General features: G+C 35.8%; 9 protein-coding genes across 9 annotated transcripts; 4 read left to right on the top strand and 5 right to left on the bottom strand.

Annotated features, from left to right (window-relative positions):
* Nucleotides 1–1071: 1071 nt before the first annotated feature.
* On the bottom strand, nt 1072–4306 carry LOC122582870 (peroxygenase-like). Its single transcript, XM_043755302.1, has 6 exons — nt 4154–4306; nt 3076–3225; nt 2072–2157; nt 1888–1982; nt 1680–1805; nt 1072–1362 (listed from the first exon to the last, which is right to left on the bottom strand). The coding sequence occupies exons 1-6, from the start codon at nt 4272–4274 to the stop codon at nt 1209–1211; spliced, it is 732 nt and encodes a 243-aa protein (XP_043611237.1). The 5' UTR covers nt 4275–4306; the 3' UTR covers nt 1072–1208.
* Nucleotides 4307–5311: 1005 nt separating this feature from the next.
* On the bottom strand, nt 5312–6632 carry LOC122581267 (protein PROTON GRADIENT REGULATION 5, chloroplastic). The gene is made up of 2 exons (XM_043753457.1): nt 6142–6632; nt 5312–5566 (listed from the first exon to the last, which is right to left on the bottom strand). The coding sequence occupies exons 1-2, from the start codon at nt 6418–6420 to the stop codon at nt 5462–5464; spliced, it is 384 nt and encodes a 127-aa protein (XP_043609392.1). The 5' UTR covers nt 6421–6632; the 3' UTR covers nt 5312–5461.
* Nucleotides 6633–8054: 1422 nt separating this feature from the next.
* Nucleotides 8055–11613, bottom strand: LOC122582758 (actin-related protein 2/3 complex subunit 2B). The gene is made up of 10 exons (XM_043755188.1): nt 11468–11613; nt 10546–10612; nt 10267–10474; nt 10026–10192; nt 9859–9936; nt 9339–9471; nt 9169–9260; nt 9035–9091; nt 8884–8935; nt 8055–8396 (listed from the first exon to the last, which is right to left on the bottom strand). The coding sequence occupies exons 1-10, from the start codon at nt 11539–11541 to the stop codon at nt 8203–8205; spliced, it is 1122 nt and encodes a 373-aa protein (XP_043611123.1). The 5' UTR covers nt 11542–11613; the 3' UTR covers nt 8055–8202.
* A 1769-nt stretch (nt 11614–13382) lies between these two features.
* LOC122582966 lies at nt 13383–15397 on the top strand. The gene is made up of 2 exons (XM_043755402.1): nt 13383–14040; nt 15137–15397. The coding sequence occupies exons 1-2, from the start codon at nt 13835–13837 to the stop codon at nt 15192–15194; spliced, it is 264 nt and encodes an 87-aa protein (XP_043611337.1). The 5' UTR covers nt 13383–13834; the 3' UTR covers nt 15195–15397.
* A 70-nt stretch (nt 15398–15467) lies between these two features.
* Nucleotides 15468–20558, top strand: LOC122582965 (protein unc-13 homolog). The gene is made up of 5 exons (XM_043755401.1): nt 15468–16420; nt 16812–17678; nt 18352–18804; nt 19237–19423; nt 19512–20558. The coding sequence occupies exons 1-5, from the start codon at nt 15821–15823 to the stop codon at nt 20462–20464; spliced, it is 3060 nt and encodes a 1019-aa protein (XP_043611336.1). The 5' UTR covers nt 15468–15820; the 3' UTR covers nt 20465–20558.
* Nucleotides 20559–39281: 18723 nt separating this feature from the next.
* LOC122582873 (12S seed storage globulin 1-like) lies at nt 39282–41638 on the bottom strand. Its single transcript, XM_043755304.1, has 3 exons — nt 41366–41638; nt 39774–40494; nt 39282–39593 (listed from the first exon to the last, which is right to left on the bottom strand). Exons 1-3 carry the CDS (start codon nt 41559–41561, stop codon nt 39440–39442), a joined length of 1071 nt encoding a protein of 356 aa, XP_043611239.1. The 5' UTR covers nt 41562–41638; the 3' UTR covers nt 39282–39439.
* Nucleotides 41639–43308: 1670 nt separating this feature from the next.
* On the bottom strand, nt 43309–49095 carry LOC122582396 (TOM1-like protein 4). The gene is made up of 10 exons (XM_043754781.1): nt 49019–49095; nt 48647–48820; nt 47853–47931; nt 47346–47444; nt 47132–47245; nt 46090–46235; nt 45655–45736; nt 45145–45230; nt 44848–45045; nt 43309–44101 (listed from the first exon to the last, which is right to left on the bottom strand). Exons 2-10 carry the CDS (start codon nt 48781–48783, stop codon nt 43546–43548), a joined length of 1497 nt encoding a protein of 498 aa, XP_043610716.1. The 5' UTR covers nt 48784–48820; nt 49019–49095; the 3' UTR covers nt 43309–43545.
* A 1245-nt stretch (nt 49096–50340) lies between these two features.
* Nucleotides 50341–54884, top strand: LOC122581656 (cyanate hydratase). Its single transcript, XM_043753901.1, has 4 exons — nt 50341–50778; nt 51032–51103; nt 53732–53840; nt 54611–54884. The coding sequence occupies exons 1-4, from the start codon at nt 50501–50503 to the stop codon at nt 54653–54655; spliced, it is 504 nt and encodes a 167-aa protein (XP_043609836.1). The 5' UTR covers nt 50341–50500; the 3' UTR covers nt 54656–54884.
* Nucleotides 54885–58940: 4056 nt separating this feature from the next.
* Nucleotides 58941–68651, top strand: LOC122581313. Its single transcript, XM_043753523.1, has 10 exons — nt 58941–59066; nt 59390–61890; nt 61977–62114; nt 64754–64828; nt 66134–66175; nt 66263–66352; nt 66502–66609; nt 67111–67203; nt 67311–67390; nt 67867–68651. Exons 2-10 carry the CDS (start codon nt 59506–59508, stop codon nt 68489–68491), a joined length of 3636 nt encoding a protein of 1211 aa, XP_043609458.1. The 5' UTR covers nt 58941–59066; nt 59390–59505; the 3' UTR covers nt 68492–68651.
* The last annotated feature ends 1368 nt before the right edge of the window (nt 68652–70019 follow it).

Raw genomic sequence — 70019 nt, 5'->3', positions numbered from 1 at the left:
AAATTGCATTTGATATTAGATGCCAGCCACGATCTTTTTTTCCTATATTCGAAAACAAATCTTTTGTATGAAGGCAAGAGATATTACTTTCCAATATTAATAGCACATTACCACCAAGATCTGATGTCATGACCTCTTTGAAAGTCAAACTTTTATCATCGTGATTGTCTTCCTTCTTTGACTTGTTGTCGAGAAGTTCGTTCACGATTGAACTCCGAGTCTCCCAAAAATACCGGTCTTCATCTTCGTACTCATCAAACACGGGAGGTATTTGATAGAGGATGCTACAATTATCAAGATACTCCTCCTTCCAAAAGTTTTCATCCCAGATGAAAACATCCGAGTCGGTTTCTTGAATCTTGTAACTATTGTGGTCTTCAGGATGCTCCTCTTTCCCAACGACCTCATCCCAGATGATATCTTTTGGGTCAGTTTCCTGGATCTTGCGATCTTGCGATTCAAACACGATTTTATCGCTGCCTCCATCGACGATTCGGCGAATAAAAAGGTTATTCTCATCACGAAAAGCCATTTGAATCAACCTAAGCTCTGATTACCAACTGATGCAGTTTCACACACATTCAAATGACTCAAGAATAAATGATTAAATCAAAGACCGAAACCATAAAGATTTTCTTGACAAAATGTCAATTTCTATAAACTCAAAAATAATCAACTCCTATTACAATAATTAAAATCCTTATTTATACTAATCTTAACCTCATTAAAATAGGAAGGAAACAAATCAATCAATAGTTATCTAATAAAATAAAAGATACTTATAAAATATAAAAGATAAACAAATAAAAAGATAACTTATTAAAATACATTGCGGGTTGGATCGGGTCATGACTCCTACATCATTTACACTCACTAAAAGTGTGAACAAATGTAATATTGTTTGTAGTGTTACAACTTAGTATGGTGTAATTGCTACTTTAAGACTATGTTTACCCAAGACTCGTTTAGTTGCAATAATCAGTCTGTATACCTAATGGATGGTCAACGGAGACGAGAGAACGCTGAATACAAAGATGTTTCCTAAAGCTTTAGAAGCAGAAAAAACCAACATCACAGAGGCAACGCCGCCTCTATACGCTCTTATTTATGACTTTACATAAGCATGTATGTTCTAAAACACTCGAGCTTACATTTACCTCAATCCAAGTAATTAAACATACTATCACATAAACATATCATTTTCATGTTCAATACATTTTTTCATGCGCATCCCTGTTCATCTTGGCACAATACTCGAATATGCTGCCATCATAGCAACGCCTGACCGCCTCCTTTGACAACATACCTTCCTCGTCCTTAGCAAGTGCATACAGTATTGCCCACTCTAACTTAGCAGCAGTCCTGCATTAAAACCACCAAAATTGTCGATTTAATACAAGCATTTGGTCCATATCTCATTTTCAAAAGGGTTCACTATACAAAAACACTAACTTGATCGTTGCATTGCTACACATATAACTCGCTTAAGTGATATACATAAAACGTTTAAACACAAGTTAGTGATTCGATTTTTCTATATGTATTTTAACCAATTGATTTAATGGTCAAAAGAGGGTACCGACACTCGTGGACGACCTTTTTGAGTTCTACCCAAGGGAATTGATTCTAGTCGTATGAGTGGATAGCTAATTATTAGTTAATGGCTTATCTAAACTAACCATCCAAAGGGATCAAAAGCTAGTCGATTCCCCTCAGTCATGTTCCAAATCTCTCCAAGAGTGAGCTTGTCCGGCACCGTTTTAGCATACTTGCTAAACATATTCTCGAAGTGTACCGGCATGTACCTGAAATTCAGAAAACTTCAAGTTCTAAGGGCACATCACAACAGATCGACACAAAACTTTATTTCAATAGACTGGGACCCACCTCCCTTCGGTATCGTAAGTCGCCGAGTCGCTTCCATGCTTCGCCCTGTGTATATTGTAAATGTATATGGGGAAGAAGGGTGAAGGCAACCACCCCTACAAAATTCATGCAAGATACATCAAAATAGCGAGTAAACAACGTAAAGATGACGTCATATCATGATCATATAATAAGAAGAACATACAGGGAGGGTAGGATAGCTCATTCCGATATTGATAAACAGGGCAGCGAGCAGCGATATCAGCATATTGAATCCTAACTTACGCATTCCTACACAGTATGTTATGTATTATTACACCCAGTAGCAGAGTACGCGATAAACCAAGTATGCATTTCCTAGAGAAGGACTGGTGCTTGTCAAGCGGACTCACAAAACAAGAATCCCATATTTTGGCTTAGTGCTATTTGGTTTCAATTATATGCATAAATACACATATTAATATATTAGGCCTCGTAACAATCATGTAAGGTTGTTAACTTCAATTGGGTTTTGATAATTAAAGGGACACCTACTTGCACATATTCACAATAGATAGTACGCCGACTTCAGCGATGAATTAGAAGAACCACAATCTTAGATACTATAAGCAACCAGTTATTGAAAGACAAGTCACTCGAAATGGCATACCAATCCTTTTAACATGTCCATAATAAAAAATGTAATCTACTCACAAGTGAAAACAAATAAAATTTGCTGGTTAACTGCGCTGAATTACTGGTCCCATAAAGCGAGGTCGCATTTTTAGCACACATTGAGATGCTTCAACATTATAGATAGAAGATGTTGTCTGCAATCGTAATAAACTCGTTTTTCATGATTTTACCAAAACTTTAATAATGTATACTCGCGTACAATGTTAAGCTAATAATATATACTAGAAGTGTCACCGTGCGATGCTTGGTGGTGGATGATTTTTCCCAAGAAGCTTCACCCACTCAGGTGATAGTGGTGAGGCAGCAACCACCAATTATAAATTGTCATAACACACAAACATACATAAAACATCGTATTTTTTGTTGTTGAACATTTAAAAATGAAAATAATCATGTAGATTAATTAGTATATATATAAAATGAATATTACTAAATGATAAGCTAAAAAGATACTACTACAAAATTTTCAAAAGTTCAAATTAAACACCCCATCTGCATTATTAGCTAGGTAGTAAGTAGAGATATATAACTCACCCACATAGGTCTCCCATGGGTATATAATCCCATCACCATTTTGATCGAAGAAAGCAACATGCTGCTGGAGAACAGTCATCCCATTGGGTCTGTGGCCCAATGTCCCGTTTGGATGCTCTCTATCTGGAGCTACCAATCCCCTCGCCAAATCTCAAATACATTCACACAAAATCATCAGCACATATTCACAATTATATATATTGTTCCAACAATATACATACACAATACAAAATATAGAACAATAAATCTGCATATGCATTCAGCGAATTCTAATTTACACTAATCTACACTCGTATATAAAGATTTCATGACTTTTTTTTAATTGGAGCTATATATGTTGTGGTCAAGGTTGACCATGACAACCCTTTATTTCTAGTACTATATTTATGAATTTGTTTAGTTTAAAAGTAATTGACAATTTTAACAAAATATACACTTAACCTCTTATAGATGCAATTACAATGTATCATGAAAACTATTTGACTAACTTGGACTAAAACTCTTCACCAATGCTAATCACCAAAATTTGAACAACTATTCAAGAATATTAACTTACTATTTTTAATGCACCACATTCAACTAGATCAGCCATTCATATATTCAATTAAATTAAGAAAGTTCTAAATTTTAACTTACATTATCAATTAGCGTGTCACAAGGATATCATTTTAAGAAAGTTCTAAATTTTAACTTACATTATCAATCAGCGTGTCACAAGAATATCATTACACCTAAAACAGTACTAGCACGGTATCCGCACAATGTGGCGGCGGCAGCGGGCTGGCTGTGTAGTGCTGAGGGACTACTTTTGGTGTTAGAGACAGCTGTCTACTGGGGTAGATAATGAATGTAAACGTAATTGATGTAAAAGTTAATAGAGATATTTTAGAAGATTAAGAACCGATAGTGTAATATAATAATTATGCGTATTTTAGACAAGTTTTCTCATGTAACTTTTAACTTTTAAAATTAGGCTATTTTTTTTATAATATAGTATAAAAAACTGTTTCAAATACTACGTATATATGAATCGAATTTAATATGAAAAGTAAGGAAAAAACATATTAGTATGACATACAAGGTTTAGGAAGGTGAGTTTCCAAGTCCGAACGGACTTCCCTGTCATAAGTTAAAGGTTGACACTCGGCCTCCGTTTTCATAGCATTGTTATCCGTCATTGCAACCACTTTTCCAGCCATCTTTTCTTCTTCTTCTTTCTTTCTTATTATTTCAGAGTGTATGTTTGTTTTTTTATTAATTTTTTTATTTTTAAGTCACAATAATGTGTGTTTAAACTGCTTTCACCGCTTTAAAACAATGCTTAGTCACATCATGGATCTTCCACGTGTCCTTCTGTCTTCTCCACGTACGTGCCACTTTCGTTATTTCTTTTTTGGTCAATATAGACATGCAAACTGGCCGGGTTATATAAATGGTTGGGCCAGGCAAGGAGAACTAATGGGTTGGGCCCAATTAGCGTGGATTGATATCAGTGTGTTACTACCTAAATTGTATAAAACGGCCCAAGAAGATTTTATATAATGTATGTTTGATTTGTGATTAGATTTTAATCCTGTTCATATATATGCACGATTATGTATTTTTTTAATTTTAATTTTTAATTTCCAAATACATTAAAAGTTCTGTGAATTTATTCCATATTCAATTTAATTTTGTTTTAGTTTATATAAATTTAATTTCATAAATTGTACCACAGGTTTTGTATACGAGAAAATCATTACCAGTGACGACGCTGCTGTGGCTTGATTTGAGTTGATCGAATGGTTTCATAGTTTAATCAAGAGGTTGTTTGGTTTCAGTAATTAATCAGTGTTAAAGAGGTTTTTGTTGATAATAATCCCTACAATGTCAGTTTAACTTAAACTGATTTCAATACTTGTAGTGCTTAATTGTTTGTGCACTTTACATTAAACTATATATGTTTGCCTGATTTGATTGTGCAAAAATTTGGCTGTACATAACATGATCTTCGTAATCAAATATTAACTCGAGATCAAGTCGTGTTACACGTACGCCTATACTTACACTGATCACTATGGCATTATATGATGATGACATGCAATGCTTGAACAATATTAGTACTTTGAAGTGTCATATAGAATTTATATTTCTTATGATAGCCGGTTTCTTTGAAGTGAGCCATACTTCACATAAAGCGTCAACAAGTAGCAGAGAACGATAACGTGACCAGAAATTGTGTTAAAGCTACAACATATGAAGTGAATAAGGTGTAGATACATGAATATTTCGATTTATATGTTTACCAGATGAAGAAAGTATTTACATCTGGAAAGATTTTTCATACATACTATGGAGGTACTTTCTCATCAAATTCTAGAATCTTTTTTGATATGCAAATTACTAATTAAGCCAGGAATCCAAGTTTTTCACCGTTTTTCTTTGCCAAACGAATCAGCCCTTGTCGTTGCTTTTGATCTGCCCCTATCGATTTGCAGAACTCTGTGATTACCTGAAAATCATCATGAGCTTATTATCAAACTCTGTTCACTTGTTTAATAAGTACTTGTTTATATTGCTCATATTGTTATAAATCTTTACTGAATCCAATGGTGTGTTCATTTCTATCAAATTGTTTATGGCATTAGTTCATTTTTCTCTTTTCGATTTATCCATTTGTCCTCAATTGGGACTTCAACGCGCGACCTCTTGGTTGCTGGGTCATCTCGAATACTGCTCCACGAGAGGCCCATATATACTCCTTTTAGATACAAGGATTTTGCTAATCTACCTTAGTTACGGATTAAATATCTAGTTTTTGTGATTAGTTTAACATGTCATCCTTAAATTAATTATCATAATATGTCTAATTACACTTAAACACACCAATTATAGGTTATTACAACTTAGAACAATAGAAACACATCCAAACTCATATCAGATAATCACTTCAAAACGCAATTCCAGACACCGTCTAGAGCCTTGCTCACACATGTATATATCAAGACAATGAAAAACGCTACTCCTTAAAATACAAACAAGTATTCAAGAGAAATATATATATATATGCATATAATATGTATATACCTGTGAGTGTAAAGCAATTGCTTTTCCTCTGATCTGATTAAACCGTTTCTTTCCAACGATATTACGAGTAAGCACAACCAACGGCGCAAACACGCCTTTTCCTTCATTGACATTACCCATCCTTGGCCCGGATTTTAACGGCTTCCCAACTCGAACCATGGTTTGTACTTTAGTCTTAGCAACCAAGGTAGAATAATCTTCACCAACTACAGAAGTACCCCAACTTCCATGGAAAGATGAAGAGAACCCTATTGCATTAACTGATGAAGTAATTGCCATGAAAATGAATTCTAATGATGTAAAAGCTAGATGGAAAAATGGTTGTTAATGAGAATGAGGATTGTTGTTTATGTGGTTAATGTGTGTTTGTAAAGAGATACTAGTAGTTTTTTTGTGGGGGGGTTTGGTGTAGAATTTAGAACCTTTGGTTAGATGAAGCACAAGAACCACATATAGCTTGTGGCTCCAAAAATATTGTTGATTTACATACTAGCCCTCCAGACCAGACTGTATGTTTATTATATATGTGAAGACTTTGTATGTAAAATTAGCTTGTATTGATGGTAGGGAAATCTATGCTAGGTCTCTCATTGGTTGTTGATTATTAATATGGGTCCACTTGGTGGATGTGGTGGTGTACTGTTCCATTGTAGTAATTCTTTGGAAAAAAAATTCATGTTTAGTTTCACCCCAATAAATTATTAAACATCTGTATATATAATACGAACATATATAACGAAATATTTAACTAATTAATGACATTGGTCTTAAAATTCAAATTTTTAACATCATGAGTTTTATTACCACATAGATTTATATTTAAAATTTCAAAATAAACAAATTTGTTTAATAAATTGCTGGCCTTTGAATTTCCTAAGTTCACAAAAAGACACAGCTGAAACTCATCTAGTAGTGTTATAATTTATTTTTAATATATTGTAAAAGTGAGAACTCATTCAATACCATACATCGCACGAATATAATGTACTTATAAACAAAATGGTTTAAATAGCCATTGGTTTAAGACATTTGTTTCTTAGGTAACCAGGGTTCGAATTTAAGGGGGCGTAAGGTTTTATCCCAAATGACTTTCAATGTCGTAGATGTCGTGCCATATATTAGGCGATCTATCCGGGGGTTTTCCCCTGTGAACTACCGCGATGACATCTTACCTGGTGGGTGTAGAGATCACATATGGGGTGAACAAACTCGACCAAAAAACAAACTTTAAGAAATATGTCTTAAACAAGGATAAAAAAAAAATTTGAAACTATTTTCATGATAGGATATAAGTCGGTAGATTCAGGTTAATTAAGTTTAGATTGTTTCAATAAACAACTAGATTAATACAAAGTATTGTATTACACGTGAAAAAATCTACATCAAATAATCTTACAACGTATTCATAAATAACTCGACTTGATATCTATATGAAATAACGGGGTTAGGATTGTGAAATTTTGGCCTGTCAGCCTATTTCGAGACGGGTTTGGGCTTTCTTTTTGGGTTTAAAGATCGACCCGCCAACCCTAAAATATTTAAAATTTATATAAATTTTTAATAGGTAAACCCACTAACCCATTTGACCTATGAATCTCATAATCCATTTGACAAGAAACCAAACCGTCAACCCGTCAACTTAATTTTTATTGGGTTCATGGTTACCTTCAATGAAATATACACCTCAGCCATATGAAACTTACACCGTTATATTTTTAAACATTCATTACTATAAATAATAGTAACAGACCTGACACAAGCTAGGAAATCTTTAAAACCTATACATACATATATTTGCTTAGTAAAAATGATGTATTAAATTCAGTTAGTACACCAGTTTCACACACTTTGTATTCATGTTTACCGTTTCACTAAATTATTCAACTGAATGTAACAGGGGGCTACTCAGTTTACACTTCTTAATTAGTCGTAGTAAATATTATCAATTTATGGAACAAGATATATTGTATTATTATGAACCATAACTAAGTGATTTACTTTGTGTAAATGTTGTGTTTAACATTTTTTTAAAGATGTCTGCGAATTGATTAGTTAGTCTATTTAGAACTTTTCTAGCTTCTGATAGCCCATTGCAGAAGAGAAACAAGGAAGTTTAAACCAACGTCTTTGAAACTTTTTGAATCCGCGGATTCTTATTTTAGAGCGAATTCTTTTCATCTTTTTTGTCAAGTTCCATCTTTTCAAAAGGACTGTACTTCTTGTAAACTTGATTAGTTTCTTCACGCCTCCATGGCCTGCATTAAGATGAAAATGTGAAGAAGTGATTAGAACTATTCAAAGTACAAAGATCTTATCTGTTTTGAGGTGGCAGTATCAACCAATATACTTATGAATGAGCCGATATTAGTTGCAATCTATGTCAAACAAGTTAAACCGAACAATTTTGTTGGTATAAAAGGAACGGGTCACACGGGTCAAAAGTTGCCCAACGTCTGCTTTTAATGTACCCATCGAAATCATTGGAGTATATTCAATACTTTAGACTAGTATTACAACACTATCACTTGTAAATCATAAGTAACTAAATAATTATTTGAAAGAACATATAAAAAGTGTCTGAGGGTCATCTTATCAGCCCAGGACAGCCCAAACCAATCTTGCCCAACTCAACCCATACTAAAAGTGACATCTGGTCCAACCCGCTTGACCCACCCATCTTTCGATCTTTACATCTGAAGTTAGATTGTGTAAAAAAATATTGGTTGAACACTTGGTGACTACCTTTAACTTTGTTGATATGGTGATCTTCTTCTGTGATTGTGTGCTGCAGGGCCTGCAATTTGAAAGGTAATCAATGAATAACAGTCAGAAAACAAGCTTATAATTACACCTACTAACAATGCGGTTTTGATTTAGTACAAGGCCTTTTTACCTCAACTAAGTTCTCCAGCCGGCTTCTCATCCTTTGTTGCACAAAGCTTTTAGTGCTCTACTTAAGAATCATTTTCGTCATTAAAATTTGTCAACTCGGTATTTTTAGTCTCCTAATGATAACTTTAACCGTACCTTTACATGATATTTCACTAATGCATTGAAGTTGAGTAGGTTCCATACGGTCTTGTCTAGTTTCTTACCTTCAACATGTCGTGCGGATATTTCTGTAAATAATACACAAATATGTAAATGCCCAACTAGTTTTCATGTGATATAAATGATAGTTTGAATCTTGTTGATACCAAATGATACAAATCCTCCATTGGTGCTCAAATCTTTCATAGATTCTCCTCTTAACTCGGGAGGTGGAATAGGCGACCAGTAGCAAGGAGGTGCCTTAGGACACACCCCAGAACTTCCAACATCCACAAGCTCCTGACCAGTTGGTTAAGACAAAAAGTTGATCCTTTTACTTATGACTAGGTCAATATGGGTTGTGAACTTGTGATTTGTCTAACAAAGAAAGTTGCTAAAAGAGGAACGAATCAAACGGGTTAAAAGTCATCCAAACTCTACCTTTAGTATATTAGATCCTTCTAAATCATTTCATTGAAGCGGTTTAGATAATCATAGTAATGTTTTTGTATTATATCCAATGCCTTAAGTTCTTACCAAAAAAATGGACAAAAAAGTGTTTGTGTCAACCTAACCCGTGCGTACAAAAAGACCCATTTAAACCTGACCAGTTTATATCTGTTACCCAATCTGTCCAGACAGGCCATCTTGCCACATGCAAGTAATACTAACCGAAAGAACTCAAACCTGAAAAAAGGCCTTTGCAATAACTACATCCGAGTCCTCTTTAAAGCGAATTGGGAAAACTGCAGTCAACTTTTGAGGCTGTAAAATAATTGAATCCATCCAGTTCTTAATATATGAAATTTTCTAGATTTCCAACAGTTGGTTTTTGGGCTTCATGTTAAAGTTACCTGTTTAACAACGTAGAAAGGCTCGTTAGGATGATAGACAAGTTTGATTGGTTTATATGTTCCCTGAGATATCTCCTGAGCATTAACGTCCCTCAAGATTTCTCTTAGTTGAGAGCTCAGTATTACAGCTTGAACAGATGAAATCTCTTCAATTATCTTTACTGCATCTATATGAGAAAACAACCAACTTTTTAACATGTTTGATAAAATAGTATGGTTTGGTGTTGAATGAAAAGTTTACCTTTCTTGCGTGGAATTTTATTGAAATCAAGCTTAAGAGTCAACTGATATCCTGATCTTGGTGGTTCAACAATCTCAATTACTCCAGGGCCAACTTTCTTGACGGTTTCCATAACGTGCTGAGGTAATCCATGTAAGATTGAGGATCCCGTGGACAGAAGAGGGGTCGAGATAGATACATATGCATTATGAGCTTCCGAAGCATGTGACTGATAAATCACATGTTAGATGGATCAGAATGGCTATTAAGTTATAAAAGTTACAATTGTTATTCGTTTACCTGAATGTGGTACTGCAAAGATCCAAATTCATGCAAGGTGTGTTCGACTGCCAAAGGCTTATCAGCACTGTTACAAAAGCAACATATCGTTTTTTACATCTACTGAAAGTGGCCACTTTGACGCCTTTACCTAAGCATGAGTTGGTTCATGTTCATCTCTAATTATTTCAAATGGGTAAATTTCAACGCTATAGCTTAAAATGTAATCATTAAATGGGTCAGTAAGTCAAAAGTTGTTCAAGCTGTATTTTTTATGCATAAACCTAATTAAGTCATTCTATTTCTAAAGTATATTATAGTTGAAAGTTGATTCAAGTCTAGTTTGAGCAATCATATTTAACACACTAATTACTTTTAGAAATTTTACTATTTGAAAAAGTGTTGCAGGCCAACCTGACCCATTCAAAAAATGGCCCATCACATTTAGCCAACCTGCCCGGCTCTCGCATTCACTCACCTCTACTATGTCCTTTGTAATCTTTATGCTACCAACAATGTAGGACCTACTCTGGGTATCTTAATTTAACGGAGTTTGATTAATTTTGGATGAGGATTGTTGACAACTTGAAAACTCGCCCACTTTGTGGGCAATGGGCACCTTAGTGACGTTAAAAGCTACATAAATACGGCGAACCAGCATTACTGGAAAATCTACATGGAAGACACTTATTATTGTCTGCCAAGAAACTGAAAATATGTCGCTTTGAACGTCACTTAAAGTGCCCATTGCCCATAGTGGCCCATATGTAACAATAAAAGTAAAGAAAATGTATATCAAAGAACACATTTTGCCATTCTTATCAAAGTAACAATTAGTCTAGTACAGGTATTCATAAATGTAAAGAAAATGTATATCAAAGAACACCTTTGACTTGCACTTTCAGATGGGCTCAAGAAAATGTATGACAATCAATAAAATTACCGGTAGAGTTGGAGTAGAATCTGCTTCACTGCTGGTGACACCCTCTCAAAACAAGCCATTCTTTTTGTTTTCATGATCTTGTTGTATGCAAATAGATGTTACAGAGTCAAATGCAGTGAAAACTGAGGAATGCAGCATGTTTTTATCTTGCAGTTGAGAAAGCAGACACTTTGAGTAAAAATGAAGTCTTTTCAAGCAATCATTTTAGTGAAGTATTAAGCAATATATGTGTCTTTCTATTTATGTCATTCTTTAGTGCACTATCTAGAGAGGGTGGGTGGTGGGTACATTTCCATCAACAACTTGTCAATATTAAGATAGAGATTGTAATATTTTACATGTTCTCTTATGCTAGTTGACGACGTGCCATCAAGGGCGTCGATAAGGGTGTGCAACATATGCGACTGTATAGGGCATTCATGTACTGTCTAAAACAATCAATCCGTTAATAATATCTCTTTGGTCCGGTATCGGGTTTGATCAAACAAAATGGATGACCGAATGGTGGGCCAAAATGAGTTAAATTAAAATTGAACATTTTTGTACTTGTCGGTATGGTTGACCCCCAAACATTTTCTTTCCCAAATATTAAATGTTTGAAGTAATTAATTCATGAAGTATACAATGATGTTCCATTAATATCACATAGTGACTCCCTACAAAACAAGGAACCTTCTATGCAAACTCATGTAAATTTCTCTTAAAATAATTGCGAGTCTTTTTTGAAAAAGAAAAAAAAAAAAAAAATTTCCCCCCTTTTCCAATATGTTTAGCTATCCAAATGTTTTCTTTTAATTTTTATTTTTACCACTCCTATTTTGATACAATAAAACTGAACTATTTATTTACAAGGACACTTCTAATGGTGGTTGATGAAAACCTATTTTAAGGGAAAAAAAAATTTTTACAAAAAGTTGATGCCATTGAGTTAAAATACTTATTTGATGATTAGGTTGAGGTTACTCAACCTTTGGACAAAAAAACGTTTTTCCAAATACATATGTATGATTTTAATCAAAAAAAGCTTTATAAAAATATTTCCATTAGAAGTAATGACTATTTGATAGGTTGAAATTAATGGAATGATGAGTCAAATTAAAAAGCTTATAAACACATTTTTTTCTTACATATATAAGAAAAAACTTTATTAAGTTCAAATCTAAGTTTTCATGATCTCATCAACATCTTTTCAACTTGATTCACTTTCAACTTTAATTCTACTACAACCCAACCCTATACATCTCATTAGGTTTCTCTTATTAAGGCTTCTTCTTAAATTTCTTCTTCACCTATTCCTTAATGTCTATCAGCTTTTCTCAATTCAAGAACTACCGCTAGCATTAAGACCTCTTTTTCACCTTTTTCTCATCTCTTCCTAAACCTTTTTATTTATTTATTTTTAATTCTAAACAGTTATAAGCAAAAGGTCCCACACGCATTCCGTGGTTCTTGTTCTTAATTAGGAAGGGTATGTATTTCGAAGAAAAAAAAGGGATTGGTAGCAATAAGGTCTTTGAGGAAGAGGCGAAGAGCACAGCTCGTCGATGCTCTCTACTACGAGCAGCCTTACAACCAACTCTTTTTTTGGAAGAAAACCACAAAACAAAAGAATTGTGACACAAACCCAACCAATTAATCTTGTAATGGCGGGACACACAATGATAACGAAATTAACGACCTATTCTTTTCTCAATTCCGATTTTTATCTCTCAACCATTGATCACACTTCATCTGGACCCACCTCCACATTCCCATTTTATATCCCACCAATTATTGTATTGTATTTGTATGTATATTCCACTATTTTTAAATATCTATCTTTCAAACGCTTTAAATAGTACAAAATACACATACTAATTACTCTATTTACATATATACATACACACATACATGTATGTATAGTATATACACACACTCTGCCCCAATTATTTCTTTCTGATTTTAAAGGGTTTCTGCAAATTCCATTCTAACACTAATTCAAAAAAACCCTAAATCTTGATTCTTTTAACTTCATTTTTTTCTACTTTTTTCATAAAACCCATCATTATCTTCCAAAATCTTGCTTAATATCTTCTGGGGTTTGTTTAAAACTGTCAAAGTTGTAACCTTTATAGTGGGCATGTGTTAGATTTTCTTGAAGTTGATGTTTTGGGCACAATTTCAATTCAATAGTGCAGTGTTTCTTGATATCTTGCCGTTGACTTTTTTGAGTGATCAAGACTGTTTGACCATCAATCTTTTGGTATAAACATAATCAAGTTTAGTTTTTGACTGATGATTTAGGCCTCTTTTTGGAGTGAAAGTTTTTAGCTTGTGGCGAAAATCGGCATATACATTTTGTTTGTTTGATAATTAGTTTATGTGTAAATGGATGATTCTGGGGTGGAATCAAAGCTCATGGTGAATGGGAATCAAGAAAAGGTAGTAGAAGATGAAGTCGATGAATCTAAGAAATTGTTATTGCCTAAAAAAGGCGGATTATCGAAGAAAAAATCAGGAAAGAAACAGAGGAAAGTGCAGTGGAATGATAGAAATGGATCTAAACTTACTGAAGTTTTGGAATATCAGCCAAGGTACATCCATAAAAATTGTTGTTTTTTACATTTTTCAATATTTTCTATAGTGTTCTAGCTGGTTTATGTTTATGGTTTCATTCATTTCTAGTATAACAAGAAGATACAATATAGATTTGATGATATATACTAAGTGCCTAGATAGTACTATCTGAGATTTTATTGAACTTAGTTAGATTTTAGATTTGGATCTTCTAAGGACATGCTTATTCTTGATGATGTGTCTATTTTTATTTTTTAGGTGCATTGTATCTTATTCATTCTAATTGTATGGTTCTTCACATGTGCATAGTATATTCCTGATTAATTTTTGTTATTATAATCAGATTTTTGGGGAAACAACTAAGGAATTGCCATTACAAGTTAATTATTGAGATTAATGTGAACTCATCGAAGTATCATTTATTTTTGTCATCTGTTTATTTGATTTTAAAGTGATTAAGTTGTAATAAAAGCACATCGTAAAAAGTCTTTAGTGTAGTTAGTTGTTTGCGAGGGTGCAAGATCTACTTGTGGTCAAAACTTATTGCATCTGTCCACTTTAGCTCCATTTGTCAACATTCAAAGTCTCCCGACTGTTAATTTAATGGTTGCGATAATCACTTAGAAAAGGCATATCGATAGTTCCAAACACTCTTTGAGTGGCTTGCAGGGTGCAAAATCCACTTGGATCGAAACTCATTGCACCAAGTCATATTAGGCTCTCTGGATGAGTATAGATGATGTTTTTAAGCTAATAAGGGGGCCTATGTGGCTGTACTAATCATGTGAGTGTCTTTGACAAAAGTAGAGTTTCAACCTTAATGAAGATAAAATGAAAACATTTCTTGGTCGTCTTATTTCTTATCACTCTGGTCCTGGTTTACTGGTTCAAAATGTTTAGGCTCGTATATTAATACCAGTGTAGCTCTAGTTAATCTATTCATGGTGGATCTTATACGTTATGTCCATGCTTAATGATCGTTTGTAGCTGGTTTTCAGTTGCTTACTCTCTTAAACCTGATGACTTGTGTTTTATCTGAACTTGGATTAAACATTAACTTTGTCTTTTGATGCTAATCTTATATTCATTTGATTACACATGTTGGGGCTGCAGTGACGTGAGTGATTCAGAAGATGAAGAATCGGATGCTTGCATATGTATCATAATGTAGATCTTACACGTACCAGCTTTCTTGGCTGCATATACTATTCAGTTAATATTCTTGAATCTTGATGTTCTGTCGTATTATAGAGTACTTGATCATAGTGTGAAACGTTATTGGTTATATAATTGAACAGGAGAAAAATTACTCTTGCAGATAGTTGTCATGTGTACACTAATATGTTTTAAATTTTTAATCAAATTTTGGTTACACTTTGCTTCTTCCCTTCGAGTATATTACTCCAGTTTTTAAAATCCTTGTACTAATGGTCTACCAGATCTTTCAAGTTGATCGATCTCTGAACTTAATTCCAGACCACAATGAAATAGACACATCTCCAGGGACTGAAGCTACACATAGATGTGTAATCTAGGGGTGATTTTGTAATATTCTGTTGTTCAAAATATCTATTTTTGACAACCTTTGCATCATGTGGTACAAGAAATGCTAGACAGTGGACGTTATTGCATCTTTCTCTCAAATCCTTAATTTCTGATACTTGGTTTTCTTATGTGTAGATACATATGTTCAACATTCTCACTTTTGTCTATTCCGTCGAAATTCATTTTGACATTTCGACGGAATCAGACAACCCCGCCCCTCTTCACCCTTTTACGCCCTGATATCCTTCCATCATGGCGGTTTTAAGCCGCCATGAATATTTCCAAGACCCCGCCAACCACATTGTGGTCCCATCTTCCCCCATCCCTCAGGCCGAACCAATTTGTCTCGATGCCAACAATGACCTCTCGTTCCCTTTTGGAAACATTGATGGCCTTGACCACGATGACCTTCGCATGACCGCTTATGAAGTATTCTTTACTGCCTGTCGTTCCTCCCCAGGCTTTGGAACTCATACAGCCGTTACCTTGTATTTGTCTGACAATGGAGAACATAGACCCGGATCGCCTGGATCACCCGGGTCTCCTCGTTCACCTCGTAATGGGGTAGGCATGTCAGTAACTAGCCGAACAAAAAGGGTGCTTGGTTTGAAGATGTTGAAACGTACTCCTACACGAAGGAGCAACTCTTGTGGGTCGAACCCATTATCTCCTAGTGGATATAGTAATAATTGTAGCCCTAAGAGCCCAAGGGGATCGTTTTCGACTTTGCCAAGCCGTGGCACGACGAGAAGACCGTTGACATCAGCTGAGATTATGAGGCAACAAATGAAGGTGTCTGAGAGTATTGATAGCGCTCTACGGAAAACACTGATGAGAACCCTCGTTGGCCAAGTAACCTTCATTTCTTATTACCAATATAGTACAGAATACAGTTTCTATAGATATGCTTGATGTTTTATTGCTTGAACATAATATAAAGCAATAATTTTTAGCAAATTCGACTAATTTACTAATGAGTAACTGGGTTGGGGTTATGTTTTATAACCATCATATGAAACGGTAAAATATCAGAAATCATTGTGTTTTAACATAAATGGTTTAGTTTATTAATCATGTAGAACTTCTGCATTAGAAAAATGTTTTGGGTCAACCTAACCCGACCATACCCGTTTTGTTATGTGGCAAAAATGGCCCGTTTAGCCTGCAATTTACCACCCCATTTTGGCATTTTCAGTTTTGAATGTTCTAATCATAAACTACTGTATGTTGTATACAAAAACAGACAGGCCGACATGCAAATACGATAGTTTTGCCATTAGAGCTCCTCCGCCAAATAAAGCTGTCCGAATTCAATGATACAAATGAGTACCACACTTGGCAAAAACGCCAACTCAGGATCCTTGAAGCCGGGCTCCTAGATCACCCTTCCATTCCCCTAGGCAAAACCAACACTTTTGCAAAGCGCCTTCGAGAAATCATTCATGGTAGTGAAGTCAAGCCCATTGACACAAATAAAAACTCAGAAGCAATGAAAACCTTAAGTAATTGTGTGGTTTCTCTCTCATGGAGAAGCCCAAATGGAGCCCCGACAGACGTCTGTCATTGGGTTGATGGCTACCCACTAAACATAAACATCTACATTCCCCTCCTTCGGTCCATTTTCGACTTGAAAGATGAAACATGTGTTCTTGATGAGGTTGATGAGCTTTTGGAGCTCATGAAGAAAACATGGCCAACTTTAGGCATCACAAGAGCGATACACAACTTGTGTTTAACATGGGTACTTTTTGAACAATATGTTATAACCGGACAAGTGGAGAACGAATTGCTTGGTGCCTCGTTGACAATGCTAACTGAGGTCGCTTATGATGCCAAGAAAGCTGACCACGATCCCATATATCTAAACATGTTGTCGGCGATGTTGTATTCTATGAAGAAATGGTTGGAAAACAGATTGCTTGATTACCATGAAAGCTTTAACAGGGGAACGGTTAAGTTAATGAAGAACATGCTTCCCCTTGTTTTTTCTGCCACCAAGATCTTGGAGGAAGACGTGCCTGGGTATAAAGTGGGTGCCATAAAGGGAACTTCAGATTCCATCAACGTTGATCGTTATATCCGATCCTCTTTAAGGAATGCCTTTGCAAAGGTATACCAAATTTGATATGACACATCTTTAGTTTGAATGAATATGATAAAGCACTAGAGTAGCAGATTTTGACCCATTTACTTATAAATAGGGGTATTTTGAAATCGTTTTATGCTGACAAAACTAAAGAACCTGTACGGGGCTAGAGGGATATATTGTGTCCAGATCACGGCTCTAGAGTTTTATGAAAACCAATTCATGGTTTTGTTTGGCCATCTGCAATCGTTTTTTTTTCCCTAGAATCTTAAACTGTAAAAATTTAGGGTGGCGTGCAGCGAGTCCCAGAAAAGTTTGTACTTTGTTTGTTGTCTGGTTTGAGACCAAGTAGTTTCTAAACTTGAACAGAACCGATTTAGGCCTGGGCGGTTATTGCTCCATTATTCTTAATCTTTTTGTTCCAGCCCAGCCCTATTCCATTTGAACTATGTTCAAGAAGTGGTCCATATGGGTTGTGTTTTTTCCTCAATGAAAAAAACAAAAAACAATAGGTACAAGATGAAGTTGATAACAATTAAAAAAAGCCCATTTTGTATGATATTTAGATTTCAGTGTTTATGGGTCAACCTGGCCTGTTTTGTCCTGTATGACAAAATTACAACCCTCTAGACTTTCCATCTTGCCACCTCTATTTGGTAGTATAATCTACTTATATATGGTACAATATGTGCAACAGATGTTGGATAACGGAAACATGATAAATGAATCAATGACATTACAAGAAAAGAGCGAAAAACTAATACAAATAGCAAAAGGAAGCGAAGAATTGGCACTTAGAGAGATGGGAATATTTAGCTCCGTGTTGAAAAAGTGGCACCCGATCTCAGCTGGAGTTGCAGCTGTAACTATACATGCATGCTATGGAAACTTGTTGAGACAGTATTTGGCTGCTAATCCCATGATTTCCAGTGAGACCGTTACTGTTCTTCAACAGGCTGATAAGCTCGAAAAGGCATTGGTCAATATGGTGGTGGAAGACTCTGTAGAATGTGAAGATGGAGGCAAGACGATCGTGAGAGAGATGGTTCCTTATGATGTTGATTTGATTGTATTAAGGTATTTGAGACATTGGATTCAAGAATGCTTGAAGAGAGCCAAAGATGTTGTTCAAACAGCCAAAGAAACCGAAGTATGTATACTATATTTCTCTTTGTTTTTGTTTTTGACATCAGAATTGTGTAGGCCCAACTTATCTTTTATGTCAAGAATGGAGCGCTGTGGGTTGTGATTTTATCTCAAACAGGTCAAATGGGTTGAATAAAGAAAAATGTTTAAAAGGGAAACGGGTCAAATGAGCTTGAAAGTCACTGAAGTCTATTTTATCTTATGCAACATTTGAAAGTTGTTTTGCTCAAAAGATTTATAATACTACAGTAATTAGTATAGTTCTATGTCATGCCACTGCATATTGAAGTGAAATAGAGGGGTCTTTTGGGTCCACCCAAGATGACCAAGCCGAACTCATTTCAGCAGCTTACCCAACCTGTTAAACCCACCCATCTTGCTGCATGTAGATTGATGTTATAGTTTAATGTTTTTGCCACTACTTGTTTTTGTACAGACATGGAACCCCAAGTCAAAAAGTGAGCCTTACGCACAATCAGCTATGGAGCTGGTGAAACAATCCAAAGACGCCATTGATTCGTTCTTTAACATCCCAATTGGAGTCTCTGAAGATTTGGTTCACGAATTTGTTGACGCCATTGAACATATTTTACAGGATTACATAAATCTTGCTGCATCATGTGGTAAGAACATCTAACTTGATAATTACTATGTTCCTAAACAACAAATATGTTTAATCTGTTAACTTGTTTACATTTTTCTCATAACTAGGATCAAAAGAAAGCTATATTCCCGCCTTGCCTTCTCTAACACGATGTGGTCGTGACTCAAAATTTATCAAGTTATGGAGAAAGGCAGGGGTACCTTGCAGTGCTATGGGCTCAAATCCAAACGAAATCAGCTTTGAAGAAGGCAATAATCATGCTAGACCATCCACTAGCCGTGGGACACAACGTCTCTACATTCGTATCAATACATTACACTACATTTTTTCCCAACTCAATTCGCTTGACAAACATCTTGCAATTATCTCACCTCGGATCATTATTGGTGGTAGTCGACAACTTGGTAGCTCATATTTTGAGAAAACCCGATCAGCCATTAAATTTGCCACTACACATGTATCAGAAGTTGCAGCATACCGCTTAGTATTCCTTGACTCAAACTCGGTTTTCTATGGAAGTTTATACGTTGGAGACGTCGAAACTTCAAGAATCGCACCCGCTCTTAAGATCATGAAACATAACATTACATTACTAACCGCAATAGTGACTGATAAAGCTCAACCGTTAGCACTGAAAGAGCTAATGAAAGCCTCATTCTATGCATTCCTAACTGTTTTGTTAGCAGGAGGTGCCTCAAGGAGCTTTACAAAATACGATAATAAGATGATCCAAGAGGATTTGAAGAGTTTGAAGATGCTTTTCTCGACGTGTGGAGAAGGGTTGATTGTTGAGGATGTGGTGGAACAAGAGGCGGAGACAGTGGATGGAGTTGTGGGGTTGATGGGACGATCCACGGATGACTTGGTGAATGAGTTTAGTACTTTGGTTTGTGATGGTTCCGAAACGTTTTCATTGCCTCAGACGTCCGGAAAATGGAGCAGTACCGATGCAAACACGATGTTGAGGGTGTTGTGTTATAGAAATGAGAGTGCTGCAAATATGTTCTTGAAGAAGACATACCAAATGCCAAAAAGAGGAAGTAAAAATGGTGGAAATTGAGGTGGGGAGTTTATTATTTAGAGGGATATGATATGTATTTTTGTATGTGATACTTTTGGTGTGAAGAGGGTCATTAATTTTTATTTGGGAATATTCAAAGGGGAAATATTAAATGTTGTTAATAGCATTAATTCTACTTTTACCTATTTGTCACATGTTAAATTAATAATGTGAGGGTAGCATGTTAAATCAATAATATGAAGGCAACAACAGCTGTCTAATTGCTGTTAACAACATATTAGACATCCCTATATTCAAATATTGAAAAATCAATAATAAATGGATGAAATCTCAAATATAAAAAAGTCACATTTTCGTCATATACTAGTACAGTAAGAAAAAAAAAACGCTGTAACCCACCCCATTGATACTATTAGAGATCTTATGTGGGATTAACAACGCATAAAGATCTGAAATGACCGAAGCATGTATCAATATTAACGATGCCTGAAACATATAAGAATTGTTCTCGTGATCCCATGTTCAATTTTGAAATTAATATGTCAAAATGTGGTAAAATTGGAAACAATTCAATCAATCATCAATTGTTTTTAACCAAGATTATTATATACAAACCTCTATAAATTGTGTTATGAGTAACATATTTTATTAATTTAACGAGATATTATTATATCGATTAATTAATAATTTATTATTAACTTAAACAGATTTTTTGATGTAAATTTTAGAGAAGATATTCGTGAGTATGCATGAGACCTTGATTACGGGTATGCATCATCAACACAAAATAGATATGAATCACTTGCTAATGTTATGAGGGTTAAAACAATGAAAACAATTGTGACGGATACCATTCAAAATCCGAATGTTGACGAAGTTGAGGATGCTTTAAGGATAGAATTATTCACAACTTATTGTTGCATACGAGTAAACAATGCCAAAACTCTTACATTGTATTTTTGAGTTTTTTTAAGATTGGAAAAGAAAAATAAATGATAAGAGTCTAATGATGAAATTTAAAGATAAACTCAATATAAATTTAAAAGGTTATGATGATAATGAAATAAAAAATAAATAAATAAATATAAATATAAAATTATAAAAAAAAAAGTGACTATACATTTAACTAAAATTTGGAATACTTAGATACATGTTTTAGGACTTGATAAATTATTAATTTTATTGAAGTTATTAATTTATTAAATATTAATTTATAAGGTATCTGTACTCTTTTTGAGTCACTACTAGGCGACATGACTTTTTTGAAGTTGGATATACAATGGATAACGGAATTCGTCAATGATATTACCAAAAATATATTCTCCAAAATTAGGAAATAGAATTACTTACTTTAATATGGGAATAGAATGTGATCAGTAGTTATTTTATCTTTTTACATCATAGAAATAGATAAGATATATATTGTGTATATGAGACTATAAGTAAAATAGTTTGTAGGAGTTGTATGCCTACCTACCTCTTATAGTAAAGGTCTGGGGTTCGGGACCCCTCCATGCCAATTTTTTTATTCTTTAACTTTATGGAGATATATTTTCAAAATTTCAGAATTTACAGTTTGCCCTCTCCACTTATGTTTCTTTCCGATTTAGTCCAACATTAAAAAAAGATTTTGCTTTGTTTATTTAAGTATCTAAATACTTTTGTTGTATTTTCTTTTATTATTATTTTTTTGTATTTTGTTATTTTTGATTTTTTAAATCTATAATTTTTTGTATTTTTGTATTTTTGTTTTTTCTGATCTATATTTGTAAATTTATGTTTTTTTTTTATAACTTTTCTAACATTTATGTTGTTAAATTCCTACATCATTTTTCGGGGTAAACATAAATATGATGGTATGCCTAATTGCCTTTAAAAAGAAAAAATATATATATAAACATGACAAACACAGACGTTTTAGAAATTGACGCCACCCATCAGGCAGGTCGAACCACCTAGTTTAAAATATGGTAAGTAAATAAATAGGAGGTCGGTTCCTCTCGATCTCTCCTATATATATATATAAATATAAAACAAATAAGGTTTCAACTTTCAATTTCAACAATGTACACATGATAATACATAATGTACTATACATCAATGCCTACAACTTTCCCTCTCCACCATAAATCATTTTATTATTATAATTCTTTCAAAATCTTTTATCTCAAAAACCATACATCGATAAATTATAAAAATTATATGGGTGTTCTTAAAATTTCCTGTTCTTTCATTAGAGATGTCATTCGATATACTTTTGACGAATTTTTAAATCCGAGGTTGGAGCCCGTACGGCTAATACATTTGGCTATGACACTCTATGACATATAACCTCCTATGATTTATCATATTCTTTGACCTATCACCCTCACTATCTCACCGCCGCAACAGGCGGGTACTTGCTCTCGTGTATATAAAAAGAGGATCATGGATTGATCGAAAAGCAATAATTAAATAGGTGCCGTACGTAACAAACCAAGTCAATATTGGCAATTAAATCTTTTGGTTTCTTTTTCTAAATCTTGTGAGGTGGTCGAACGAACGAACTAAAAACAGGGTTGTTTCGGTTTCTTATTTAAATCAATTCGGATCGATCGATATATATTATTTTTTATATTTATATAGTTATGGAGATGGGGAGTGATGTTGATGAGTTGTGTGAAACCAGCAAGTAATTTTATGAGCATCTTAGAGCGTGCGAGGAAAAGAAAATGCCTGCACATAATTACATGAAGAGGGTTCAGGTCCAGCTGGCGGCGGGAGACATTCATCCGGCAGGCCTACGTGCAGAACAAGTAGACTGGCTTGTTGATGTTGTTGAACGGTACAAGGTGCCCCCCGAAACATTGTATGAGGATTGCTTTCGCGTACATGGACCAATAAATTTCTTGAAATGGTGTGATTTTGTTTTGTTTTTGTCAAACAAGTTTCTTGAAAAACAAATTTTACGAAAATGGGTAATCCGGCACTCCCACTGCCGGACTCGCCAATCTCACACGAGACCGGCATTGCCAATACCGACCTCGGTTTGATTAGCGAGACCGGCACTCCCACTGCCGGCCTCGGTTCAAAGACGACAAAGCCAGTACATCGAGGAGGAGAAGGTGCAGGCAAGAGGACGAGGCATTCGAATCTTTTTTTTTTTTGACTGCTTTTTGCTTATATATACATTGAAGACTGCATTTTTGTCGACACATCTCTCCTTCTTTCTTTCTAAAAAAAAATGGCAGGTTCATCTTCAGCCCTAAATCTCAGATGTCTTGGAGCACATGAGAGGGTTCGAGTTCACGGTATTGATGATAACAAATGTAATAATAAGCTGTCAACTTTAGTCGATCATTTGAAGGGGAAAAAGTCGTAGTATGAGGCTGAGATTTATGAACGTGGCATAGTGGTCCAACCGTCCAAATTAGACGACAGGTACAAGGAGTACCTGCAGGAGAAGGTCCAATGGTTGCAATTAACCATTAACCAACTTACTTTGCTGAGTCGTCAACGATGAGCACAATTCAGCACGGGTTTAGCTATCTTCATGAATTTGGCCCGGTTGGTAGGCGGCCTAATGGTTACGTCACTGATCCGGGAGAGGAATACACACCACGAGACCCTGGAGCTCCAGCCTCACCTAACTATGAGCCCGGTGAATTCATCCACCGTAATGATGGTGAGAGTGACGTATTCTCTTCAGATTCCCGATTTGGTTCGCCATACTATTCAATCCACCGTAACGATTGCAACCTTTAAATGTTAGGATTTATGTAATTGCCTTTCGTTTAAATAAAATAACTTGTTTCATTAGTTTTTAATGTTGTTTTTTATGTAAATAAAATAACTTGCTTCCTACTGCACCTTCTCGTCCCCTTGCCTGCACCTACCTGCACCTTGTCTCCCCTTTGTCGTCTTTGAACCGAGGCCGGCAGTGGGAGTGCCGGTCTCGCTAATCAAACCGAGGCCAGTATTGGCAATGCCAGTCTCGTGTGAGAATAGTGAGTCCGGCAGTAGGAGTGCCGGATTACCCACTTTCACAAAAAAAATTCAAGAAACTTGTTTGACAAAAACAAAATGAAATCACACCATTTCAAGAAATTTTTTGATACCTTTCGCGTACTCCTATTGTTGGTCGAAGTTTCAATTTGCTTGGTTCTGCTTGCATCAGGATTGCTTCCAAGTACGAGGAGGGACGTGTACCGCGGGTGGAATATTTGTGCGACTTGGACGATAACCGCATGTACTCCAAAGATGAGGTATTGGAAATGGAATCGTCTGTTTTAAATCTCTTGAAGTTTGAAATGGCTGCTCCTACTGCAATATGTTTCTTAATTAAGGCTAATATCGGGCGTTGATGATGATAATATGGCGGCGGCCCGTGATGATAGCCTCATATGTGAGTTGTCTCTTCTCGATTATTATTTGCATGGTATGCTCCTTCCCTCATTGCTGCATCCGCTTTTTTCTTAGCAAGATTTATACTTACTCCATCACAGAAACCATGGAATTCGTACTTGATGCATTACACTCGGTACCAGCCATCAGATTTACAAGACTGTGTCGACGGCCTGCACAACCTTGTTTCTGCGAGTCCACTATTTAGAAAAGCTGGGCTTTCATCAATCTTGACAAAGTACGAGCGATGTGAGTACAAATCTGTAGCAAACATCACCTGGCCTGCATCGATACCATTGGAGATTTTCGACAACAACCTTAGTAGTTCTCTTGATGATGGACAGATAGAAGAAGTTGCAGGTATTACTTAAGGTGAATTGTGATAATTAGATAGATGCATATTTTTCTTCTTCTTGAAGGGAGCATGTTACGATTTAATTCCCAATATATGCTTGTTTTATATTTTTATATGTACTAAAACTCTGTTTTTTTCAAGTTTGTGTTCTAATATTATATATGCTTCTTTTTTTTTTGTTGACATTAGTCGAGATTATGAGGCAACAAATGAAGGTGATCGAGAATTTTGATAGCGTTCTATGGAAAACACTAATGAGAACCCTCGTTGGTCAAGAATTAGAATGGTAATTGTATTATTAATAATGAGAGTTTACAAGAGATATTATATAAACTAAACAAATACACTTAGCACCCTCTAACTAAGGTTAAAATAACAACCCTAGACTAAATATATGTACTCGCTAATAAGCCCCCTCAAGCTGAGGTCGGGGAACGACCTGAAGCTTGGTCCGAAGAAAATTAAATCGATCAGTAGCAAGTGGCTTTGTGAATATATCTGCAATTTGATACGTGGTAGAAATAAATCTGACAGACAATCCCCTCGTGCAACCTTCTCCCGAACAAAATGATAATCAATTTCCACATGTTTCGTACGAGCATGGAAAACCGGATTGGAGGAGAGATAGGTAGCCCCTAAATTGTCGCACCAAAGAACTGTAGGAGACGAAGAGATGATGCCAAGCTCACACATTAAGGATTCTAGCCACATAATTTCCTCAACGGTGTCACCCAAAGCCTTGTACTCAGATTCAGTCGACGACCAGAACACTGTTTTCTGTTTTCGTGCCATCCATGAAATAAGATTGCAGCCAAGATAAATGGCAAATCCACCAGTAGACCGCCTATCAACCAGACAACCAGCCCAATCAGCATCAGAGAAAGCAGCTAAGTGGTTCCAAGAGGTGTCGGTAAAAGCATGTAGAGTAGAACCAGAACCATGTCTTAGAAGAAGACCATAATGAATCGTACCCTATAAGTAATGAAGTATGTGTTTAACTACACTCCAATGATTTTCTGTTGGGGAGTGCATAAACTCACAAACCCGATTGAAAGCAAAAATAATGTCAGGTCTAGATAGAGTCACATATTGCAATGCTCCAACAATTTTCCGGTAATGAGCCGGATCAGTAAATAATGGGTTGTCATCAGTGGAAAGAACTGTACTGCTGCTCATAGGTGGTGGCACTGGTTTAAAGGCCGATAAACCAGCTCGATCAAGGACTTCAAGAAGATATTTCTGCTGTGACAAAATAATGTCCTTACCGCGACGAACAATTTCTAGGCCCAGAAAATAGTCTAAGTCTCCCATATCTTTCAAGGCAAGTTCCAAGCTAAGAGCAGAAATAACATGATCAATGGCAGGCATATGATTCCCAGTTATAATAATGTCGTCTACATAAACAAGAAGATAAACGACCACTGACCCCCTATTATAAATAAACAAAGATGGATCGGTTTTGGAGCCTATGAAACCCAACCGATGTAAAGTAGCAGAAAATCGAATAAACCATGCCTGAGGAGCTTGCTTAAGGCCATAGTTCGGTTTAGTGCTATCAACAAATCCCTGTGGTTGTTTTAGATAAACAGTTTATTCCAGATTACCATGTAAAAAGGCGTTCTGCACATCAAGTTGTCTTAAGGGCCATTGTTTAGTAACTGCAAGAGATAGATACATACGGATGGTGGTTGCTTTAACAACTGGGCTAAAAGTTTCCTTATAATCCACATCTGCAGTTTGAGTAAAGCCTTTAGCAACTAGCTGGGCTTTGTACCTGATAAGAGCACCATTTTTATCTCGTTTAATCCAATAGACCCACCTGCAATCAACAATATTAGCCCCATGAACTGGGGGAACAAAAGACCATGTATGATTAGTAACGAGTGCAGAATATTCTTCTGTCATGGCACGACGCCATTCAGTAAACTTGTTGGCAACAGTAAAAGTAATAGGCTCGGATGTAGGAGGATCGGTAGTAGGAGCAGGATCGATAGGAGAAGTAGTGGTGGAATGAAATGTAGAAGGATCAAACCTAGTGGTTTGTTTGGGATTCTGCCGAAGGTTAGAAGGTCGTTGCCGAGAAGGTTGTGGGACGGTAGGAGGGGTGTCAGTGGTAGATGAGGTAGTGGATGGTGTTGGTGGTGGAGGAATTGGTTCGGCTGGGGTAGCAATGGGCTCAACAACAGGAGATGGTGGATGATCAGGTGGGGTAGGAGCGGATACGGGTTCCTCAGAAACAAGTGTAGGCACGTCATCCAAAGATGAGTAATATGGATCAGGTGTAGGAACCGGTTGGGGAGTAGGTGTAAGTTCAAACGGAAAGAGAGATTCATTGAAACGGACGTGACGAGCAATGTATAATCAGTCACGAACGGGATCGAAACAATGATAACCATGGTGAACGGGACTGTATCCAACGAAGATACAAGGTGCCGGAACGAAAATCCATCTTGTGTGGATTGTAAGGTCGAAGGTACGGAAAGCATTGACACCCAAAAACTTTTAGGAACGAAAAATTAGGAGATCGTTTGTAAAGTTGCTTAAACGGAGATCTGAGAGACGAGGAGGAGGATGGCATACGATTTATAAGATAAAAGGCAGTGTCAAAAGCAAAGTGCCAAAACCTTTGAGGAACAAAAGATTGAGCTAAAAGAGCTAAGCCGGTTTCGACAACGTGTCGGTGCCGGCGTTCAAATGTACCATTTTGTTCACTCGTATGAGGGCATGATCTACAATGAACAATGCCAAGGGATGTAAAAAAAGCGGAGAGATTGTGAAACTCTCCCCCCCAGTCTGTTTGAACACTTTTGAGCTTTGTATTAAATTGACGTTCAACCATGGTTACAAATTGTTTAAAAATAGAATAGACGTCTGATTTTTGTTTTAAGGGAAAAATCCACATATATTTGGAATGATGATCAACACAAAGAAGAAAGTATCTATCCCCATCAAATGACAAAGTGGGGGCAAGACCCCAAACATCACAGTAAATTAAATCCAGAATTTTATTACTTCGAAAAGATGAATTGTTCAAGGAAAGCTTTGAAGACTTTCCTAATTGACAGGATGAACAAACAGATTTGAAAGTTTTATCTGAAACAAGAAGCGAATAATGATTTAACATAAATTGTAAAATACGATGATGTGGGTGTCCGAGACGTTGATGCCAGGTAGAGGCAGAGGCACGAACGGCAGTAAAAGCGGTCTTGGGGATAGATTGAAGCTGAGGAAAAGCAAGCGAGTAGAGTCCATCCTTACTTGGACCCGTGAGTAGGGTAGTGCGTGTAGACATGTCCTTCACATAAAAGACAAAAGGGTGAATTCAAAAAAGACATTATTATCTAAACAAAATTTTTGAACAGATAATAGATTATGTTTGATTTGAGGGACATGTAAAATGTTAGAGAAAATGTTTTAGATGGTGAATATATTTTGGTGGAACCAATGTGAAGAATGGGAAGCCCTTTACCGTTACCAACATGAAGTAAGTCCCGTATCCATTATATGGCTCCGAGTTTCCTACACTCGAAAAATCTGGAGTAGCATGGTGGGTGGCCCTTACATCTCCCCTACCACCACGAGTTGAAGACGAGCCGCGGCCACGGGGAGATCGATTAGTAAAAAGAGCTTGTGATGGTGTGTTTGGGTAAGGCTATAACCGAACTGTGTGGCCAACTGTTGTATGGCCAAAAGATGAGCCGGTGGTGGTGGAGAAGGTGTAGTGGCCTAAGTAGCAGTAGGCTAAGTGGGCTGCCCATCAGAAGAAACCGAGAAGGCTAATGATGGTGTAACATTCGCGACTTTTGACCTATGTTGACTTGTAACGAAACGAAATTTAAGGTACGATTAAATGATAAATTCCGGAACATTTTGACATGTTTTAACGTAACGTTGAGTTAAATGTGTTAACGGGTTCGTTTTGGCATTTAAATGATTAACGAATAGCTATTTGTCGAAATTAGCAGAGCGGGAGCCACTTTTGGACCTCTCTAGGCCGGACCCCAACTGTTTGCGTACCAAACCAAGGTTTATGCGATATGGGCTAAGAGGTGATATAACTCGTTTGTTGGCGATTCCCCGAAGGTAGAGTTGATCTCTTTACGCCAGATAGGTTTTTTTTATATTTTTTGTGAATGACTCTAGTAGGTCTTTCGGCTCTTCCTTTTATAGGAGAAGTGTTCTTGAGGAACAAGTAGGCCGCTTAGGGTTTCCTAAGTCTTAGGTCGGGGATATAATTTCCCCAATTATCAGTTGGAGATGATAAGATCAAATCCCTACTTTATAGGGGAACGATTCTTATCTTTTGCTGTTGCAGGATCCTTCGTCATGAATGGTCCTTCGTATCTCAGTCATTATGTTAAGGCCTTCGTACCGATAGAGGGGTATGTCATCAAGCCCCCCAGTCCGAGGTGATATGTTTCGCGAGATGTATATTGCCTTGGAATAAATCTAATCAATCTTCATTCTTTGGGGGGTTGTTTATGAAAATTGATTAAAGACCGCCTTAATTATCTTCCAATATCCAATTAAGGGGGTAGGTTTGCACGAATCCCTAGGAAAGCGATCGACGAGCGAAAACTCCATGCAGCCGATCATATAAATAGCCATACCACTTGTTTTTGACTTATTTTCTCTGTATTTTAGAAAAAACACTCCCCTTTCTTGTTCTAGGGTTTCTTCTTTGCACATCATCCGATCACTAGGTACGCAACTGCTCCTTTGTTAATTTCTGTCTTTGTCTTTCAATTCATAGTGTTTCGATGTTGAAGGGTGGTATTGAATCGACTGAGTCGACTGTCATTTGGCCTAAGGTAGAGAAGTTTGTGGATAAATATTTTCGTGGGAAAATATCATCGTTCCAAATACCATCTGATGGCGATACCATACTGACTCCCCCAGATGGGTATGTCGGGTTTTACATTAAATCAGTAACTGATGGTAATGTCAGATACCCTTTTTCTACTTTTATGCTTGAAGTTCTTGATTTTTTCGATATCCACATCTCTACTATCACACCATTAGGATTATCCAGAATAATTGCTTTTGAAGTTTTGTGTAGAGCATATGGTGGCGAACCATCCCTAGATTTGTTTAGGTATTTTGCACAGACACATCCATCTAGGGATTGGGTTACTGTGGGTAATCGATCAAAAGCTGGTTGTTTTAAGAGAGGTGGTTTTGACATTCGTGATTGGAAAAGCGATTTTGTGTTTATGAGAGCATCTTTGATCCCTGCTGGTTATGAGGCTGTGACTGATAGGAAGTTATTGTGCATTCATAAAGATTTTGAAAATCCCTTTCCTGAGTATGTGGTTGGTGATTTGTGTCGGGAGATCCGGATGAATCCCAGAAAGGTTGCTTGTTATCCTGATTATGTGTTGTATAAGGCAAGACTGATATATGTCTTGCCACCTGGGAGTGTAGAAATTGATGGTAAGGGCTGAATTTTGTGAAGACCAATTTGTCTATTTGTACTTGTTGTCGAGTAATCATTTATTTATGACATATTGCTCTCTGTCGTATGCAGATATGACTTTTAGGAAGTTTGTGAAGAAAGGTGTGAAGGAGGTAACCATAATACCTCATAATGAAGAACAGGGAAGCCTGGTTGCTGATGCTGGTTCGTCTGGTATTCAAAATGAGAATCCTGAGGTTTCAAGTGCTATAAACCCTCCCATTCTGAACATTGATATGTCTGATGTCCAAACTGTGCCTGCTCCTACCTCTAGCAGAAGTAAGAAGAAGAGGGATGTTCCTGGATCAAGTGCTGCCCAGTCTGTTGCGGGTCGTCTTTTAAAGAGCAAAAAAATTTGTGGAGAGCGACAAAGATACTACGTTTCGCGAACCTGCTGCTCCAAAGTCAGGTGCGGGAAGATTCTTTTCCTGTTATCTCCTATTTTTTCTTTTGTTTTTGCTTTTTTTTTTTTTTACAAAAAATTCCTTCTTTGTAGACCTCCATGATCAAGAGATTTTAGATTGGTTGAATGGTGAGGACATGAATGCAGAAGATGTTAAGAAAATCGACAATATGGACAATGAGACATTCCTTCGTGTCTTTAAAAAAGATCGTCAGTTCCATACGTACCTTGATGCTGTTATTGCAAGGCGTTTTTCCAGGATGTCTGTTGATCTTAGGTCCAAGAATTTGGAGATGCATTCCTTGTCAACAACAATTGAAGATTTAAAGGCTAGAGAGGCCCGTTTGTCACTACTGTTGAAGCATCGGATATTGTTCAAGATTTGAGGAGACAAATTAATTTGTTGAAGGCAGATGCAATTGTTCATGATGAAGCAATGTTGAAGTTGCAGGATGAGTTCGCTGCATAGCGTGAGGTTGCTAAGTCGTTACGTGATCAGGTTGTTTTGTTGAAGGAGGAGAGGGTTAGGTTGGTTACAGAGGTCATTCCCTATGTGAGCAAATCTTTACTATATAGTGATGAGGTCGGGCAGCTGTTGGGGAATTTGACTTCCGCTGAGAGGGCAGAGGAAAGGTCCACCGTGTTGGAGGAGTTTGCTGCAGAGGGTAAGTGTGACCTTCGTTGCAGAGGTGATTTTGTTGCCACTGCTTCTCTGGACCTTGAGGTTGCTGACCAAAAATGGAAGGAAGCTTCTTTTCCGTTTATGGAGAAAATTGTTGTTGATCCCAATGCTGCTGTGGAAGACCTGCTCAATATCACCCCCGATGTAATTCAACCTGAAGTTGCTGCTATCCCTTAATGACGGCCTGCGTTCCTTTGTCATGGCGAATGTGCCCTTGTTAAACAATCTTCTTTTGATAACAGCTTGTAATGCTGTTTTGGATAATTTATTGTTAATGTTTGTGGATATTTGAAACTTGTCTTGGTAGTATTAACCATGTTTGCAGCTTAAGAGCTGTCTTTTTTGCAGCTTGAACGCCGTCTTATGTTGCACCTATTTATTTTTGCATGCTTAATTTGTATGGATATATCCATAGGTGTCTATTAGGACTATTGGTCCTTTCGTTATCCGATGTTCATGTACTTGATGAGCCGGGTGTGTCGACCCTACTTGGATAAGTTTGCCATCTTCTTCATTGATGACATCCTTGTCTTCTCTAAGATGAAAGAAGATCATTCGAAATGTTGGAGGAAAGTTTTAGAGTTGCTCCGGGAAGAGAAAATTGTATGCCAAGTTATCCAAGTGTGAATGTTAGCTCGAGGTGGTTCACTTTCTTGGTCACGTAGTAAGCAAGGAAGGAATTCATGTAGACCCAAGTGGAATTGAAACGGTGGAAAAATTGGAGACGACATTACATGATCCATTAAGGGCTTTTTGAAGATTGCCCCTCCTCTAACTTTGTTGACTCAACGAGAAAGACGTTTGATCAGGGTGAGAAGCTAGAGCAAGCCCTACAATTGTTGAAAGACATGTGGTGTGATGCACCAATCTTAAGCTTGCCCGAAGGAACTGATGATTTTGTCGTTTATTGTGATGCATCCAGGCAAAGGTTGTGTTTTGATGTAGAATTACCCGACTCGTGAATCAGAGTTGAGCGGTCATGTCTAGCTTGAAATGTTGAAGACATTACTTATATGCACCAAGAGTGTGACCTATACCAATCACGTAAGCCTTCCACATGGTTTTAACCGAAATGGATTGAACATAATGCAACGAAGAGGGCTTCGAAGAACGATTTGATAGAAAAGACGATGGCGGTTTATACTTGGTTGAATGATTGTGGATCCCCATTTATGATGGGCTTCAGATGCAACTGATGAATGAAGCTCACAAGTCGGGCGACTAGGTTCACACGGAGTCCAAAAAGATGTATTTTGACCTAAGAGACTCGTGTTGGTGGCCGGGAATAAAGAAAGACATTACAAGATACATTAGTGAATGCAACACGTGTTTGCAAGTAAAAAGCCAATCACGAGGAACCACCCGATGTACTAGTTCAGTCAATAACACCGGAGTGTAAATGGGAACGAATTGATATGAACTTCATCACGGAGTTACCTAGATCGAAGGGTGATAATTGACCGGGTGACTAAGTCGGCTCGTTTCTTAGCCATCCGAGAAGATGATAATTTTGACACCATGGCACGTTGTATCTCATAGAAGTAATATCCAGACTTGGAGTGCCGATTTCCGTCAAAACCAACCGGGATACCCGATTACTTCAAAGTTTTGGAAGGCGTTCCAAAGGGAGATGGGTACTCGACTTCATGTGAGTACGACGTTCCATCCGCGAACCGACGGTCAAGGAGAATAAGCGATTCAAACGCTTGACGATACGTTAAGATGTTGTGCCATCAAAGCCTGGTGACAAATCGGGACGTGCATTTTACCGTTAGACGAGTTCTTCTACAATAATAGTCATCATGCTAGTATCCAATAGCTCCATTTAAAGCTTTGCATGGAAGAAGGTGTAGTCCACCGTTAGCTTGGACGGGAGTTGGTGAAAGTCAATTCATTGGGCCCGAAATTTGTTATTTGAACGACAAAGGTGATCTCACAAATCAAAGTTAAGTCAAGAGTAGCCTGAGAACGACGATTGAATTATGCTAACGTGAGACGAACATCCCTCGAATCCGAAGGGGTGATTTTGTGATGTTGAATGTGTCCCCGTAGAAAGGGGCGTTCGTTTTGTGAAACGTAGTAGATTGGGTCCAAGGATTATTGGACCATTTAACAAAATTTAGAACGTTTTGGCCCGGTAGTGTATTGTTTGGAGCCCTCCTCAATACTTGAGTGGAGTTCATAATATTATTCATATTTGTAATCTTTGGAAGCGTTTGCCGAATCCAACACTTCATGTGTCTCTTTGAGAAATCCGTGTTGATAAAATGTTAAAGGTTGTAAGAGAGTTGATAGAAATCTTAAATCTAGAAGCTAAAAAGCTAGAGAATACTTGGTATACAAATGTTGAGATGCGATGTAAAGTTAGGCGTGAACCCGAATTTCCAGGGGAACGAGAACATTCAATAAAAGCCGGGTATCCCCAATTATTTAACGAGTCTAGGTAGAATTGAATTTCGGGACGAAATTCCTTTAACGGGGGAATGATGTAACATTTGCGACTTTTGACCTATATTGACTTGTAACGAAACGAAATTTAAGGTACGATTAAATGATAAATTCCAAAACGTTTTGACATTTTTAACGTAACGTTGAGTTAAATGTGTTAACGGGTTCGTTTTGGCATTTAAATGATTAACAAATAGCTATTTGTCGAAATTAGCGGAGCGGGAGCCACTTTTGGACCTCTCTAGGCTGGCCCCCAACCCCCACCTCACACCCTCCACTCATTCATTCTTCCACAACTCTCTCTCTATTCTATCTCTTTTCTCTCTTTCTTCCAAAGCAAGACCAAACACCCCCTTTTATCATCATCTCCTTCTTTTCTTCTTTAAAAATCCGGATTTCAACTTGTAGTAGTAACAAACGTGTTAGTAAATCAAAGTATAACAATAATCTCTTGCAAAACTTCAAGAATTTTGGGTTATAAGCATGTTCATCCTTCTCAAGAACTCCAAAAACGGATTTGAAGCTCCGGGGCGAATTGGTAAGTAATCTTTAGCTCAAAATGTTCCTTTTAATTAGTAGATAACTTCCTTATGTTGGATCTAAATGAATTTGGGTTGATTTAGGGTTTCATTAGGGTTTTGGTTGAATTTGGGGCGAATCCGGATTTGTATGATGTTATGAATCGAATCTATGATAGGGGTTTTGTTTGTTTATGTAAAATGATGTTGGTTTGTGCTTCAAAACATGTCTTGAACCTTCCTTGGTCGACTATGGGGTCAAAATGAGTGTTTTGGGGGTGTTTGGCTCGTGCAGGTGTAGAACTGGGTGTGTTGCGGCGCAACTAGACAAGTTGCGGCGCAACTTAAATTTCTGTTTTCCTGTTGCGGTGCAACCTTAAGTTGCGGCGCAATAGGAGGCTTTAATCACTTAACTTTTTCCTAGCTTTGGTTCTCGCATCCTAGGATCGTCCCGACCTTTCCGGAATGTCCTCTTATGACCTTATTGGTGCTCTACACAAGACAAACCATTCGTTCAAAGTCGTGAGTCACTTTTGGAACCAAACTTGAGATTTTTAGTCAAACTATATACATAAATACATATATCTTTTGATCCGTAAGTCCGTTTTAGGCATATGACTTATCGTTGGAATCGTTAGAGAGTCTACTTTATCATGGTATAATCCTTATAGCTTGAATCCATTGCCATTTTCAAAAATGATGTGATAAAGTGTCCTTGTTCATATTCGGTTGAACCAACAAGACACTTTAGGGTTGTGACGTAACCGAGTTAAGTCCCAATTGTCCTCTAAGATTGATTTGCTTTTCTAAAACCTACTTAGGGTTCGACACTTGATTTGTAATGTATATGTTTATAGGTGGTGCACGCTAAGCGATTGTTGGACGTTAAATCGATTATAACTTGTACATAGCTTGCACATCCAATCAAGGTGAGTTTTCGTAGCCCCGTTTTCTCTTATATTTGGGGTGAAAAGTGTACTTGTTTTTCCGTAAACGTATTTATGAATGAGGTTGTGATAACGTGATTTCGCCATGTTGATGGCATAACGAATGAGCCCACGATTTGTGGTATGACGTGATTTCCGCCATGTTGATGGCATAACGAATGATCCCACGATTTGTGGTATGACGTGATTCCGCCATGTTGATGGCATAACGAGTAAGTCCACATTTGTGGCACAACGTTGTTGATAACGATATCGTGTAACGTGTATGTGATATATGAATGATTGGTTGTAATGTAACGGTTGTTATCCCGACACACATGTTTCCTATTACTTGTCCCTACGAACTCACCAACTTTATATTGACCTGTTTTAGTACACTTTTCAGGTGAACAGGTTAGCCTAAAGATGTATTGGATGATTGATTGCTTGATTATGCTAGAATTGGTTATGGACTTGGACTTCTTGGATCCGTGATTCATTATTCCCGATTTGGGGTTTATGCATAGATGTGACCCAGTTACTTGCACTACTGAATGGTTCGTATGGATTTACTTGATCCTTTTATGCATTTAGTTTTACTCTACATAATTTCCATGTCGTGTTGTGCTTTTCTTGTGATACCCCATGATTCCACCTTGTTGGGGTGTTACAAATGGGTTGGAGGAAGACGGCTGATGACGATGAAGCATGAAATCATGATCAGACAGCAAAGCCAGCAGGTCAGTGAGAGACACAGAAGTTTCACGGCCAAGGAGGTTGGATTTCAACCCATTATACTCTTCACGAAGACCTGAAATAATCAACATAACAAGATCCGGTTCATCAAAACCCTTACCAATATTGTGCAGCTGAGTGGCATAGGCAATAGCACGGTCAACATAAGCAGTAGGCAGTTCATCAGGCTTCATCTCAATACGCATGAGTTGCGATTTGAGAGTGTATTCACAAGATTGGGTATGTGGAGCATGTCCCCGTTCAAGATTTTCCCAGAGTTCTTTGGCAGTGTTACCTTTCACATAAGAAAGGGATTCTTCAGAGACAGTGTTGATAAGAATGGTACGGATATGAGCATCATTGTGGCGCCATGTATTGTAGTTAGGATTGGATTGAGTGGAAGCCGGGCGAAGAGTTTCACCTGAACCCGAAGCTGGATTAGTAATGGTTTCCGGGGGACACGGGATAGTACCATCAATGTAACCAAACATATTGGTGGTTCAAGAAAGGGCTGTAGCATGGTCTTCCACTTATTGTAATTTTTAGGTTTTAAGGTAAAAGCAAATTTATGGCTGAGATTAGCCAATTTTTCTTGAGAAGAGAAGGCAGCAAGAAGCGCCATTGAGCCGGAGAGGGAGGAGGCAGGAGGTGGAGGACAACGGCAGTAGGGTTTAGTGGGAGAGGGGGTTTAGTGGGGGAGGGATCGATTTTTTATTTATTTATTTTTTGGCTGTGATACCAAATTAGAATGGTAATTGTAATTGTATTATTAATAATGAGAGTTTACAAGAGATATTATATAAACTAAACAAATACACTTAGCACCCTCCAACTAAGGTTAAAATAACAACCCTAGACTAAATATATGTACTCCTAATATCAAGTAACCTTCATTTCTTATCTTCATTATAGTACAGAATACAGCTTCTATAGAAATGCTTCATGATTTAGTATGAGAACATAACATCAGGCAATTATTTCTAGCAATTTCGGCTAAATTTCTAATGATTGGGTTTATGTTTTATCAGCATCATATCAAATGGTAAAATATCAAGAATCAGTGTATGTTAACATAAAAGGTTTAGTTTATTAATGTTGTAGAACTTTTACATTAAAAAAATGATTCGGGTCAACCTAAACCGACCATACCACTATAATATGTGGCATAAATGGCCCGTTTAGCCTGCAATATTACCACCACTATCATTTCTGAATGTTCTAATCATAAGTTACTATATGTTGTGTACTAAACAGACTGGGCCGACGTGCAAATACGATAATTTTGCCATTTGAGCTCCTTCGCCAAATAAAGCTGTCTGAATTCAATGATACGAATGAGTACCAAAGTTGGCAAAAATGCCAACTCGGGATCCTGGAAGCCGGGCTCCTAGATCACCGTGCCATTCCCTTAGGCAAAACCAACACTTTTGCAAAGCGCCTTCGAGAAATTATTTAATGACATTACAAGAAAAGAGCTGGAAACTAATCCAAAACGGAAGAATTGGCACTTAGAAAGAGGGTAATATTTAGCTCCGTGTTGAAAAAATGGCACCTGATGTCCCGATCTCAGCTGGAGTTGCATCTGTGACAATACATGCATGACCGTCACTGTTCTTCAACAGGCCAATAAGCTTGAAAAGGCATTGGTTGATATGGTGGTGGAAGACTTTGTAGATTGTGAAGATAAGTGAAAGACGATCGTGAGAGAGATGGTTCCTTAGATGTTGATTAGATTGTATTAAGCTATTTGGGATTCAAGAATGCTTGAAGAGAGCCAAAGAAACCGAATTATGTATATTCCTCTTTGTTTTTTGCTTTAACGTAAGAGTTGTGTGTATGCCCAACTTATCTTTTATGTCAAGAATGGATCGAATGGGTAGTGATTCTTGTCTCAAATAGATCAAATCGGTTGAATATCATACATGTTTATAATGGGAATGGGTTAAATGGGCTTGAAAGTCAGTGAAGTCTATTTTAACTTATGCAACATCTGAAAGTTGTTTAGCTCAAAGAATTCATAATACTATAGTAATTAGTATTGCTTTATGCCATCAATTCAATGAAGTGAACCAGAGAGTGTTCAAGATTCACGCAAGATGAACTGGAACCCATTTCACCAATTTACCCAACCTGTTAAGCCCACCCATCATGCTTCCTTAAGAATGATGTTATTGTTTAATGTTTTTGTAAAGACATGGAACCCGAAGTCAAAAAGTGAGCCTTATTGATAAGATCCCACAAGGTCAGAAGACCCAATAGATGTTGTTAAGTAAAAAATAAATGGGAAAGAGCAGTTAATGGGCAAGAAACCAGAAGGTCACGGTTGACTGTTAGCATGGGTATTTGTTAGTATTTAAATAGCAGGCCAACTTTTCATTGGGGGTCTTTACAATTAGCAAACTTTGTTTGTTTTAGGAGAATTACCCATCTCGAATAGGGTTGTATGGAGACTAACTCATCTCGAATTGGGTCTCCTATCTTGTAATCTTTTGGTTTTCGATTTATCCTTGTGGATTTCTGGCTTCTATCACTTATGCACAATCAGCTATGGAATAGCTGGTGAAACAATCCAAAGGCGCTATTAATTCGTTCTTTTAACATCCCAATTGGAGTCTCTGAAAATTTGGTTTGCGAACTTGTTGACAATTGAACATATTTTACAGGATTACACAATTTTTGCAGCATCGTGTGGTATACTTTTGGTGTGAAGAGGGTTATTAATTTTTATTTGGGAATATTCAAATGTTAAAAAGACAATAATAAATGGATGAAATCTCAAATGTAATTTAAGTCATATTTTCATCATAATTGCAAAATTATTAGTTATGTAACCATCATCTTGAACTTGATGCAGTTTACCGTCAAAGTTCCCAAAAATGAAACTTTAAAATCTGTGCATATATTATACCTGAGGAAGCAAACCGATAATATCACAAATTGTAAAACTGGAAAAGAGGTAAACTAAAAGATAGTTCCATTAAGTTGTATTAGCAAAAACTAAACCACCACCAAAAGGTTCAAAAAACAGTAAAACAAACCATCCAAATTCAAGAAAACTAAAAACTACAAGCTAATACTACTTATTATTTCCAAAAGCTCCATCCGACACTCACTTTGCAGGAGCAAAGAAGATCTCGCTGTTCATCCTCCTGGAACGGAACGTCTTCTCAATCTCAGGGGTCACATTGAAGGAAGCCTGCAGCACCTCAGGAGACAACGCCTTCCACGCGGATGTTCTTCCAGCCATGTGAGTGAAGATCGGGCTGCAAAATACATATAAACAATTACTTATTGTATAAATTAGATGCGAAAATTATATGTAAATGGGTTGATATTAGATTCATATTTTAGTATCTTAAGTATCAGACTATCGTTAAAGCACTATTTAGGCCCATGGCCAAACCCATCCAATTTGCTAAATAAAAAAGAAACAGAGGACTTACTTAGGAGTAGTGATGATGGAGAACCATTCTAGCCCTTCGTCATCAGAGATCTTTGAAACAACAAAGAACCTTGGAACAATGAACAAGTTCCCAGCCTTAACAGTGGTTTCAAGAACACGTTTCCCATCAACACCGACAACTTGAGCACGTCCACTGCCCCTAACAATGTAGGTGACTTGAAGAGCCGAGTCACAAGAGAATCCAGGAGAGCACATAGCATTACCATCCAACCTCACAAGATCAGCACCTAAACCGACTTCACCAACCAAAGGCAAGTTCTTTGTGTTCAAAACAACCACTCTACCACCACCCTTGATGTCAACATCCAATGGAGCTTCCAAACAGTTCAAAGCCATCCCATTCCTATGGTCTTTGTTGGGCTCGGGCATCTTAGTACCAGCAGCAACTTTGATGATTCCATTGTCTTTTTGGTTACCGACAAGTGCTTTAGCAGTGGCCTCATCTACATCCCAAGCACGGCACACAAACTCTGTAGAAAAACCAGTGAAGATTCCATTGGAACCAGTCAAGAAGAAATCGGTGAACGACCCTGGCTTGTGGGCAGTTTTGGTGTCGCCCAAGAAAAGGATTTGGAGCTCAGTATCCTCTTGGTTGTACCACCAAGTGACAACACCAAATGGTAGTGCAATGGCATCACCTGTCTTGATTGCTAAGACCTTCTCTTCTTTCTCAGGGAGAACAATGCCAGCAACTCCATTACCTTCAAAATTACAAAACAGGTATTTATGTTAGCATATACATAAGAATTTATGGTAAAGAGGATCTTAATGAGCATCATAATATTTGATTAAAAATAAAATAATGAAAAGGCCAAAAACTGGTAAGTAGGTAACTATCAAAATTAGGCGCACATGAATTGTGAACAATGAAGTCCATAAACTATGTCTATGATAACTAAGGTAATTATTATATTTCTTTGTTAACATTACTTTGCATACTTTAAACAATAAAAAACTAGAAGTCTATACAAATAATCATGTGAATACTAATATCAGATTCATTGCAAGGTAGTACATTTATGTAATATAATTTTCTATATATTTGGACTTATTCACATCCAAATTGTTATTATTACTATTATTAGTATCAAAAAAAAAGAAAAGAAATAGTATCAAAGACTGAAATAAGAACGTTATACATGTGTATGGCTTGCCGAATTAGTATAAACACACCAAATGATCCTAAGAAGTACGCAAACTGTAATTGTGTGTAGCATGTTTGATTACGTCATGGTCATGGATCAAATACTAGTTTACTCTTAATCAGATTACTTATCAAAATCACAAACTATTAAACAAAAATTTCTATTTAATTAAAAAATACGGCAAACAAAATACACGCCATTGTATCAAAGAATAATCCAAATCCTAAAACACATTTATATTCATTCAAGTTATAAAAAAATAAAATAAATAAGTAATACAAAATATTATCTAACAAAAGCTAGTGAGTTCCTAATAATCAAATTACTGATCAGATCAAAAATCACAAATCAAACAATTACATTATTATACATGATCAATATATAAACATGTATATATATATATATAGATACAGGGATATAGATATACCTTGAAGAACATAAGCAACTTTAGCAGAATCAGAATAGCGAGGGAGAGCTAAGCCGTTTTTCGACAAAAAGAGTTTTCCGGCACCGATATTGCCTTGTTTAAGCATCGGAAGCTCATTAGGACACCATGCATGATACGATCCACCTTCACCTCCATATGATTTCTGAGCTACTTTTGGTGACAAATCAAGTTCCATTTTTTTTACTGACGGTAAAAATACTAATGATAATAATTCGATTAAAAAGAATGAAGGAAATTTGAGAGAAAATTATTATGGATAATTTGATCGAGATGAAGAAGAATGTGAAAGATTTGTGGGTGTATTTATAGTGTGGCTAGCAATTAGTGATTGAGTTAAATTTGGGGTGGTGGTTACGGATATTGTGGAGACTTAATTAAGATCAGGTCAATTAAATTCAAATATTTTGAATTCTTCTATAATAAGGATGAGATATTGAGATAAGATATACTCGTAATAATAAGTAAAATATTTACTTGTATTGATTGATGATTTTAATTTGAATTCAATAAGGATTTATTATTAATTAATTATTTAATTAGTAACAGTAGATCGGATAAGATAGGATAGAATACATAATCTGATAAAAGTTTTAACTTTTAATTAATGTTTACCTTTTTTCTCAAGAAATAAGTCCGATCCTACTTATTAACCAATGAAAACTTTTGATTTTGCTAAATTTATGATAAATTTACATACCTTATGATTTTAATTTAATAAATTTTAGTTTTAATCATTTCGTTAAGAGAAGTGATTCTTGTACTATATATATTAATTAATCTACCACATGTATGCTTTAATGGTTTGTACGGTATATTTTAACAGTGTGATAAATTTATCAATATTTGTGGTACGAAAATCATTTCGTTAATTAATATCAATTTTAATGATCATATGTTACAAACTCGAAAAGGATGTTAAGATGTTGATATGCAGGTGGACCAATAAATAATATAACGTCCTTAAAATAATGTTACAAAAAATGAAACAAAAATATATGCTTTTAATGATTATATTATTATTTCAATATTTGTTTATTTTTATTATATTTACATTCTTTTCATTGTCATAAACCTCCCTTAAATCTAATCTAAAACTTTTATAGGAAAGGATATATGTAACGTAATTCGATTCTATATCTGTAATTGGATACGATAATATTATTATTTATATAATATTCTCAATATATATATATATATAACTAGTTAGTAAAGTTTTCGTAATCTAAAATAAAATTAATAAATATTACAATTAAATATGTTTAGGATAATAGAACTGTCGGTGGATAAGATTTTAAGTAATCTTACAATTTAAATTTTAACTTTTTCTTCAAACAAACTTTTTGAGATAATACTGTATTGTTAGTTGAAGTTAAATAATTTTGTTAAACATTATCTAAAAGTGAGTATACATTTTTCTATTAAAAAATTATTGAAGGATGGTTCTCATTTGTCAAAATCAATCTTATAATGATTATTTTTTTCTATGTTTCTATAGATTTCATTACTATGGGTCTACGGCAGATATTTAACAAGCATCAATTATCATAATATCATTGCTATTAAAAAGGCTTTTATCGATGTCACCACCTATTCTTAATGATGAGAAACAATTTGAAAGTCGACTATGTAACGCGGCCGTTGGTAAACAATGTAAAACATGTCGATTTTTATTTTTGAAATATTAGAGAGGCGAATGTCAAGTCAACACACCTAATAAATTTTAGATGTTAACGTATACAATAAAATGTAATGTATTCCATAGCCATGCCCGAATGAGATCTCTCACTTCGATAGGAAGAACCTTTTATCACAGTGATTTTCCATCACATTATCAAACATCCGCTGTCTAGCATAACTACAAAATCCAACACACTTGTCCAAAATGTAAAATTAAGTAAAAAATTTCAAATGTAAGATGCATATTTGCAATCATAAATCTCTCTCGCCTTTTCTATGTTCTGCTGTAAAGGGCAAACTGGCAATGTATCAATAATTCAAAAACACAGAATCACATTTACAGACCCGTAAACACCAATAACACATAACACAGTATAACATTTCACAAAACCCATTTTATTCCCCTCACAAATCCCTCTACTAATTAAACACAAGTAATAATTCATTAATACTCCGCAAACAGCTGTACCATTTCAATCACTTCAAAACGATCTATTTGGGTAAGAAGAAGATGATGGTGACGACTTGGCTTTGGCAAAATCCACAAGATCTTTAAACAAAGCGTCTTCGGGTTTTTCTTTCTTGGGTGGCATTGAAGAGTTCATAGAAAGATTCTGAGTCTGACCAACCAAGCTATCATAAGATGAACCTGAACCACTGCTAGAATGCGGAGTTTGGTTCTGGTCAAAGAACTGCTGTCTCTGGCTCTGTTTTGCGGGTGGTGGTGGGATGGACACAGGTGAAACAGCAGGCGGTGCATCATATTGACCCAAAGGTGAATTGTCAGTGAGCTTGGGTTCATCATATGTAGGCTGATCGGTAAAAAGGGTTGCAGTTGGGTTTATGTAATCAGATGAAGGTGAGGATGCTTCTGGTGGACTTTTTGATGGTTTAGAGGTGTATGTATCGCCGCTAAGATAATCAACCATCGTGCCTGAGTCAGTATTAATAGGCCTCTTTGATATGGGTGGAGGGGGTAGGAGTGGGGACGCACGTGGAGGTTCAGTTCTTGTAACATTTTGGTTCCGGTTGTGTCCGCTGAAACAATACAAACATGTTTGAGTTCATCGGTTTGAATTTGTGTTCTAAAATGCTACATTTCCACCATAGAAAAGAAGCAAAGCTCCTGTCACAAAATGTTGGTTCCGCAAATAATTTTTTATTTTGTCATACTGCTGGATATATCAAATATTGAAACGATTCTCGGATAACACAGGATGGGTCACAACATACAGAACAAAAATTATTAGATCAAACGGGAAACAAATAGAATCGATTAAAAGAGACAAAATCCACCAAGAGTGCTTTTTGATTCCTGTTGAAGAACTCCTAAATACATATCATTGGGTAAAAAGTAACAAAAAGTTAAGAGAGCAGTTTTGGTCGACTGGGCACGCAAGAGAGATGTTTCGACATGTTACCCTACCCTCCACCTGAGGGCGACAAACAGGTAGAGAGATTATTAAAAAAAAACATCTTTCTTTGACTCGGAACCACAACAAACCATTAAGGGGTGATTCGTGGAGACAGAATTGTTTTTTTGTTTTTTTTTAAAAAAAAAAAAAAGCTGAAACTATATGATCTGCAAAGAGGTGTAGGTGGGTAAAATTCAACCCAACCCAGTATTTTGAACCTTACTAAAAGATTACCCATTGAGCTGTTACCCAATCTCCACCCAACCCCTAACACAACCAACTTTTGTGCCCTTTACCTACAAATTCATGAATAGATAAACGTTGATAGCTTTGCTGACTAACTCAAATGTAAAGGTACAAAATTATTACCGGTGTGCTAGCTGACCAAATTCATCATCCGACTCATCATCCTCATGAGTTACATTCACAAGAGGCGCAACCGAACTTTCATTTGTTCGGGTGACAACAGGCTGAGCTGGGGCCCCCTTAGCAATATCATCATGGTGTTGAAGAACACGCGTCAAAGTATCATTCAATGTCAAACCCTTACCTAGAAGCTGTTCATCTCTGAAAAGGAGTCACAGTCAAAGCTATCATGGGTAGGAATGCAAAATGATGCACAAACTCAAACTACGTAATCACACTTTGAAAAAAGGTGGTGCTTACGATGTAGTGTTTACAAGGGTCATGACACGTTGTTGGTAAGAGCGGCATTGGTCAACAAGGTCAACAATCAAGTCTTCTTTTAACCCCTGCGACAATATAGGATCAGATATATTAAAACTTGAGCATGATGTCAAAAGTCAATCTCAAAAGAAAAATTCCCACATTCCATAATCATTTCTGTTAGAGCAGTTTTGCATAGTTTGAATCGAACTATCTAAGATAGGTCAATGAAAATTGAGACTCTTATCAATTTTAAGTCAACTTACATACATGAACCAAGAAATCATAATTGTGATTTTTTAGCATTCTTACAATTATGTTGTCCATCCCCTTGTACTATTGTTCCCATTTAACCATCATCTGTTAATTATCAGGTTGTAATTGGACGAAGATGATGTGTAAGGTATATGATGTATTGAAGTACACCATAAACTCTATTTTGGCCAAAAAGAAAATAATAAATAATTATAAAAAGTAGGAATACTGAGAGACATATAAACAAGGTGTTACCTCGGGATTGTTAGGATCCAAAGCATTAAGTATGTCCATCAATACATCTGCTATTCCTTCTGCATTCGCGATTTCTGACAAGCTGCAACAAACACAATTTAATTATTAATGATTAATCCGGATAATGCATTATCGCTAACAGATCAATAGACAAAACTAGAAGTTCAATAATATCAAAGTGATCAAAGGTTGACTAAGGTTTAAAGCATGAAACATCCTTAGCCTACTGTTCAAGCATTACAATATTAGACAATAATTATGAAGAAGCCAAAAAAATGCAACCAATGTTTCGGGTCAAATTCACCCATACCCAAACTAACCATATTATCGCTAACTGACTGCCCATTCTGCCAGTGCTAAATAATCAATACAAATATACAATAATGGCCATATCTACAAGCTGTTAACTTTTAACTCAAGGCTCCTTAATAATACCTGAGTCCTGACGATTCAGTCTGAAGGGAGGCTTGAATAGCAGCTTCCTCATAAGGCGATGTAGTTTGCGCCACTGGGTGAGTTTGTGGTGGAGTAAACAATGGAACAGTGTTCTCTTCTCTTGGTGGAAAATCTACTCCTGCAGACTGGAAATTGTTTAGGTATAGATCAAACGTTAGTAACAATATCAAATGACAACACAATTTTAAAAAATGGAACTTAAAGAATAAAGATATTAACAAATCATTACAAAAATATAAAATGCAACGTATATGTTATTATTCCGAGATAGGGAAGAAAACTTATTGCATTACCAACCTTGATATTACAAGGGTGTCACAAGAGATAGTTTTAAAATGAATAGTAGTTATACAACGTGTGCATATAGTAATGATCAATATCCAATAAGAGTAACACAAACTATTTTGCATGTCTGTTACATATCCTAATTACATATACATGGTTGATTATAGAGAGCTATTTTTGTACATAATAAGAAAATGCTCCTATTGTTATCGTCCCTAATTTTTCATAATCATTATCATACATAATTTTACAATGTAATGATCGACGGTTCAGCACTTCAAGTTGATGAGCAAAACGTGGGTGGATGCTTGTTCTACAACTTCATATAATGTAACTTTTTAGTATCCACTATGATAGGAGTGGCAGTTTACACCATAATCACACTGTTAAATAGAAACCTACACTGATATATAAGAAGTAATAGAAAACATGGTTTAAGCCTAGATACGGTCATTCGAGAGGCCACCACTTCCCCCAATGATGCTTTATACACCTTGATTCTCCAATAGTAAATAAAGCATAATTAATGAACTTCTATTATTCCCTATATTTAGAGCTACTCAATTGTGGATTGCATTGATACTTAGTAGAAACGGATGCACTGATACTAGTGGAAGGAGGGGAGAAAATCGCAATGAAACATTCCAAACAGAAACAAAACTGTCCAATTATAAATATGTTTTACTCGAATTAAATTATTACTATTACAGGAGTACAAAACATATTTACCAATCACCTTCAGTTCATTGTAAGCTTCATAGTATTGGGGATACCTTCCCCCACGTCCCCCTAAAGCTTCTTGCCAAGTGTCTAAAAGAATGAGAATCTTTTCCCGTACATTTAAATCTGGCTGCAGCATCAAAATTCTCGAATCAAGTTAGTAACATAACTTACTTTCATTGAAACAAGATATATTATGTAAGTAAAAAATAAAAAAACATACAACACACCTTTTTCTTTACAATTTTAACCATATCATGCAAAATGTCCCGCTCTACAATTTGTTGGAATACATTCTCTCCGCAGTTTTTGCTCAAAGTTTCCAGTACCTAATTCAGATATTATAGCAAGAAACTAAAGATTTTTGAATCAAGAAACAAATACTATGCTAATGGTAACGCTTAACCATAAAGGATATGACTTTATTATCAAGCATGAGTTTTTGCTCAGATATGAGTATACGACAGAAAAAAACTAAAGATTTTTTAATCAAGAAACAAATACCATTCTAATAGTAACGGCTAACCATAAAGGATGTTACTTTATTATCAAGCATGAATTTTGAATTTTTCCTCAGATATAACCAAAAAAATAAAAATAAAAAACTAAATATTTTTTAATCGAAAAACAAATATTATGCTAATGGTTAACAAAATTAAGAATATGATTCTATTATCAAGCAAGAGACTCATACAAGAATAACAAAATCCACAGAGAGAGTTAAATGAAACACGTACAAAAAGAACCAGAAGCTGTATTTTAGGATTTTTGTTCCCGAGACGCTTTTTCAGTATCTTCAAAGCATCTTTTGCTTGCCTACAAAAACAAGAACATAACCCCAGATCTTTCTGTTAAAAAAATAATCAAGAAAAGACTAGGCATAAATTTATTAAACAAGAAACTCAAATCCTGGATGATTGTAACAATTGGTGAAACCAAGAAAACAAAATTATTAATAAAAATGTAAACTTCTCCTCTCATGAATAGCTAGGCTTATTATTATATACGGTTAATGGCTTCAAAATGTAAGCAAATATACACGAACGTTTATTGTGACTACTCAAGTAAAAGTGTGTCTACTATAGGTACTTGACTTTCAAATCTCGGTTATTAGATGAAACCAGGTATATGTGCAACAATATAAGCGGCCACTTCTAACGCCAAGTTGTCGGTTTGCAAGTTTTTGATTGACCAGTTACATAAAATAACGGGGATTTTAAAAGTTAAATACCTACGATGAACACACTTTCAGTTGGGTACAAACAATATACATTCGCATATAGTTGATCACATTTGAAACCCTTAATTCTATTATATATATGCATTTGGGATGAAAAGATGGTAAATTTAGATACAGTTGACAAGACGTCGGCAGTCTAAAAAATGATCCGGGAAGATAAACATCTTTTAGGATGGATTGATAGATTGTTGGCGAAAACATGGGATTAGTTTGATTACAATTATAGTTATAATTATACAAATAATAAGAGTTAAGATTTAAAAAATAAATAAATAAATAAAAATAACCTACCCAGGATCCATATTGATAAGATCACAAAGCTCCATATTAATGGCCCAATCTGGACCTATCAACATATCACTTGTAGCCCTTTCTGCAACTGATGCTCCTCCTCCTCCTCCATTACTGTTTGACAGCATCGTCATCATCTTCTTGCCTCTCTCTTATTTGTATTAATAATTACACCTGCAACATATAATTAAATTCACAATAGCTACTGATTTATATACAAAAGAAATTCGGATGGATCAGAAACCCCTTACCCAAGTTTGAAAAGACAAGATCAACAATTAACGGAAGATAAATATATATATATATATATATATAAATTAATTATTTAATAAATACGAAGCATGATCAACAGATAATTGAAGAATTATTTACCGGTCAACAACAAGCAGCACAAGAGTATTTTAGCAGAAACAGCGGTGTGTTGATTTATTTATTTTGTTCCTTTTGTCGTTACTTTGTTAAGTTGTTATTCACCTTAATACCCTACTTCTAACCCATTTCTTTCACTATTTATCACTTCTAACTCACGTTCATGTATTATAATGATTTTTAAGTATAAGTATTAATATAATCATTTCATTTTATAAAGACGAAATAACTAATAGTTCTAAATCAAAGACGGAACTCATCTAAAAATTCTTATTTGTTTAAAAATGAATTTAATACGTTGTTATATATATATATATATATATATATATATATATATATATTGGTAGATTATATATAAAACATATATAAATATATACAAATTTTGTCTATACATAAATTAAAAAAAAGCTTTAAGACGGTGTTGTTTTTAGAGTTAGCAATGAGTTTGGGTTCGAATTAGCGGCTTCGAGTTTGCGGGTCCAAAATCTTTGACTATAACCCGATCCATTAAATATTTCATATCAGAAATTTTAACCTTAACTCATGACCTATCAACCCAACCCGCCAACCTGGAAAAAAATCGGGTTTACAGGTCGAGTTTCGGGCTGGCGGGTCAAATGAGTTGACGGGTTGGCATGTTGATTTCAAGTCATATGGTTGTGAGTTGGTGGGTAAATTTCAAGTCAAATGGGTTGTAGGTTGATGAGTCAAATGGGTTAGTGGGTCGACCTATTAAAAAAATATATAAATTTAAATTATTTTCATGTTGACGGGTCGACCTATTAATCCAAAAAGTTAACCCAAAACCAACCCGTAAAAAATCAGTTTAATGGATTAACGACTTGACGGGTCAAAATTTTATAACTCTAACCTTAGCTTTTTCAGGTCGAGTTTGGATTGGATTTGGGATTGAGTCAAGATTAACAGCCCTAATCTATACTCCTTTATAATAGTTATCAAACCCCTTATTTTAGGAAAGTGTTTGAAAATGGTTAGATGTAAAAGTACTAAATTAACCTTAATAAACACCCTTTATGGAAAGGGTGAGATTACAAAATTTGTCCTTAATAAATTAATTCACATTTTAGAACCTTATCTTGCTAATTTACGCTTTAAATCCTTATCTTTTAGAATATTTTCACTATCACCATTACATCAACCTACACGATTACACCACTCGACATTAATTATCGATGCATCACCCCCCGTCACCGATATCACTAATTCCACGTTAACATGCTAGTTATAAGTTACTCCGTATATAGTTATAAGTTACTCCGTATAAGTTATAACTTGTTAGTTCCACTAGCTTCTAACTTCTAAGTACAAAGACGTTACCAATCTAAGTTTTGCCACCATTATTGCCCAACCCCACACCATCCATTCATCCACAACACAAAAATCAATCCTCTTGTTTCTTATAAAAATTCATTCAATACAAAACCATCAAAAACCAAAAAAAAATCTCAAACCCAAAAAACAATCATGGAATCAGAAACACCAACAAAAGCCAGTGTAGTGAAATCACTGATGAAAGTGAAGCAAGATTCCGGCAAAACATTCAGTCAAATAGCTCAAGAAACCGGTTTGACTAACGTCTATGTTGCTCAGCTTTTAAGGCGTCAAGCCCATTTGAAACCCGATACTGCCCTTAAATTACGGGCAACACTCCCTGGTTTGACCGATGCCCATATTAATCATATGATGCAACCCCCCCTAAGATCTTATGATCCTTCCATTATACAAGACCCCACTGTCTATCGGTACATTTAATTTTTATTATACATACACACTTAATATATCATAACCATGTATTCATATCTGTTGCTGTTCAAACCCACAAGACTTTGGACATTTTTTTGCTTTTGTATGCCAGTAACCTTTGTAGATATGGTGACTTGGCATCAAATAACTATGATTTTATATGGTCTACAAGTTTTCTCGCATATAATGTCACATACAAATTGCAAAAAGTGAAAATTTATTGACCAATAGTACGTGTGTGTACTTTTGAAGGTTGAATGAAGCGGTTATGCATTTTGGTGAGAGCATTAAGGAGATCATCAATGAAGAATATGGTGATGGCATGTAAGTCGGTTTTCTTACTCCATTTCCCTATGGTTTTGAAAATACTCTGTCATATATATTTCGTAGCATTTGAATCAATGGTATTAATTAGTGTATCTCTTTGGTCTAGATTGTGAATTTAAGTCCTGTGTTATTAGAGATATTAGTAAAACTTGTTGACCATTTACAAAAAAGATTATTATTTTAAATATGCACCTCAGAAAAATGGTACAACTTCTTCTTTAGTCTACAAGGCTAAAGACGACAGATAAGAAGCAACCCAAGGAATCATGTGTGTGGATGATCTATAACTTTCTATGATATGATCTTCTCCATTTTCTTAATGGATGATGTACTGGATTTGCATATGTTGACAACAGAGATTAATCTTTTTTTTTTCTTATAAAGAATTAAAACTACAAATATACCAAGAGATGAGCTAAAGATAAATTATGGTGACCAAGATGAGTGTACACGTGTGGCCATCTTTTTGGAAAGACAATTGAGGCACCGAAAAGTCAGCGGTGACCACCCCAAGGGAAGCGAGCCACGATTTGCCCAAAACAACATCATCCCCTTCAATGGGTATTACGTAAAAAGGGAAGTTGAATTGGTTGCGTTGGAGATGAATAGCGGGGTACCGGGGTTGCACAATATTGCCACTATCTATTAAGACTGTAACTGGTGTGGAGCGTACGAAACCAGTGAATCGTAAAGTTTGAACAGAAGAAAAGCCATAAAAAGCCGCGGCTGATAATTGAGGGTTAGTGGTGGTGTTTGGGTGGTGTCGATCGTGAATGTTGGTTCGGGTGTGGAGGAAACATCATCATTGTCAACTATTAAAAGGAAGTGGCGAACACTTGTAACCATGAAAAAATCGTTCCGGGCAACAAAAACACAAGCCTTCTTTGCGGCGCTGTAGAATAGCTTTCGGGGGGGAGTTTGGTGAATGGTGACGGTTTAGGTGGTGTGGGCAGTAATGGTGGAGTTGTATTAGGGAGAGGCTTATCAGGAGTAGCAGGTGTGGAAGACGGTGTCGTGGTGTTATTTTGGATAGTGGGTTGGGTGGCTTTAGAGGTGAATGGGAATTTGGGCTTATTGGAGTGGGCTAAAAACAATTTTTAAGGGTTGCCCGAGATAAGCCGGTGACACAGTTAGAGAGCTTCTCAAATTCGGTCTGGTAAGCGGTGGCCTCGTGATTTTCAAACGTGGAGGGTCCAAAACGGAGTTCTACCTCTCGTTTAAAACATGCCCATGGGCCTAAAAGGTTGTTACTAGCGAGGTTGTGGTACCACGAAAGAGCGTCACCCACAAAGTGAAAGGCGGTGAGTTCGACTTGTTCTTCAGGTGGAATACGGTGATAAGTAAAATAATTTTTTTCTTGGATATATCAACCGAGGGGGTTGGTTCCGTTGAAATTAGTCAGATTGATTTTGGGCGGTTTCAAAGGGTGGCGATTGGTGTGTGATGACGAGTCAGTTTCCTCTTTTTTTGTGAAGTGTGAAAAGGGGGGGGGGGGGGGGGGGGGGGGGTATGTTGGTAGTCATCAGTTTGGAGTTGGTCGGAGAGTTTGGTGATATGAGTGACAAGGTTTGCTGTGGTTTCGACAAGGGCAGACAGTTGTGTATTTGTTGTGTGGGAAGCTGAATTTGTGGCATTAATTAATTGGGAAAGCTGGTCAGTGATGGAGGGAGGGTTGGGAAGGTTCTCTTCGGTGGTGGTATCACACCGTGGTGGCATGGCCGGAGGTGGAACATGAATGAAAGCACCGGATGATATAGCCTGTTGAAATAGGCAAACACTCCAAAAAAAATTAAGAAAGAAACAAGAGACTTGGGGCAATTTTCTGTATATTCCCAAATGCAACACAATTTAAATATGCAAAACGACTAAGTTTTATCACCCACGTCTTCCTTATATTCATGCCACTTATCCTAAAATGCAACTTCTAGTACTGATAATGAAACATGGATATATCTAAATGAAACTGCTACTGCAACATGGAAAAAGTAACATGACTTATTCAGATGCATATCTAAAACATGTGGAAATTAGTCATTGAAACGGGCAGGCTTTTTTGATCAATCGAGTGGGCCTCCCTCCTTGGGCTGATGTATAAGTTGGGCTCTTGTCAGTGGACTTGTGGCTGAGCATATCATTTGGCTTTTAGAAAACTATTCTATTCAGAGATTAAAGAAACTTGAACTCAACTCTTGAATGCATTTTCTGTCAGATTTTCTTGCAATGGTGTTGCAAATTTACCACAATTTTCCCATAAAGGCAAAGCCATATGCTAAGCTATGCTAAGATGATAAATCTTAGACCATTCTCAATTTAACACCAAGTTACAAGCTTGGTGGTAAAGTTGTAGACCCTAGCATGCCTTAGTGTTCTTTTAATTTGTGCATCAATAAGAATAATGGTTGGTTCACGTGAAACTATCAGTGCTTTGAAATTTTATTCAGTGTATGATAAAAGTTTTCAATCGCAAGTCAAACATGCACTTTTTGGTATTGGACTAGATCGCAGCTAATCACAAATTCTATTTCTCTATTAAACAACCTACTGTTGGCCATTTCCTAACTGTGGAAATGAAGATTTGGCTCGACCTTTACTTGATTTGCTTTCCCTTTGTTATTTGTTCTTTAGAATGTCAGCTATAGACTTTTTCTGCTCTGTGGACAAAGTGCAAGGTGTGGATGGGAAAGATCGTGTCGTAGTGACGTTTGATGGGAAGTATTTGCCACATACGGAACACGTAAGTAGCTTTACTAACATCACCATTTATTATTCTGATTAGGACAGACACTTACTTTGGTTACTATGTTAGCACTCACACTAGTAGTTGTAATTACAAAATAAGGGTTAGCAATGATTTTGGTGTATTTTGTCATGATTGGTCAAACCGTGTTGTGTCGTCACTTTCTTTAAATAATTAGGAATTCTATATGCAGGGTCATTATGCTTATTATTGTCTATAGAATATAAGCATATATATGTAATGCATTAATGCATTCTATAACATTAGTAATCAACATCATCCTATCCATGGTTACACTATGTGGCAACCGGCAAGAAGGGCCGGTCATGAGAGTTGGGTAATGGGTTTAACTTTGGGTCTGTTAATTTTTTGGTACATTTCAAAGTGGGCCTGGTCAAGTTGGTTTGAACAGCAAATGGTTTTTTGTTTGTTTGTTTTGAAAATAAATAATCAACATCATCCTATCCATTGGAGACATGATTTTACAAATATAAATCACTATTTTGAATATAAACAATTCTGGAGGTTTGACCCGTTTCCCTTTTAGCTAAAGTAGCCGTTAGATAACTTTCAATCTGTTCAACATATTCCCTTCTTAGCTAAACTTTTTGGTTTGACCTGTTTTGGGGTAAAACACACGATAATTTGACCCATTTTATAAGCAAATGAGTCAAAATTGCAACCTCTAATAAACAATCAATATACCAGTTCCATGTTTTCATTCTATCTTTTTAAACCCATAAAAAAATTTTATTTAAACTTTGCAGAAAGTGGAGAATATGGTTTCAAGATTGAAGCCGCAGAAAGAATAAGAATGAAGTTCCTTCAAGTTAGACCCAAGTGGTTATTAAATTTCATTGATCTTCACCAGATTGTCTTTTATATATGCTTTTGGATGTTTAGATGTAATTTGCATCAATAATGGTTTAGTAACCAATGTTCTTGGGTTGATTGTCTTCGGTATGTGATGGCTGATATTTGACATGCATATAGATTATCTGTTCAAATCAAAGAATTCATATAAACGTCAAAATTTTATCATTTGTCGTTTCGGGGATGTGGGTATATATATGAGGACACTTTTGCTTCATGTTAACTCCACGGGTTCTTAGTGAGGGATCACTTTTCAGGCAATCTGGGGAAAGTCTAGCCTTACATCTCTGTGGCCATTTCTTAGACCTTTTTTCCAGATCATCTAAAGATGTTTACCTAGTGAGGTTCGAACTCATGTTGTTCTATCAAGACAGCTAAATGATATGCTTTTGTTTGGCTATTGAGTCGTTGTGATCTTCTCTCTGTATATACAAATTTACAAATGTTAATGTGTTGTTTATTTTATTATTATTATTTTTTTGTAAAAACAAGCTAGTCTATCTCCCCACAATAAACTTAAGGGCAAGGGTGCATTCAACAAGTTCATTCGGCAAGGATGGGCTCTTTGGCTTTGTTACACAACATCTATCGGCAAGCATCAACAAAAACAATCGGCAAGGGTGATTGGCTATATTTGGCAGATGCATGTAAACGTTGGGTAAAAATCTTTAAATGTGTTATATTTATGTATTAAATATAAAGTGGGGACATTGACAAATTGGCTTCAATCGACACTACACCATTTATATTGGTTCAAATTGGCTCCAATTTGGCAAAGTTTTACATTGCCACATGGCAAGTTATTAGTGGATATTGTTTTGCCAAAATTTAACAAATCGACACTACACCTTTGCCCTTTACAATACCTCCAATTCTCCAAACATATTCTAATATTGAATAAAAAGAATTCTCCAAACACATTCTAATATTGAATAAAAGGTTTTAACTATTGTCTACAGTCTACTGATTTAGCATTACTACATTTTGGATCTATGCAAGCATCATTTTATCTATACCTTTGACTAGATACAAAAGGTTTTGAGTTGTCTCATGCACACGAATATTGAAGGAAACTCAATATAACTTTTCAATGTCAAATTCTACAAATAACTTTTGAACTTATCAAAAAGAGTTAAAACTTGTACTTTCCCCTCTTTATAGAACTTGTGGCGAATCATTACAATTTTATAAAGTAGGTCTTAAGTTTAGTTTTCACCGGTTACAACAAGTAATCGACACATCAAATGTAGCAAAATCCTTAGTATGGACTATTGGACTTTTTAGGCTTAGCCTTATGTGTCATTACAATTTAATAAAGTAGGTCTCAAGTTTAGTTTTCACCGGTTACAACAAGTAATCGACACATCAAATGTAGCAAAATCCTTAGTATGGACTAGTGGACTTTTTAGGCTTAGCCTTATGTGTCGTACATCTCTCTTTGACCCGCTAACCATCATCGTCGCTTTGTATACATATTATTTCTTTTACGATATAGCGATACAACGATACCTACTAAAGTCTCTCATGATCCAATTATTACTACATCATTCTCAACCATATCAATCGATACCCTTATACGGCAAAGACAAATTAAAGCCCTTGATCTCTGTTTGTAACTTTTCTCCTTTAAGTTTTGCATTATATCATGCATATTCATTTTCTCCTATCACAGAGTTACTTCCTCAATATCTCACAATAGCTAATCAGGCGTAATTTTCATTTTATATTTGTGATGGTGAGACATTGGAAGTTTTTATTTTATCAAGAGCAATCGTAATTGTAATAAACATATTAACGATGAGATGAGATTGTAATATGGATGAAAGGTTTAGGACTTGTGATTATGATGATAGGTGTGGCATACGGTTTTTTGTGCACCATTGTACACCAATTTTACATTTTGGGTGTGTATGGCAAAGAACTTTTAGGGGCTTCAAGCTTTAATCTTTTAGGAAAAAGTTCTTATCTAATAAAAAACTTTGTTTGATGAGAGAAGCTCGAAGCTTTTAAATTTGGTGAAAAAGCTAATAATTGAAACGCTAGTATCATTAGCATTAACAAAAGCTACAAGCTTTTGATTCACAAAATTACTTTAATATCCTCCTATATTTATTAACCAAATTGTACAAATAATGTTTGACCGTGATCCGTAGTAACAGACTTCAAATATGTTTCTTTATTAGACATTATTAGACATGTATGTAGGACTTTCTAACAATATAAATTAATAGAAGGTTGTCAACCTTATCCTTGTCACCACTATATAGGCTAAAAATATATACTAGTGTTTTCTTATCAAATATGATATGAAATATTTTATGTGCAATGCGAATTTGACATATTAATAATATATAAAATTTTAATTAAACTGCAGAATATTACAATTGCCTAAAAGTTAAATATACTCTTAATAATATATATTTATATATAAAATATATAAGTGTTTTTTATTGTTGTCTATTTTGGTCATTTTATACATTTAGTTAAAAAGCTATAGCTACTTTGCCAAACATGTAAATGTATTTAAAAAGCTTTAATTATCAGCTACAGCTAATAGCCACCAGCTACCAGCTAGTTTTGCCAAACATACCCTTTATATGAACCATATAGTGCCTTTAAAGCATATATATATATAAACATACCATCTTAAGTCATATATTTTAAAGATAGGCATAGATAGTCTAATCAAGAGGATTAGGTATGAGCATACAAAATCAGTCAAATATGAGAAAGAAAGATACGAAATCCGGATCAAAAAGAGAGATATATCAGAAATCCGGTACGTGGCTATTCCACTAGTAGGGACTTATTTGCCTGTAAGTAGAAGGCTCTATTTAAGAAGAATCTCTTTCTAATTTAATAGGAGAGTATTTCAAACGTTAAAGTTTCACGTGTTCAACATAAATTGATAACATCTTAGCTTAGCTTTTACTAGGAGACAGAGAGTACTAAAAAATGGTATTGAGATTAAATAAATAAATAAATTGCAAGGCTTACATTATAGAAAATATGTTTATGTTTATATTTTCTTAAATATAGATACAATATTCCAATAAAGATTATACATTTAGCTGAACGAAAATATATAAACCAATTAACAAACGTTTACGAACATAGATGGATGAATTTGAGTTATGTTAAAGTTCCACCATTTTTAGTTCATGTTTAACTAAACAAGTCCACACGAACAAACTTCCCATTATTCATGATTTGCTTATAGCCATGTGGCCCAAATTTACTATATCTAATCTTAATTCGAATACACTATATGGCGGTTCCCTTCAACACAATAACTAACTTGAAGTTTCAAATACAAATCGTGAAGTTTTTAACAATTATATATATTCATAGTTCAAAAACAACTTCGATATTGATGAAACAAAATGTATATATTCATTTGGTTCTGTTACCACAAATGTATCTTCTTTGTGTTAGTTAACCCAAGCCACCTATTTGCCCACCTCTACTTTGTATTTTTATACGTATGTTTAACATTTTAATATTTGGGATGATATTATTATATTAATATTTTCTAAGAAATCTATCACATTTACATAGTAATTGCTTATACGTGTGTTATAACACATACACCATAATAAAACTATCAAAGTTCATGTACATTTATCATCTCTTTCATTTTGTCCGAGTTGTTTAGCAAACAACTCTCTCCCTGCTCTCTCTCCCTTTCACTCATCTCTCTCTCTCTCTCTATATATATATAGATATGAGATTTCATGATCGAGATTAAAATCGAAAGTTTTCTCTCTCTTCGGCTTTGGCTACACCTCGACCGTCTGGGAGTTTTTTTCAAAGGTAAAACCGTGAGCTAGTGGTTCTTCTATAAACATCTTTACCTTTGAGAGTAGAAATAAGACTCTCTACATCATACATCTTTCAAACCCGTCTTTTAAGTATAGTTGTCACATCATCTCCATTTCATATTACCCCAACATTGCAAAATGAACAAACTCAAATACGTTTGTCACAAATCACAAAAAGAAAGTTGAACTTAAAGACTACATAGGGGTTTTTTTTTCCATTGGGGTGAGGTTCCGGTTAAGACAACCTAGTTTAAACCCTAAAGTTAAAATTCGTCGTTAAAAAAAAAAATTTGAACTTAAACAAACATAAAAATAGCAAAAGTAGAAAAATACAAGTACCTGAATTGTCACAAATCATAAAAAGGAAAAAAGATTGCGGCCAGATAGCAGCAGAGATAAGTCTCTTTCCCAAACAAAACGACGACGTTGCCGCACTAACCCTAACTTAAAACCTACCCTCGCCACCTCACACCGCCGTGCAGCCGCTCGCGGAGGAGCTCCGCCGTTGATTACCTCACTACGCTATTAGGTATTCTATTGATTTTCTTCAATCCTTTCTTATCATACTTTCTATTGTTTATTCATTTTCATTATATATATATACACGTATACACCTATAGATATATAAGTTATAGCATCATTACATTTATTGTATCTATCAATTATATATAATTTATGCATAAATCACTTAGCGCCTAGCTTGAAGATTGACAGAATTGTCATGATTTTTAGTTTTTGTTACTTATCGATCATTTTTAGTTAGTTAGTTTGTTAGATTTTGTGTTCCGTTACACATTTTATATTTTTTAAGCTGTGTTCCGTTGTTGATCGTTGTGATCGCCTTTTTTGCAGGTATTTTGTTTTTTGAAGCTTGAGAATAAATGAATATATAACGATAAGTGTTTTAGATGTGTTTGCGATATTGGTAGATTAGAACGTTATTCGGTAGGGTGTGTGTTTGGATCACAATGATAAAGCCTACGGGGCATAAAGAAAGGAACACGATTAAATCTGAGGTTTCGAGGAGTTACTCGGATGATGGCACTGCTGCTAGAACGAGGCCCTTTAGTTTTGATGAGATAATGCTTAGAAGGAAAATGAAGAAGGAAACTGGTAATGTTGATGATCAACGTGTTGAAACAGATGTGGTTTTGGGTAAAGGAGATGAGGATATGTCTGGTCGCGTTGAATCTGTTAGACACGGGGATGATGTTCGTGATAGTGAAAGAGATGGTTGTAGGGAGACTTTAAAGATAAGTTCCAGGAGTGAAGAGGATAGGTATAGGTCAAGGGAAGATGAAATAGTTGATAGTGAACGTGAAAAACGTGTTTCTAGGGATCCTGTAAAGTTAAGCTCACGAACAAAAGAGGATAAACCTCAATTGAGGGAAGATAAGATAGAGGATAGTGAACACGAAAAACGTGTTTCTAGGGATTCTGTAAAGTTAAGCTCACGAATAAAAGAGGATAAGCCTAGTTTGAGGGAAGATAAGATAGTGGAAAGTGAACATGAACAGCTTACTTCTAGGGAACCTGTAAAGGTAAGCTCACGAACAAAAGAGGATAAGCCTAAGGTGCGGGAAGACAAGATAGTGGAAAGTGAATATGAACGCCGTGCTTCTAGGAAGGTTGGAAAGATAAGTTCACGAGTAAAAGAGGATCAGTCTAAGATGCGGGAAGACAAGATAGTGGAAAGTGAATATGAACTGGGTGCTTTTAGGGAGCATGTAAAGGCAAGTTCACGATTAAAAGAGGATCAGTTTAAGGTGCGGGAAGACAAAATAGTGGAAAGTGAATATGGGCAACGCACTTCTAGGGACCCTATGAAGGTAACTTCTCGAACAAAAGAGGATAGATCTAATTTGAGGGAAGACAGAGTAAGGGAAACTAACAGGTCTAATTTGAGGGAAGACAGAACGAGGGAAAGTAAGTATGAACAATATTCTTTTAGGGACGGTTATCGAACAAAAGAGGATAAGTCTAAGGTACAAGAAGAGAAAATAGGGGAACGTGAATACGAAAAACATACTTCCAAGGACCTTGCAAAGGTAAGTTCACGAGCAAAAGAGAACAAGTCTAAGGTGAGGGAAGACAAGACAGTGGAAAGTGAATACAATAAACATGCTTTTAGGGACCCTGTAAAAGTAAATTCACGGACAAAAGAAGACAAGTCAATGGAAAGTGAATACGGAAGATATGCTTCTAGGGACCTCGCAAAGGTAGCTTCTCGAACTCAAGAGGAAAAGTCTAAGGTGCGAGAAGATAAAATAGTGGAAAGTGAATACAAACAACATGCTTCGAGGGACCCTGCAAAAGTAAGTTCACAAGCAAAAGAGGACAAGTCTAAAGGGAGGGAAGAAAAAATGGTGGAAATTGAATTTAAAGTACGCAGTAATACTCAAATTAGATCAGAGATTGTTAGTAACAATGTGAAAGATAAAAGGTCAGAAAGAGGTCACGAGAAGAGAAAGAACCAGGATAGGGTGAATGATGAGTTTGACCGTGAACATGTAAAGAGGCATGCTAAGGAACCTGAAGTGAAAGACAGCGATAGAGAGAACTCTGAACATGTGAGCAAGAGGAAGACTCAAAACGGATATGATGAGCGAGGCAGAGACCAGGATGCTGGGAAGAAACATGAATCGAGAAAGTGGCATGATTCCAGTACTTCAGAGAATAAGCAAAAAGGGTTAACGTCTGAATCTTTCCGTGAAGACTTAAATATGAGGAGCAAACGATCCAGGAGTAGAGAGCATGAGAGAGACAGAAGTAAAAGATCGAAGTCACGCTCACCAAGGGGACATAAACAACGATTGTATGATGCACGAGAGCATGAAGATGTATCCTCACATTCTTCAAAAGATAGGAAGAAGATATCAAATAATGGTTCAAGTAACAAGTCTAAGAGACATGATGCATCTTCAAGTCGGCTTGGTGGCTATTCTCCAAGAAAGAGAAGAAGCGAGGCTGCTGTTAAGACTCCTTCTCCAACTAGTCGTTCTCCAGAGAAGAAAAGCACTGTATGGGATTCACCACCTGCTAAGATGGAAAGCAATGTCCTTTTATCAAAAAAAATTGAACTGTCTAATAGACATGAGGTATCCAGTACGGTCCTCCTCACTCCAAGCATCCCCAAACCAACGTTCGGGGTTCTTTCCAGCATTCCTTTGATGATGAATGCCTCTGTTGACTCGGTCCAGCTAACTCAAGCAACCAGGCCTAAAAGGAGGATTTATGTAGAGAACTTGCCATCTTCAGCTTCCGAGGAAGCTGTAATGAAATGGCTTAGTGGTTATCTTCGACCTTATGGTGTTAATCAAGCTCAAGGCACAGGCCCGTGCATTAGCTGTATTGTAAGTGTTTTATTGCGTTCAAAGATGCAGCTTTTCAATATATTCTGCATTTGCTTGAATTGATTTCTTGTCACGGTTTTATACAGATGAACAAGGATAAGGGCCAGGCTCTAGTGGAATTTCTCACACCTGAGGATGCTTCTACTGCTCTCCATCTTGATGGCAAGTCTTTTTCGGGCAACATTCTTAGAATCAGACGCCCCAAAGACTACGTTGAAACAACTGTAAGACTGATAACTGTGTCCTCTCTCCTCTTATGGTTTTAGCACATGTGCCTTATCTTGTTTGTTTGCTGAAAATCACGTAATTAAGTAGTTATTATATTAAGCTAATGATAAATTTCTAGACCCAGGACCACTAGTAAGGAATATGATAGGGATCCACTTCAAACAACTTTAGCCGATATATGTAGTATTTGAAAAACCATCCGAGTGTACTCAGAATGTTTTGATATGCAAGTCAATTGTGTTTTCTGCACCAGCATTTTTGAAGGACAACATTAGTTCTTTCTTTAGATAGGGACTTACTTAATGGCTAATACTAGCTAAACATCGATCCAATATCTTGGATGTCAACAGTGTGTGGTAGGTTGATGATGGTAAATGAATGTATGATTTTTGTTGGTAGCTTTCTACCTCAATAGAAGGATATTTGAGCATGAAGCATTAGATCACATTCAGCAAGTATCTGCATCATGTAGATTAAGACATGTTGGTGATTGCTGAAGGGCTTACATGATACCAATTGAGTTAGATGTTAAGTTTGGAGTTCAGAAGCCTAGGGTTTCAATTTAATTTAATTTAGGACGCTTTATTGTCTCTATGATATTAAATTTTAGATTTTTTCAAACATACTTGTTACTTAAATGGGTTAATAAAGTTTTGACATCCTGTGAGTTTATGTTGATTCATTGTTTTTAACCCCTCAAGTGGTTAAACCACCAAATTTTAAAAGGACAGAGTCATTTTGATAAATGAACTTTAGGGAGTAAAATGTTCTTTTTGCAAGTATAGACATCAAACTATAAACTACAAGGATTAAAGCAATTAATATAGTTAAATTAGAAGATTAATTTATGAATAAAAAAATCTGAAAGGGTAAAAATGCTAAAAAGCTGAAACTTTAAGGATCAAACCTTTAACATGTAAGTACTTGAAGTTGTGAAGACGACTTTTGTTACTTTGGAAAATCTGATGCAACACTGTAACAGAAACTTCACGTTAGATTTCAGTTGATTTGCACCTTCCCCCCGTAGTAAATAGTCGGAAGATTGTTAGTATTTACCGAGGTAGAAGTGTTTGATTTATGACTTTCAGTGAGCTCTAATATAAATCTGAGACAATATGTTTGAAATAGAATTTTGCGTGATGATTATAATATTGCTATTTGCATAGGAATTCAAACGTGTATATATGCTGTAGACCATTCTTTGTCCTTTCATATGTTCACTTCATGATGACACTAGGTTGTCGCTCAGAACTATGTGGTTGATCTTAGGTGTCCTTTTGGATCCTCTACTATGGACCTTTTGACACAATGGTAAGTTAATAACAGTCCAATCTTTGCGAGGTAGTGTTGTGAAGAGGTATCTATAAGACTAAACTAAAATGTTTTTAACATTTGCATTGTTTTTTCTTTCTAAATCACATCATTGAGCGTGTTTCTGGTATTCTGTATTTCTAAACAGTTGTCGCATGATATTTTGTCAAAACTGAACCAAATGTATAAATAGAGTGATAATGGTATCTATGTAATTTTTCTTTGTTCTAATGTAAAATTTGAAGAATGCACAGGCTGTATGTGAAATCTTCAGTTATGATTTCTAGGTGTGTTGATGTCATATACTCATAATATGATACAGAAATCAACTTTTATTGCCTTGTATTATTTGATGATATAAATGAAAGGTGTTATGAGGGAGAAATAAGGGAGAATAATTGCTTTTATTTAGGTCTTTTACTGTCCACAATTTGCTTTGTTTTCTGCTCATTTGTAGAATGTGGATAACAAATGTATTAATCATTTAACTTATGGAATTGACTTTTTTTTCATGATTAAAGTGTTTAACTTTGTATTATCTGGCAGTATATTCTTAGATTGGATATCTTCAACCCTTTTCACAGCTACCAAATATTCGTTGTTTATATTAGCTAAAATTAAATCCCACTTCAGTGCCACCTTCCTTTTTCGCATTTCTTTATGTGAAGTATATATAATCATCTTTTGTTAGAAGGTATACTTCCTGACAATCATGTTGGATTCTTAAATAGGCTGTTTATGTTGGGTATATCATAATTCACGTTCAGGATGGTGATGAAGCTGACTCCTAACATAAGAAGATTTTCAGGTGTAGTGTAATATTTAATTTTCTGAGTACGAAGAACTTACGCTGTAGTGGCAATATTTGTTGCAAATGCAGGCGCCTTTTTCTGTAAAGACTAATTAGTTTTAGTCGATATACATTAATGCTTAATAAATGTTTACTAGGTGTGAACAATCAGGGTGTTGAAACTTATGTATGCCAAGATTATTCTTCACTAATAAAGACTCTAGCATACATACATTATACGGAGTACGAACTACTAATTCCAATCTTTAGCCCTTAGTGTTTGTCCGCAATGTAGTGATACTTGCAGAATCATATTAAAATAGTTTGCATGTATTTATGTTTGTCAATCTTTCAGCAGTATATTATTTCTGTATAGCCGTTTTGATATCGGTATAAAAAGTTCATTGTGTATGCTGTAATTCCACGTGGTAGTCATATAGTAAATATATGAAAGTGGTTCTTGGTGATTTAGTTGTGGTTGCTGAGGTTACTATTTATGTAGCAGGTTTTCAGACAGTTGCTTTTTACATGCAGACTGGTGTTTTGGAGAAACCTGCTGCTGGAGCTGTTTCTTCTGTTAGAAACATTGTTGAAGACTCTCCTAATAAGGTTTGCTCTAGAAGCCATTAAGCTTTCTTTTGTCAATTGAAGAGGTGGCAAAAAATGAACAAAACGCTAGTGGGTTGAGTAATGGGTTAAGTGTGGCTGGGTAATATGTCAACTGGGGTTGGGTTGAATTCGGTCGCAAACAAATATGTTATCCTTATCCATTTTTTGGTTATAAAGAATTTGCTTATAATGGTAGTAGCAGCTATGCAGTTACAGCAATGGAGTCTGGTGACTTTTAAGTTTTAACCTGTTATGTTTTTTGTTAAATGCCTTAGAGGCTTAGGCCTTAGACCATAGTCACATAAAACGCGGTACGTTTCGGTACGGGTACGCGATACGGGTACTCCTCGTAACGAATTCGGTACGGGGGGGTATACCCATTTCGGTACGAAGTGGTACGAAATGTTACAGTGTACCATGTATTTGGTTCGGTGTACCAAAAAGTCATCACATAAGTAAACAAAATTTATAAATTTATCCATTTTCAAAATTAAAATATAAAATAAAATAAAATAAGAACGCACACAGAAATACATTTAAAAAACACATAAATGTATTTTAAAAACAAACTAAAGAGGGCTTAGTTAAACCCAATTCAGTTTACCACAAGCCGTAGCCCATAACATTTTACAAACCCTTATTCCCTAAATATATTAAAAAAGGGATCAAGACCGGCTCTATCTTGTTACTTTCCTTCCATTCTTTTGTTAGTATTAACTCTCTCTGTTACTTCCTCTTAACTTGAAATTAAAAATAATCAACACACATGAAATCCATATTCAATGATCAAAGACCAAATCTCAAATTCCATTAAAGTCTTAGACCCATATGATTTGTATATTGTTAGTTACCCATTTTACCTTCTTTAGATCAACCATTACTCAAAGTTAGAAGAATAATAGTCATATATCATTAGAAGTGTTTGATTGCGTAAATCACTTAGTTAGATTAGGGTGACAATGGTGCAATTCGACAGTTACTTCAATTTTGTTTTACTGTGTTTAAACCACCTGATTGAAATAGTATTCTATGGCTGTGATTATCTTTGAATATATATAGTTAGCGGAAACTCTATCCTGTAGTCAATATCACTTTTACATTGTGGTAAATGGTTCTATTGCTTGCCACCATAGCATCAGGCCATCAGTCTTCCCTAATTATAGGATTATATCAGAGACTGAGACTTTTTGAGATTTTTGTTTATGCTTTCATCTATAGTCGAAATTCTCGAGTTACTTATTATCTTTGCGAGTTTGCTGCTTTTTTGTTTTTTCTATTTAAAGTGGTGTATGGTTTGTCCTGTAGATTTTTATTGGTGGGATTTCAAATGTTATTACATCCGAAATGGTAAGTATCATCACCTCCACTCCTTTATTTTATTTTATTTATTTGAACTCTTATATGTGGCATCTAATTAGTATGTGTCATTCACAGCTCAAGGAGATTGCTAGTGCTTTTGGACCTCTAAAGGCTTATCACTTCGAGGAGCATGTAGATCTTGACAGTCCATGTGCTTTCGTTGAGGTATGAAGTCTTATACCTTCCATCTTTGCTGGCTTATCATTTTGTCAGTTTGTATATATGGAATATGGATAGACCTTCCTTCCTTGCTGGTATATATTATTATTATCTGCTTTTATTCCCTTCCATTCTTGACATCAACTGTTATGCAGTATGCAGATCAATCAGTCACTGTCAAAGCATGTGTGGGCCTTAACGGTATGAAATTGGGGGGTCAAGTTCTGACTGTAACTCAAGCACTTCCGGAGGCTTCCTCAGTGGTATGCCATATTTTTTAGTTTTAACTCAATAAAAGAATTGGGTTTTTCACGTTTTCTGTACTTAATGTTCTATTAGAGGTGGCAGTCTCTTATTATAGGGTTCATCTGGGATATGTTTCATTTGTAATGGGCCAAACCATAAAATATTGCTAAAAAATTAATGTCAAATGGGTTAAAAAGGTTGAAATTCACTGGGAGTTTAATTTTGATTGTTAAAAAAAATTCTAAATTATGTTATATATGTAATTAGATCAATATTGTAACACCGATAATCACATCCAACTACATCCAGGAATCGCATCTGTCAGATGTGGTTTCGTATATACTATTTGTAAATATCTAATTATTTGTATAGGTTTTTGTTTGCAAAATGGACAATAGTGTTTCGGGTCAACCCAGTCTGACCCATATTGCTTTTGCTTGTACTAAGTTTTACCCAACCCACTCACTCTGCCACCTCTATGTTATTGGGTTACGGTGTTGATATGATCACATGACCAGGAAAATCAAGGCGGCCAACCTTTTTATGGAACTCCAGTGCATGTACGACAACTTCTTAAGAACCCAACACAAGTCCTGAAACTCTCTAATGTGGTATGTTTTTTCATGTTTGATGTAGAAATCATTGAGTTCTTCCCATTGTCATTGCTACTTACGTATTAATTTGTTATCACATGTCCTCATTTTCTTTATCTGTATAGCTGGACCCACACAGCCTATCATCATTATCTGAATTGGATTTGGAAGAAATACTAGAAGATTTACGCCTAGAATGTGCCAGGTTATTATCACTCCATTCTTTTGACACCGACTATAAGCTAGTGATGGTTATGTCAACCCACTTGTAAATTGGTTAGTTCAGTCGTGTTTATTTTGAATGCTTCAAATAAAAAATTTCAGTTAAAAATGGAACTGCCAAATCAATTAAGCACTCGAGTATATCTTCAATGCATAAAATCCTTTAAAATCATGTTATTCAAATACTTAGATTATCATTGTAATATCATCATTTGCGATTATTATTAATACATTTGTATATAAGTTTAGAGTTTGGACCACTAATGGCTGACCCATGATACAAAGTGACCTGTTTAAACATAAATTATTTTTACATTTTACTCAACCCAACTTCCTGTGGATCATCTACGAGCTATGCACTGAGGAACTATTTGAAAGATCAAAGATGGGAAATGTTTAAGTTTTGTTTATCATTCTTCACTATTATTTTTATGATATGTTGTCTGAACAATGTTGCAGGTTTGGCATAGTCAAGTCTATTAATATCATCAAGCAACCCAAAATGCTCATAAGCCCGGAGACAATTACAGTCGATGAAGAAGCTAATTCAATGATAGATGAAGTAACAGAGCCTTCAGGACAGCATGAAAAAGTTGAAGAACCGGCAGCTGTGAATTTGAGTCTTGATAAACAAGATGACTCAGCTCCTCAAGGCGGCGATGATGAACCTGAAAAAGTTAACGGGGATGCAGAAGCTAATGGCATCGATGGTAATAAACATGAAGACAAGATGGTAGAAGAAGAAACATACGATACAAAAATGGTTGATAGTGTCATAGAAAACCAGAACTTGGAGAACCCCAACCAGACAAGTTCTGTGATAGATCATCTGAAGTTGAACGATTTCAAACCTACTGATAATATTCAGGCGGAAATCAAGTCACCAAAAGCAGAATCATGTGGTATCGATGATTCATCTGATATTAATGAGGCTTTCGAGGCGGGTTGTGTCTTGGTAGAGTACAAGAGAACAGAAGCTTCTTCAATGGCTGCACATTGTTTACATGGGCGAGTTTTTGATGGAAGAATGGTGAATGTGGAATATGTTGCATATGATGTTTACTGCACCAGGTTTCATAAATGACTTTATTACCACTGTCTTGATGGCTAACCTTTTTGCATTATCTCACTAGAATTCAATGATCAAGATGAAAACAGACGATATATTGTAATATGTATATGTCAATGGATGTTGTCATCAGTTTTTACATGATGATCTTGTATGAAAAATCATATTTGAGTAACCTCGGTTTTACACTTTTAAACAATGTTAGTTTGATTACATCAACTGTTGTTTGGCTGTCCAAAGTTGTTAAAAGTGACCCCAACGCACTAGGATTTGAGCATTTTGCCTTTTGAGTCAAGGCCCGTTCCAAAGACGCATTGGTGCAGCACCTTGGGTTCAAGTCAGGACCTAGTGCATTTCATGGGCCGCTTTTTATGTATCGACTAAAGAGACGGTGGACCATTGTTATCTCTCTGAACACTGAGGGTGGCGGCCTGAACAATTAAGTTGACTTAGTCTGGACCTCTGATTTTTATTAGACTTAGGGAGTGAGGAGTGTATCTCTTCCCCTCACAACCTTTTTACATTCTCTCTCCTCCTATCCCCTCTCCTCTCTCATGTAAGGAATGCCCCTCCCTTCCCCTCTCCTCTCTCATACAAGGAATACCCCTCCCCTCCCTTCACCACCTTTTTCATTATGTCATTCAATTGTTACAAAGCCGTGAAAGATAGAGAGACTGTCATCACCTCTCTTCTCCCCTCATCACGGTATCCATTGTAAGGATTGGTGCTCACCTCCTCTCATCACGGTATCTCTCCCATCATCGACCTACTCCCCACTCCCTTATAATACTTGTCCTAACATTGCAATTTACGTTAGAAGCCTTTAAAGTTTAAATCCTAAACAAATTTGGACTAGAATCTCAATCAGCCTTTGGCTTCTTCATCTGTGCCTAGGTAAACATGTTGGAGCTGATGATTAAATGGCTTGAAAGTGGACCTCTGATTTTTATTAGACTTATAATACTTGACATAATTTGATAGGTATAATTTTTGGTTGGTTAAATTTGATGTATTTGGATGAATGAATCAGCAGCTAATTGGAATCATATAACAACCCGTGCATGGATTGACGGGAGCTCTCTTTTTTTTTTTCCTATCCATCAAAATCATTAACGTTTATTAATAAATAAGATTTTATAATAGTGTCCCATTATTATGTATTTCCTAAATTATCAAAAAGTATATTTACTTCTCATTAATTCAATTTGATAATTACCACTAATATATAAATGACAAATATATGTTTTCATATTTAAAAAAATTTTATTTCATTAAATACATCATAACTAGTGCATTGAGAACACTATTTACTAAATCCCAAATAAATAATGGGATTTGCTAACTAGTGTCCCTAATGCATTAGTTAAAAAACATTTAATGAACTTGTTATTTCCTTATTAATCAAAAATTATATTTAATGTGTATTAATTTAACCTAACAATTTCTATTTATAAATGAATAATTAATACATATTTTAGGAAGGTTGAACTTCATTAAATGTTTTATTAAATGCTACTTAACTGGTGCACTAAGGGCACTAGTT

This window comes from Erigeron canadensis, chromosome 9 (assembly GCF_010389155.1).
Source record: "Erigeron canadensis isolate Cc75 chromosome 9, C_canadensis_v1, whole genome shotgun sequence".
NCBI lineage: Eukaryota > Viridiplantae > Streptophyta > Magnoliopsida > Asterales > Asteraceae > Erigeron > Erigeron canadensis.
Note: the sequence above shows the minus strand (reverse complement) of the source record. Positions and strands in the feature narration are given on the sequence as shown.

What these genes read in the sequence shown, in the direction of transcription:
- LOC122582870 (XM_043755302.1), bottom strand. Translation starts at nt 4,274, where the DNA reads ATGGCTGGAAAAGTGGTTGCAATGACGGATAACAATGCTATGAAAACG. An exon ending in CCCATGGGAGACCTATGTGG is followed by an intron (nt 2,158 to 3,075) that starts GTGAGTTATATA and finishes CATACTGTGTAG; the next exon opens with GAATGCGTAAGTTAGGATTC. An exon ending in TGAGCTATCCTACCCTCCCT is followed by an intron (nt 1,983 to 2,071) that starts GTATGTTCTTCT and finishes TGAATTTTGTAG; the next exon opens with GGGTGGTTGCCTTCACCCTT.
- LOC122581267 (XM_043753457.1), bottom strand. Translation starts at nt 6,420, where the DNA reads ATGGCAATTACTTCATCAGTTAATGCAATAGGGTTCTCTTCATCTTTC. An exon ending in CAATTGCTTTACACTCACAG is followed by an intron (nt 5,567 to 6,141) that starts GTATATACATAT and finishes GATGATTTTCAG; the next exon opens with GTAATCACAGAGTTCTGCAA.
- LOC122582758 (XM_043755188.1), bottom strand. Translation starts at nt 11,541, where the DNA reads ATGAAAACAAAAAGAATGGCTTGTTTTGAGAGGGTGTCACCAGCAGTG. An exon ending in CTTTCTACGTTGTTAAACAG is followed by an intron (nt 9,937 to 10,025) that starts GTAACTTTAACA and finishes ATTATTTTACAG; the next exon opens with CCTCAAAAGTTGACTGCAGT. An exon ending in CCATATCAACAAAGTTAAAG is followed by an intron (nt 8,397 to 8,883) that starts GTAGTCACCAAG and finishes ATCTTAATGCAG; the next exon opens with GCCATGGAGGCGTGAAGAAA.
- LOC122582966 (XM_043755402.1), top strand. Translation starts at nt 13,835, where the DNA reads ATGGATGATTCTGGGGTGGAATCAAAGCTCATGGTGAATGGGAATCAA. An exon ending in GTTTTGGAATATCAGCCAAG is followed by an intron (nt 14,041 to 15,136) that starts GTACATCCATAA and finishes TTGGGGCTGCAG; the next exon opens with TGACGTGAGTGATTCAGAAG.
- LOC122582965 (XM_043755401.1), top strand. Translation starts at nt 15,821, where the DNA reads ATGGCGGTTTTAAGCCGCCATGAATATTTCCAAGACCCCGCCAACCAC. An exon ending in TGAGAACCCTCGTTGGCCAA is followed by an intron (nt 16,421 to 16,811) that starts GTAACCTTCATT and finishes ATACAAAAACAG; the next exon opens with ACAGGCCGACATGCAAATAC. An exon ending in AAATCTTGCTGCATCATGTG is followed by an intron (nt 19,424 to 19,511) that starts GTAAGAACATCT and finishes TCTCATAACTAG; the next exon opens with GATCAAAAGAAAGCTATATT.
- LOC122582873 (XM_043755304.1), bottom strand. Translation starts at nt 41,561, where the DNA reads ATGGAACTTGATTTGTCACCAAAAGTAGCTCAGAAATCATATGGAGGT. An exon ending in AGTTGCTTATGTTCTTCAAG is followed by an intron (nt 40,495 to 41,365) that starts GTATATCTATAT and finishes GTAATTTTGAAG; the next exon opens with GTAATGGAGTTGCTGGCATT. An exon ending in TCCATCATCACTACTCCTAA is followed by an intron (nt 39,594 to 39,773) that starts GTAAGTCCTCTG and finishes TGTATTTTGCAG; the next exon opens with CCCGATCTTCACTCACATGG.
- LOC122582396 (XM_043754781.1), bottom strand. Translation starts at nt 48,783, where the DNA reads ATGATGACGATGCTGTCAAACAGTAATGGAGGAGGAGGAGGAGCATCA. An exon ending in AAGCTTACAATGAACTGAAG is followed by an intron (nt 46,236 to 47,131) that starts GTGATTGGTAAA and finishes AACAATTTCCAG; the next exon opens with TCTGCAGGAGTAGATTTTCC. An exon ending in TGGATCCTAACAATCCCGAG is followed by an intron (nt 45,231 to 45,654) that starts GTAACACCTTGT and finishes ATATTGTCGCAG; the next exon opens with GGGTTAAAAGAAGACTTGAT.
- LOC122581656 (XM_043753901.1), top strand. Translation starts at nt 50,501, where the DNA reads ATGGAATCAGAAACACCAACAAAAGCCAGTGTAGTGAAATCACTGATG. An exon ending in CAAGACCCCACTGTCTATCG is followed by an intron (nt 50,779 to 51,031) that starts GTACATTTAATT and finishes GTACTTTTGAAG; the next exon opens with GTTGAATGAAGCGGTTATGC. An exon ending in GAAGAATATGGTGATGGCAT is followed by an intron (nt 51,104 to 53,731) that starts GTAAGTCGGTTT and finishes TTTGTTCTTTAG; the next exon opens with AATGTCAGCTATAGACTTTT.
- LOC122581313 (XM_043753523.1), top strand. Translation starts at nt 59,506, where the DNA reads ATGATAAAGCCTACGGGGCATAAAGAAAGGAACACGATTAAATCTGAG. An exon ending in AAGACTACGTTGAAACAACT is followed by an intron (nt 62,115 to 64,753) that starts GTAAGACTGATA and finishes TTTTACATGCAG; the next exon opens with ACTGGTGTTTTGGAGAAACC. An exon ending in GTCCATGTGCTTTCGTTGAG is followed by an intron (nt 66,353 to 66,501) that starts GTATGAAGTCTT and finishes ACTGTTATGCAG; the next exon opens with TATGCAGATCAATCAGTCAC.